At 43.6% G+C, this 72,089-nt stretch overlaps 1 protein-coding gene across 1 annotated transcript; it reads left to right on the top strand.

Moving 5' to 3' along the window:
* Positions 1 to 13,298: 13,298 nt before the first annotated feature.
* LOC128691715 (2-oxoglutarate and iron-dependent oxygenase domain-containing protein 2) lies at positions 13,299 to 55,957 on the top strand. The gene is made up of 7 exons (XM_053780595.2): positions 13,299 to 13,439; positions 26,006 to 26,053; positions 29,332 to 29,442; positions 31,003 to 31,224; positions 31,823 to 32,008; positions 51,106 to 51,278; positions 51,558 to 55,957. The coding sequence occupies exons 1-7, from the start codon at positions 13,320 to 13,322 to the stop codon at positions 51,703 to 51,705; spliced, it is 1,008 nt and encodes a 335-aa protein (XP_053636570.1). The 5' UTR covers positions 13,299 to 13,319; the 3' UTR covers positions 51,706 to 55,957.
* The last annotated feature ends 16,132 nt before the right edge of the window (positions 55,958 to 72,089 follow it).

Here is a 72,089-nt window from a genome sequence, read left to right on the forward strand (position 1 = left end):
AGTGTTGTTGTCACTGCTTCGTGTGATGTATCATGGGACACACAGTGTTGTTGTCACTGCTTCGTGTGATGTATCATGGGACACATAGTGTTGTTGTCACTGCTTCGTGTGATGTATCATGGGACACACAGTGTTGTTGTCACTGCTTCGTGTGATGTATCATGGGACACATAGTGTTGTTGTCACTGCTTCGTGTGATGTATCATGGGACACACAGTGTTGTTGTCACTGCTTCGTGTGATGTATCATGGGACACACAGTGTTGTTGTCACTGCTTCGTGTGATGTATCATGGGACACACAGTGTTGTTGTCACTGCTTCGTGTGATGTATCATGGGACACACAGTGTTGTTGTCACTGCTTCGTGTGATGTATCATGGGACACACAGTGTTGTTGTCACTGCTTCGTGTGATGTATCATGGGACACACAGTGTTGTTGTCACTGCTTCGTGTGATGTATCATGGGACACACAGTGTTGTTGTCACTGCTTCGTGTGATGTATCATGGGACACACAGTGTTGTTGTCACTGCTTCGTGTGATGTATCATGGGACACATAGTGTTGTTGTCACTGCTTCGTGTGATGTATCATGGGACACACAGTGTTGTTGTCACTGCTTCTCATATATAATAAGGCAGCAGCACAATGCTGATGTAGCCATTTTGTTTATTAATAAAAAAATGGGTAGGGGGGAGGACGTATCCCCTGTCTATACTGTCCACACTGTCTACACTGTCCACACTGTCTATACTGTCCACACTGTCTACACTGTCCACACTGTCTATACTGTCCACACTGTCTACACTGTCCACACTGTCTATACTGTCCACACTGTCTACACTGTCTATACTGTCCACACTGTCTATACTGTCCACACTGTCTATACTGTCCACACTGTCTACACTGTCCACACTGTCCACACTGTCTATACTGTCTATACTGTCCACACTGTCTACACTGTCTACACTGTCCACACTGTCCACACTGTCCACACTGTCCACACTGTCTATACTGTCTACACTGTCCACACTGTCTATACTGTCCACACTGTCCACACTGTCCACACTGTCTATACTGTCTATACTGTCTACACTGTCCACACTGTCTATACTGCCTACACTGTCCACACTGTCTATACTGTCTACACTGTCCACACTGTCTACACTGTCTACACTGTCTACACTGTCTACACTGTCTATACTGTCTACACTGTCCACACTGTCTATACTGTCTACACTGTCCACACTGTCCACACTGTCTACACTGTCCACACTGTCTACACTGTCCACACTGTCTACACTGTCCACACTGTCCACACTGTCCACACTGTCTACACTGTCCACACTGTCCACACTGTCTACACTGTTTACACTGTCCACACTGTCTACACTGTCCACACTGTCCACACTGTCTACACTGTCTACACTGTCTACACTGTCCACACTGTCCACACTGTCTACACTGTCCACACTGTCCACACTGTCTACACTGTCTACACTGTCTACACTGTCTACACTGTCCACACTGTCTACACTGTCCACACTGTCTATACTGTCCACACTGTCTACACTGTCCACACTGTCTATACTGTCCACACTGTCTACACTGTCTATACTGTCCACACTGTCTATACTGTCCACACTGTCTATACTGTCCACACTGTCTACACTGTCCACACTGTCCACACTGTCTATACTGTCTATACTGTCCACACTGTCTACACTGTCTACACTGTCCACACTGTCCACACTGTCCACACTGTCTATACTGTCTACACTGTCCACACTGTCTATACTGTCCACACTGTCCACACTGTCCACACTGTCTACACTGTCTATACTGTCTATACTGTCTACACTGTCCACACTGTCTATACTGCCTACACTGTCCACACTGTCTATACTGTCTACACTGTCCACACTGTCTACACTGTCTACACTGTCTACACTGTCTACACTGTCTACACTGTCCACACTGTCTATACTGTCTACACTGTCCACACTGTCCACACTGTCTACACTGTCCACACTGTCCACACTGTCCACACTGTCCACACTGTCCACACTGTCCACACTGTCCACACTGTCTACACTGTTTACACTGTCCACACTGTCTACACTGTCCACACTGTCCACACTGTCTACACTGTCTACACTGTCCACACTGTCCACACTGTCCACACTGTCTACACTGTCCACACTGTCCACACTGTCCACACTGTCTACACTGTCTACACTGTCTACACTGTCTACACTGTCCACACTGTCCACACTGTCCACACTGTCTACACTGTCCACACTGTCCACACTGTCCACACTGTCTACACTGTCTACACTGTCCACACTGTCTACACTGTCCACACTGTCCACACTGTCCACACTGTCTACACTGTCTACACTGTCCACACTGTCTACACTGTCCACACTGTCCACACTGTCCACACTGTCCACACTGTCTACACTGTCCACACTGTCTACACTGTCCACACTGTCTACACTGTCCACACTGTCTACACTGTCCACACTGTCTACACTGTCCACACTGTCTACACTGTCTACACTGTCCACACTGTCTACACTGTCCACACTGTCCACACTGTCCACACTGTCCACACTGTCTACACTGTCTACACTGTCCACACTGTCCACACTGTCCACACTGTCCACACTGTCCACACTGTCTACACTGTCCACACTGTCTACACTGTCCACACTGTCCACACTGTCTACACTGTCCACACTGTCCACTGTCCACACTGTCTACACTGTCCACACTGTCCACACTGTCCACACTGTCTACACTGTCTACACTGTCTACACTGTCTACACTGTCTACACTGTCTACAGTAACACCTTACCAACAACAATGACTTAGAATAATTATATCTTGCGTACAGTGCACGAGAAGTGGAAGTTGAAGACTACGATGAGTCAAAGGGATGTTAGGAAGTATTTCTTCAGTTATAGAGTTGTCAGGAAGTGGAATAGTCTAGAAAGTGACGTAGTGGAGGCGGGAACCATACATAGATTTAAGACGAGCAGAGAGAGGACCTAGTAGCGATCAGTGAAGAGGCGGGGCCAGGAGCTACTAATCGACCCCTATGAGTACAGCTCACAGAGGGGAAGAGTGAACAAGTGAAGGCACGAGAACAAGTTTGAAACTGCCTAGGAGACAAGGCCAGGAGCTGAGTCTCGACTCCCGCAGCCACAACGTGGTGAGCACAGTCACACATCTGCAGTGCGAGGCGCAGAGGCGATGTGACAGCCTAGGAGATGTTAGGAAATACTTCTTCAGTCTATGCTTGGTAAGCAAGTGGAATGACTTGGTACTGGAGGCACACTAACAGCAGGTATGACATGGTCCACGAGACCAGGAGCTAGAATACCACTTTCTTTATTCTTTACATGCTACATAGTTTATGAAGGTGAAAGGGACAGGTGAACCTCGAACACTGAGAGTACAACTTGGAGAGTACATGGGTGAGGGTATCAAGTGGGGACCCCCAAGGATCAGTACCAAGGCCTTTGCTTCGCTTAATATATGTAAATTATATGTTAGAGGAAGTTAGTTCCTCTGTATCGTTGTTGATGACCTAAACTGACTACGATGACAACACGTAGAGACACTACAAGAAGAGGACAGAGACACAGACTACAAGAAGAGGACAGAGACACAGACTACAAGAAGAGGACAGAGACACAGACTACAAGAAGAGGACAGAGACAGACTACAAGAAGAGGACAGAGACACAGACTACAAGAAGAGGACAGAGACACAGACTACAAGAAGAGGACAGAGACACAAGTAGAGGTCAGACAAGTGACTTTTAATCCAGATAAGATACCAGGTAGTGCATAAAACAAGAAATACCTTATATAAGGTTAATAAAGGTCTTGAGTCGATGGCAGCTGTAGTATGACGCCCAGGCAGGTATCTGTTGCCTGGGTGCGAGATAGGGTGTGTGGGTGGGAGACGAGGCGTGTGGGTGGTAGGGATGTGTAGGTGGGAGACGGGGTGTGTGGGTGGGAAGCGGGGTGTGGATGGGAGAAGGGGTGTTTGCGTGGGAGACGGGGTGTGTGGGTGGGAGACGGGATGTAGGTGAGAAGCGAGGTGTGTGGATGGGAGAAGGGGTGTGTGGGTGGGAGGGATGTGGGTGGGAGACTGAGTGTTTGGGTGGGATAGGGTGTTCTCAGTTCTCCCCTGTACAGTTCTTCTGGTGTTACCTGGCCAGATAGGTTGGTCCAGCCCACAGGTGGGCGGTCAACACCCACCCACGGTCACCCATTCAACTGATCACCACCACAGTACATGTAGAGAAAGGTCACCTTAATCCCTATTAAGCATAATGCATACAATACATACATTAAATACATACAATACATACATACAAATAGGACATACATGTATACATATATGTGGAAAAGACTTAAGTCAAGGCCAGACTTTTACAAGTGAAAAAATAAGAGTCGTGCGAGTGATGTTGACAACACAGGTGACGCAACACCTTGCAACACATGCCATGCACTGAGGTATCACCTCACTCACTGAGGTATCACCTCACTCACTGAGGTATCACCTCACTCACTGAGGTATCACCTCACTTACTGAGGTATCACCTCACTTACTGAGGTATCACCTCACTCACTGAGGTATCACCTCACTTACTGAGGTATCACCTCACTTACTGAGGTATCACCTCACTTACTGAGGTATCACCTCACTCACTGAGGTATCACCTCACTCACTGAGGTATCACCTCACTTACTGAGGTATCACCTCACTTACTGAGGTATCACCTCACTCACTGAGGTATCACCTCACTCACTGAGGTATCACCTCACTCACTGAGGTATCACCTCACTCACTGAGGTATCACCTCACTCACTGAGGTATCACCTCACTCACTGAGGTATCACCTCACTCACTGAGGTATCACCTCACTCACTGAGGTATCACCTCACTCACTGAGGTATCACCTCACTCACTGAGGTATCACTGAGCACCTCGGAGCATACAGGCGCCTGGTAAACTTAAGAATAGCATTTCGACATCTAAATAAAGAATCGTTCAAGACTGTACACCGTGTATGTCAGGCCCATACTGGAGTACGCAGCACCAATTTGGAACCCACACCTGGTCAAGCACGTCAAGAAATTAGAGAAAGTGCAAAGGTTTGCAACAAAACTAGTCCCGGAGCTAACGGATATGTCCTACGAGGAGAAGTTAAGGGAAATCAACCTGAAAACACTGGAGGACAGGAGGGATAGGGGGGACATGATAACGACATATAAAATACTGAGAGGAATTAACAAGGTGAATTGGGGCAGGATGTTAAGGTAGGGGACGCAGCAACAAGGGACACAATTGGAAGTTGAAAATTCAGAAGAGTCACAGGGATGTTAGGAAGTATTTCTTGGGCCGTAGAGTTGTCAGGAAGTGGAACAATCTGGAGACTGATGTAGTGCAGGCAGAATCTATACATAGCTTTAAGAAGAGATACGACAAACCTCACGGGGTAGGGAGAGTGGACCTAGTAGCGACCAGCGAAGAGGCGGGGCCAGGAGCCTGTGAATCGACCCCTGCAACCACAAATGGGTGAGTACAAACACACTACATTACACGGTGGTACACCATACACTACACGGCTATACACAATACACGGTGGCACACAATACACTACACGGTGGTACACCATACACTACACGGTGGTACACAATACACTACACGGTGGTACACAATACACTACACGGTGGTACACAATACACTACACGGTGGTACACCATACACTACACGGTGGCACACAATACACTACACGGTGGCACACAATACACTACACGGTGGTGCACAATACACTACACGGTGGTACACCATACACTACACGGTGGCACACAATACACTACACAGTGGTACACCATACACTACACGGTGGTACACAATACACTACAGGTGGTACACAATACACTACAGGTGGTACACAATACACTACACGGTGGTACACCATACAAGGCAGAACAAAGTTCACATACACTATACCCAACAGTTCACTATACACAATAGTTCCCCGTACACTGCACACGATAGTTCATTACACAATGTACACAACAGTTCACTATACACGGAGCACGTTAGTTTCCCATACACGAATTAGTCATTCAGTGTACACGACAGTTCACTATAATCGTACCCACCACACCACAGCTGATGTAACACTGTAGAAGGCAGCAGAACACACAACACTCACACACAACACTCAGAACAACGGGAAACTGAATGGAAAATTGACATTGAGTTGCCAGGAAGTCACTCAACACAAGTTTGTTACCACTTACAACACCAGCAACACGTCCAGCTTGATGTTGCAGCCTCGACTACGTAGGAACTGAACGTGAACAACAACACAAGCTCCTCACTACCTGGAACAACGGAAAATATAACTAATTTAGTGAAATATATGCAAGTGTTGAGCCCCTGTGGGTGGGTGTCTAGGCTCCGCCTACTTCAACCGTCACATTATATGATTCCCGAGGATACGCTAAACCTGTAAGGGGTCGTACAGCGCCTGGGGATGGGCAGGTACTGTGGTTTGATCCGAGAAAGAGTAAGGGAGAGTTCCACTTCCCTGAATAAGGATCCCTGGACCAGGTTTGAAGGGCCTGACCCTCCTGTCAGTGGTGTCAGGCAGGGCGCTATATTACCTCCACTCCCACCTTAACACAACCAACTTAACCCCTCACGTCACTCTTATATATAAGTTTCCTTAAGTTTAATAAGTTCTTCATGTACATACACAGGAGTACCGTGTACGTACATGTGTACGTTGACGTATGTACAGTACGTTATATGTGCACAACGACCATGCACTCTTCAATGATTACGTTTGTAAGAATAAATTACCCATGTTAAATGTTAACACCCATTTTGTTACACTAAGTTAAATCTTCATACTTCGTTATTTATTAGTCGTGTCGAAAATAATGTAGTTAATACTGCTATGGTAGAAATTATAACGTTGTGTTGCAGGTTCGTACCTCATAGCTAAGTGGTACAGTACTCAGCTTACAACCGGAAGGGATGTGGTTCAACCCTGGGAGGGGAACACACTAAGCAAGTCTCCTTACACTTACCATCCAGAGGATGGGTGTGAGGGCTCACTAACACCCACAGGATGGGTGGGTGGAGGTCACTAACACCCACAGGATGGGTGTGGGGGTCACTAACACCCACAAGATGGGTGGGTGGGGGTCACTAACACCCACAGGATGGGTGTGGGGGTCACTAACACCCACAGGATGGGTGTGAGGGCTCACTAACACCCACAAGATGGGTGGGTGGGGGTCACTAACACCCACAGGATGGGTGTGGGGGGTCACTAACACCCACAGGATGGGTGTGGGAGTCACTAACACCCACAGGATGGGTGTGGGGGTCACTAACACCTACAGGATGGGTGGGTGTGGGGGTCACTAACATCCACAGGATGGGTGGGTGTGGGGGTCACTAACATCCACAGGATGGGTGGGTGTGGGGGTCACTAACATCCACAGGATGGGTGGGTGTGGGGGATCACTAACACCCACAGGAGGGGTGTGGGGGGGTCACTAACACCCACAGGATGGGTGTGGGGGTCACTAACACCCACAGGATGGGTGTGGGGGTCACTAACAACCACAGGATGGGTGGGTGTGGGGGGTCACTAACACCCACAGGATGGGTGGGTGTCGGGGGTCACTAACACCCACAGGATGGGTGTGGGGGTCACTAACACCCACAGGATGGGTGGGTGTGGGGGGTCACTAACACCCACAGGATGGGTGGGTGTCGGGGGTCACTAACACCCACAGGATGGGTGTGGGGGGTCACTAACACCCACAGGATGGGTGTGGGGGTCACTAACACCCACAGGATGGGTGTGGGGGGTCACTAACACCCACAGGATGGGTGTGGGGGGTCACTAACACCCACAGGATGGGTGTGGAGAACGTCTAACTTTTTTTTAGGGTTATCCTAGGTAATTTACACTATGTATGATCAAAATAAACTTCTCTGAAAACCTTATCAACTTGGTAACTGACTAAACTAACACTAAACAATGTCCAGTAAATGTCAAATATATTTTTTTTTCTGTATATTTGTGGCTAGCATCATGCACAGGTATGACTCATCCATTTATCTGGCAATTTTGAGCAATAAAAGAGGAAAGAGAGTTTAAAAATCATTATTAGACAGCAGTAATAAAGTACTTTGAAGAAAGTATAAGAATGTAGATGTGGAAACAGATACATGGTGATGAAATGTGTCAAGTTAAACATGTCTATAGAGAAGGTAAAGTCAGGAGACTACAGTTCAATTCAATTCAATTCAAGTTTATTCTCTATAAGGGTTACAATGTGGGGTTTACAGGTTTTGGGTATTGTGTGGTTTACATGTTATAAAATACTAATTACTGAGGGGGCCACTAGGACACCTAGCATGGCTAGGCATTTCGGGCAGACTTAGATTAATTCTAAAGTTTAAATTATTACAGATTATGGTATTAAGGCTAAGTGACTACATTATAGTTTGTGAGTTTAGCAATGTGAATGCTTTTGTTTTGGCACAATACAAAGTGTCTATATTTGAGTAACATAGGCAAACTTATGAATAGTTAGGATTCATTATTTTAAGATTAAGATTCGTATTTCTGTGTTTATAGTCAATGGGTGAGTGAGTGTAATTGTGAACCACCAGGTGGTATTCGTGTAGTTAGTTGACGGGGTGTATCAGGGAGATAAGATGTTGTCTAGCGGTAGTTTTGAAGGTGATGAATGTGTCTGCAGTTCTAGAGTTCTCAGATAGGGTGTTCCAGATTTTAGGGCCTTTGAAATACATAGAATTTTTGTAAAGGTTTAGTCGGACACGGGGAATGTTATAAGAGATGTTTGTGTCTGGTGTTGTGCCTGTGGGTTCTGTCACAACTATCAAGAAAGCGTTTTAGGTTAAGGTTAATATTGGAATTTAAGGTCCTGTAGATGTAGATTGCACAGTAGTAAGTGTGGATGTACTGAACAGGGAGTAAGTTTAGATCTATGAAGAGTGGGGGGGGGAGGGGGGGGAGGGGGGGGTTGCCAGGGATGGGATTTAGTGATTATTCTTACTGTGGCTTTTTATTTACCTGGAGTTTACCTGGAGAGAGTTCCGGGGGTCAACGCCCCCGCGGCCCGGTCTGTGACCAGGCCTCCTGGTGGATCAGAGCCTGATCAACCAGGCTGTTGCTGCTGGCTGCACGCAAACCAACGTACGAGCCACAGCCCGGCTGATCAGGAACCGACTTTAGGTGCTTGTCCAGTGCCAGCTTGAAAACTGCCAGGGGTCTGTTGGTAATCCCCCTTATGTATGCTGGGAGGCAGTTGAACAGTCTCGGGCCCCTGACACTTATTGTATGGTCTCTTAACGTGCTAGTGACACCCCTGCTTTTCATTGGGGGGATGTTGCATCGTCTGCCAAGTCTTTTGCTTTCGTAGTGAGTGATTTTCGTGTGCAAGTTCGGTACTAGTCCCTCTAGGATTTTCCAGGTTTATATAATCATGTATCTCTCCCTCCTGCATTCCAGGGAGTACAGGTTTAGGAACCTCAAGCGCTCCCAGTAATTGAGGTGTTTTATCTCCGTTATGCGCGCCGTGAAAGTTCTCTGTACATTTTCTAGGTCAGCAATTTCACCTGCCTTGAAAGGTGCTGTTAGTGTGCAGCAATATTCTAGCCTAGATAGAACAAGCGACATGAAGAGTGTCATCATGGGCTTGGCATCCCTAGTTTTGAAGGTTCTCATTATCCATCCTGTCATTTTTCTAGCAGCTGCAATTGATTTAATGTTATGGTCCTTGAAGGTGAGATCCTCCGACGTGATCACTCCCAGGTCTTTGACGTTTGTTTTTCGCTCTATTTTGTGGCCGGAATTTGTTTTGTACTCTAATGAGGTTTTGATTTCCTCGTGTCTACCATATCGGAGTAATTGAAATTTCTCATCGTTGAACTTCATATTGTTTTCTGCAGCCCATTGAAAGATTTGGTTGATGTCCGCCTGGAGTCTTGCAGTGTCTGCAATGGAAGACACTGTCATGCAGATTTAGGTGTCATCTGCAAAGGAAGACACGGTGCTGTGGCTGACACCCTTGTCTATGTCAGATATGAGCATGAGAAACAAGATGGGAGCGAGTACTTTGCCTTGTGGAACAGAGCTTTTCACAGTAGCTGCCTCGGACTTGACTCTGTTGACTACTACTCTTTGTGTTCTGTTGTGTTATTATTGGCTTTAGTTGTGTTGCTGCAGTTGAACCCCATGCACAGATAGCATAGGTGAGGTATGGATATATAAGTGAATGGTATAGTGTGAGAAGGGCAGTTTGCGGTACGTAGTATCGTATCTTGGAGAGGATCCCCACCGTTTTGGATACTTTTTTTGTTGTGTTGGATATGGGTGCTGAAATTTAGGTTGTTGTCGAGGTATAGGCCAAGGAATTTGCCCTCATTATGTCTGGCAATTAGAGTGTTGTTGATCTTAATGTTAAGTTGTGCAACACCTGCTCTGCTACCAAACATAATATAGTAGGTTTTGCCAATGTTAAGTGTGTTTATTGGCTGTCATCCAAGTCGATATTTTGAGCAGCTCCTCGTTAACAATGGTGTTGAGGGTGGCACGATTAGGGTGGGAGATGACATAAGTCGTGTCCTCAGCAAAGAGAATGGGTTTCAGGTGTTGGGATATGTTTGGAAGATCATTGATGTAAATGAGGAAGAGCAGAGGTCCAAGGACACTTCGCTGCGGAACTCCAGTATCAAGTGGCTGTATTGATGAGGCTGTGTCTTTAATGGTGACATACTGATACCTACTAGAAAGGTAGGATTTAAAATATGCAAGCGCATGACCTCTTATGCCATAGTGGTCAAGTTTGTGGAGTAGGTTGCCGTGGTCTACTGTGTCAAACGCTTTTCTTAGGTCAATAAAAATTCCTAGTGGATATTCCTTATTTTCCGATGCTTTGTAAAGCAGGTCTAGCATTTTTATAATTGCATCACTAGTGCTTTTATTATTCCTGAATCCAAATTGGCAGGGGTTGAGTATGTTTTGTGACGTTATAAATGAATATAATCTCCTGTGCACGAGTTTCTCGAAGATTTTGGATAGCAATGGTAAGTTTGATATTGGCCTATAGTTGTTTAAGTCTGTAGGGTCACCACCTTTATGTATTGGTGTAACCCTTGCTGTCTTGAGTAGTGTCGAGAAAGAGCTAGTTTCTAGTGACTTGTTAAAAAGTAATGTAATAGCATGCGAAAGGACATGGGCCGCTCGCTTGTACAATAATGGTGGGATGTGAGACAGATTCCCTGAGTTATTTTTAAGTGACTTTAAGATCGCAGTGACTTCTGTGGGCTCAGTTGGTACAAGATAGAAGGAATTTGGGAAATTCCCATCTAGGTAGTCCCCGGCACGGGCATTGGTACGTGGGATTTTACTGGCGAGATTAGATCCTATGTTTGAGAAGAAGTCGTTTATCGTGTTAGCTGTGTCAGTGGGATGTAGTGGTGTTTCATTAGGTTTAGTTAGGACAATATTCTTGTTTTTTTCAGTTTGTGGGTCCCCAGAATCTGGGAAAGTGTTTTCCAGGTCTTTTTTATGGCCATCTATTTACATATAACTACTGTATTTCTGGAAAATATATACAGTATTTTCCACAGTTCGTGTAGTGCAAACATATTTATGTGTTGCTGTTATTTGAACCCGTCTTGATTCACTTGTCCCATGAGTTATATGGTCTAGTATTTCTTGAGAGACAACATGAGTACGGGTGAGTAATAAAAATATTAAACTAACAGTCCTATCACAACACTGATTCCATATATTCTGTCAGTAAAAGTAAGTATACCTAATTCTTTCCTCATATTAAATATTTTGGTTGTTTTAGAACAGCCAAGAATAATTCTCGATTTCATTTTGAGTTTTTCGAGCCTTTCAATTGTTCTTCTGTGCTACAAGACTGAAACTGGTGCATTATAATCTATCAACGATCTTATGTACTCCAAGTACATTATTTTTACAATTGCAGCTGTATAGCCCTTGTGGCTTAGCGCTTCTTTTTGATTATAATAATAATAATAATTTACAATTGCATCATATCATATGTATTTATTATACCCCACAATAGTTTTGAGAGCTTTAAGTCTGCCCTTATACAGCTGATTTTTTTTGTCCACATGTATTAGTGTACATACACGGAACAGTAATATCTGGATATTTACCGGACATAGTCAATACTGTGCCCCGGTGGCTGAAGCTGTCGCTTCACACGGTGAGTGCCCAGCCAGGGTAAAAACATTGGGCATGTTTCTTTACATCGTTTGTACCCATCAGTAAAATGGGTACCTGGGTGTTAGTTGACTGGTGTGGGTCGCATCCTGGGGACAAAACTGATCTAATTTGCGGGAAATGCTCAGCATAACAAGCGGCTTTTTATATAGTAGTATGTCAGTGATGTCAGCTATGGTCTGTATACCTTGTACATGTACTGGTAGAAATAAAGACATTATTATTAATTAATAGGCCTGCCAATAACCTTTAATTTTGTTGGTTCATTTTTAAGGTTACCAGTCTGTCTGTTAAACACTTTGGTCTCTCTGCAGAAATTATAAATCCCAGGTCATCCCAGGTTGTCTCTATTTGCTTTAAATTGGTTTCCATTTCACGAAGAGTTTTAATATGCACAAGAGTGTCATCAAGTATCAGGTATTGTGTATAATATCATTATACATAATACAGAAGGTCCCCACCGTGTATGTAAGTTGAAAACTTAAGTAAAGATTTAAGTATGGCATTGATTAACACATTAAACAGTGTAGGACTTTATACACCGCCTTGGGGAGTACCAAGTTGTATTTAGTTTCACTTTTCTACTCCTGAAACAGCGCAGCTGAGTTTCTGGTAGCGAGATATCCAAGTATCCAGATCATCAATGTCATAAAAAAAAGACTTTTCTGTTTGCAACATCAAAATAACTTTTAATACCTAGGAAAGTAGTGTATCTGTGCCTTTTGTCTCCACGTACTTATAAGACACAGACTCTTCTCGATATTAAAAATTGCTTTCGATGTTTTAACGGCAACTGGGGGTTGAGATAAGCCAGGTTCGATAAGTTGGGTTCAATAAGTCTAGTTCAAAAAGTTGGGTTCGATAAGCCGGGTTCAAAACGTCGGAATCGATAACCCGGGTTCGGTAATTCGGGTTCATTAAGCTGGGTTCATGGAGCCCTGAGACCCTAACAACCCTACAACCCAACAATAACCACAATGTCGAAGACGCAGTACAGCATCTGCAGATGTTTCTTTACTCACAATATATTCTTAAAGGAGTATAACATACATGTAAAGTACCGAGAGAAGGATCAGTTCCTACAAGACTATTCACAGGTCAGTCAAAACTTGATCCAGTAGAAGTCTGGATCAATAATATGTTATAAATATGTCGCTCCAGGAAGATTTAAGATTTGTTGGGGTTTTTAACCTGGGGTTGGGAGGGTTAGCCAGCCAGGATAACCTGGGGTTGGGGAGGGTTAGCCAGCCAGGATAACCTGGGGTAGGGGAGGGTTAGCCAGCCAGGATAACCTGGGGTTGGGGAGGGTTAGCCAGCCAGGATAACCTGGGGTAGGGGAGGGTTAGCCAGCCAGGATAACCTGGGGTAGGGGAGGGTTAGCCAGCCAGGATAACCCGGGGTGGGGGAGGGTTAGCCAGCAAGGATAACCTGGGGTAGGGGAGGGTTAGCCAGCCAGGATAACCTGGGGTTGGGGAGGGTTAGCCAGCCAGGATAACCTGGGGTAGGGGAGGGTTAGCCAGCCAGGATAACCTGGGGTTGGGGAGGGTTAGCCAGCCAGGATAACCTGGGGTTGGGGAGGGTTAGCCAGCCAGGATAACCTGGGGTTGGGGAGGGTTAGCCAGCCAGGATAACCTGGGGTAGGGAGGGTTAGCCAGCCAGGATAACCGGGGGTTGGGGTGGGTTAGCCAGCCAGGATAACCTGGGGTTGGGGAGGGTTAGCCAGCCAGGATAACCTGGGGTTGGGGAGGGTTAGCCAGCCAGGATAACCTGGGGTAGGGAGGGTTAGCCAGCCAGGATAACCTGGGGTTGGGAGGGTTAGCCAGCCAGGATAACCTGGGGTTGGGAGGGTTAGCCAGCCAGGTTAACCTGGGGTTGGGAGGGTTAGCCAGCCAGGTTAACCTGGGGTTGGGAGGGTTAGCCAGCCAGGTTAACCTGGGGTTGGGAGGGTTAGCCAGCCAGGTTAACCTGGGGTTGGGAGGGTTAGCCAGCCAGGTTAACCTGGGGTTGGGAGGGTTAGCCAGCCAGGATAACCTGGGGTAGGGAGGGTTAGCCAGCCAGGATAACCTGGGGTTGGGGAGGGTTAGCCAGCCAGGTTAACCTGGGGTTGGGAGGGTTAGCCAGCCAGGATAACCTGGGGTAGGGAGGGTTAGCCAGCCAGGATAACCTGGGGTTGGGGAGGGTTAGCCAGCCAAGATAACCTGGGGTTGGGGAGGGTTAGCCAGCCAGGATAACCTGGGGTTGGGGAGGGTTAGCCAGCCAGGATAACCTGGGGTTGGGGAGGGTTAGCCAGCCAGGATAACCTGGGGTAGGGAGGGTTAGCCAGCCAGGATAACCTGGGGTTGGGGAGGGTTAGCCAGCCAAGATAACCTGGGGTAGGGAGGGTTAGCCAGCCAGGATAACCTGGGGTTGGGGAGGGTTAGCCAGCCAAGATAACCTGGGGTTGGGGAGGGTTAGCCAGCCAGGATAACCTGGGGTTGGGGAGGGTTAGCCAGCCAGGATAACCTGGGGTTGGGGAGGGTTAGCCAGCCAGGATAACCTGGGGTTGGGGAGGGTTAGCCAGCCAAGATAACCTGGGGTTGGGGAGGGTTAGCCAGCCAGGATAACCTGGGGTTGGGGTGGGTTAGCCAGCCAGTATAACCTGGGGTTGGGGAGGGTTAGCCAGCCAAGATAACCTGGGGTTGGGGAGGGTTAGCCAGCCAGGATAACCTGGGGTTGGGGAGGGTTAGCCAGCCAGGATAACCTGGGGTTGGGAGGGTTAGCCAGCCAGGTTAACCTGGGGTTGGGAGGGTTAGCCAGCCAGGATAACCTGGGGTAGGGAGGGTTAGCCAGCCAGGATAACCTGGGGTTGGGGAGGGTTAGCCAGCCAGGTTAACCTGGGGTTGGGAGGGTTAGCCAGCCAGGATAACCTGGGGTAGGGAGGGTTAGCCAGCCAGGATAACCTGGGGTTGGGGAGGGTTAGCCAGCCAAGATAACCTGGGGTTGGGGAGGGTTAGCCAGCCAGGATAACCTGGGGTTGGGGAGGGTTAGCCAGCCAGGATAACCTGGGGTTGGGGAGGGTTAGCCAGCCAGGATAACCTGGGGTAGGGAGGGTTAGCCAGCCAGGATAACCTGGGGTTGGGGAGGGTTAGCCAGCCAAGATAACCTGGGGTAGGGAGGGTTAGCCAGCCAGGATAACCTGGGGTTGGGGAGGGTTAGCCAGCCAAGATAACCTGGGGTTGGGGAGGGTTAGCCAGCCAGGATAACCTGGGGTTGGGGAGGGTTAGCCAGCCAGGATAACCTGGGGTTGGGGAGGGTTAGCCAGCCAGGATAACCTGGGGTTGGGGAGGGTTAGCCAGCCAAGATAACCTGGGGTTGGGGAGGGTTAGCCAGCCAGGATAACCTGGGGTTGGGGAGGGTTAGCCAGCCAGGATAACCTGGGGTTGGGGAGGGTTAGCCAGCCAGGATAACCTGGGGTTGGGGAGGGTTAGCCAGCCAAGATAACCTGGGGTAGGGAGGGTTAGCCAGCCAGGATAACCTGGGGTTGGGGAGGGTTAGCCAGCCAGGATAACCTGGGGTTGGGAGGGTTAGCCAGCCAGGATAACCTGGGGTAGGGGAGGGTTAGCCAGCCAGGATAACCTGGGGTTGGGGAGGGTTAGCCAGCCAGGATAACCTGGGGTTGGGAGGGTTAGCCAGCCAGGATAACCTGGGGTTGGGAGGGTTAGCCAACCAGGATAACCTGGGGTTGGGGAGGGTTAGCCAGCCAGGATAACCTGGGATTGGGAGGGTTAGCCAGCCAGGATAACCTGGGGTAGGGGAGGGTTAGTCAGCCAGGATAACCTGGGGTTGGGAGGGTTAGCCAGCCAGGATAACCTGGGGTTGGGAGGGTTAACCAGCCAGGATAACCTGGGGTTGGGAGGGTTAGCCAGCCAGGATAACCTGGGGTTGGGAGGGTTAGCCAGCCAGGATAACCTGGGGTAGGGAGGGTTAGCCAGCCAGGATAACCTTGGGTTGGGGAGGCTTAGACAGCCAGGATAACCTGGGGCAGGGGAGGGTTATCCAGCCAGGATAACCTGTGGTTGGGAGGGTTAGCCAGCCAGGATAACCTGGGGTTTCGGAGGGTTAGCCAGCCAGGATAACCTTGGGTTGGGAGGGTTAGCCAGCCAGGATAACCTGGGGTAGGGGAGGGTTAGCCAGCCAGGATAACCTGGGGTAGGGGAGGGTTAGCCAGCCAGGATAACCTGGGGTAGGGGAGGGTTAGCCAGCCAGGATAACCTGGGGTAGGGGAGGGTTAGCCAGCCAGGATAACCTGTGGTTGGGAGGGTTAGCCAGCCAGGATAACCTGGGGTAGGGGAGGGTTAGCCAGCCAGGATAACCTGGGGTTGGGGAGGGTTAGCCAGCCAGGATAGCCTGGGGTAGGGGAGGGTTAGCCAACCAGGATAACCTGGGGTAGGGGAGGGTTAGCTATCCATGATAATCTGGGGTAGGGAGGGTTAGCCAGCCAGGATACTTTTGGTAGGGAGGGTTAGCCAGCCAGTATAACCTGGGGTAGGAAGGGTTAGCCAGCCAGGATACTTGGGGTAGGGGGGGTTAGCCAACCAGTATAACCTGGGGTAGGAAGGGTTAGCCAGCCAGGATAACCTGGGGTTGGGGAGGGTTAGCCAGCCAGGATAACCTAGGGTTGGGGAGGGTTAGCCAGCCAGGATAACCTTGGGTTGGGGAGGGTTAGCCAGCCAGGATAACCTGGGGTAGGGGAGGGTTAGCCAGCCAGGATAACCTGGGGTTGGGGAGGGGTAGCCAGCCAGGATAACCTGGGGTAGGGGAGGGTTAGCCAGCCAGGATAACCTGGGGTAGGGGAGGGTTAGCCAGCCAGGATAACCTGGGGTTGGGGAGGGTTAGCCAGCCAGGATAACCTGGGGTTGGGGAGGGTTAGCCAGCCAGGATAACCTGGGGTAGGGAGGGTTAGCCAGCCAGGATAACCTGGGGTTGGGGAGGGTTAGCCAGCCAGGATAACCTGGGGTTGGGGAGGGTTAGCCAGCCAGGATAACCTGGGGTTGGGGAGGGTTAGCCAGCCAGGATAACCTATGGTAGGGAGGGTTAGCCAGCCAGGATAACCTGGGGTTGGGGAGGGTTAGCCAGCCAGGATAACCTGGGGTTGGGAGGGTTAGCCAGCCAGGTTAACCTGGGGTTGGGAGGGTTAGCCAGCCAGGTTAACCTGGGGTTGGGAGGGTTAGCCAGCCAGGTTAACCTGGGGTTGGGAGGGTTAGCCAGCCAGGTTAACCTGGGGTTGGGAGGGTTAGCCAGCCAGGTTAACCTGGGGTTGGGAGGGTTAGCCAGCCAGGTTAACCTGGGGTTGGGAGGGTTAGCCAGCCAGGATAACCTGGGGTAGGGAGGGTTAGCCAGCCAGGATAACCTGGGGTTGGGGAGGGTTAGCCAGCCAGGTTAACCTGGGGTTGGGAGGGTTAGCCAGCCAGGATAACCTGGGGTAGGGAGGGTTAGCCAGCCAGGATAACCTGGGGTTGGGGAGGGTTAGCCAGCCAAGATAACCTGGGGTTGGGGAGGGTTAGCCAGCCAGGATAACCTGGGGTTGGGGAGGGTTAGCCAGCCAGGATAACCTGGGGTTGGGGAGGGTTAGCCAGCCAGGATAACCTGGGGTAGGGAGGGTTAGCCAGCCAGGATAACCTGGGGTTGGGGAGGGTTAGCCAGCCAAGATAACCTGGGGTAGGGAGGGTTAGCCAGCCAGGATAACCTGGGGTTGGGGAGGGTTAGCCAGCCAAGATAACCTGGGGTTGGGGAGGGTTAGCCAGCCAGGATAACCTGGGGTTGGGGCGGGTTAGCCAGCCACGATACCCTGGGGTTGGGGAGGGTTAGCCAGCCAGGATAACCTGGGGTTGGGGAGGGTTAGCCAGCCAAGATAACCTGGGGTTGGGGAGGGTTAGCCAGCCAGGATAACCTGGGGTTGGGGAGGGTTAGCCAGCCAGGATAACCTGGGGTTGGGGAGGGTTAGCCAGCCAGGATAACCTGGGGTTGGGGAGGGTTAGCCAGCCAGGATAACCTGGGGTAGGGAGGGTTAGCCAGCCAGGATAACCTGGGGTTGGGGAGGGTTAGCCAGCCAGGATAACCTGGGGTTGGGAGGGTTAGCCAGCCAGGATAACCTGGGGTAGGGGAGGGTTAGCCAGCCAGGATAACCTGGGGTTGGGGTGGGTTAGCCAGCCAGGATAACCTGGGGTTGGGAGGGTTAGCCAGCCAGGATAACCTGGGGTTGGGAGGGTTAGCCAGCCAGGATAACCTGGGGTTGGGGAGGGTTAGCCAGCCAGGATAACCTGGGATTGGGAGGGTTAGCCAGCCAGGATAACCTGGGGTAGGGGAGGGTTAGTCAGCCAGGATAACCTGGGGTTGGGAGGGTTAGCCAGCCAGGATAACCTGGGGTTGGGAGGGTTAACCAGCCAGGATAACCTGGGGTTGGGAGGGTTAGCCAGCCAGGATAACCTGGGTTGGGAGGGTTAGCCAGCCAGGATAACCTGGGGTAGGAAGGCTTAGCCAGCCAGGATAACCTTGGGTTGGGGAGGCTTAGACAGCCAGGATAACCTGGGGCAGGGGAGGGTTATCCAGCCAGGATAACCTGTGGTTGGGAGGGTTAGCCAGCCAGGATAACCTGGGGTTGGGGAGGGTTAGCCAGCCAGGATAACCTGGGGTTGGGAGGGTTAGCCAGCCAGGATAACCTGGGGTAGGGGAGGGTTAGCCAGCCAGGATAACCTGGGGTAGGGGAGGGTTAGCCAGCCAGGATAACCTGGGGTAGGGGAGGGTTAGCCAGCCAGGATAACCTGTGGTTGGGAGGGTTAGCCAGCCAGGATAACCTGGGGTCGGGGAGGGTTAGCCAGCCAGGATAACCTGGGGTTGGGGAGGGTTAGCCAGCCAGGATAACCTGGGGTAGGGGAGGGTTAGCCAGCCAGGATAACCTGGGGTTGGGAGGGTTAACCAGCCAGGATAACCTGGGGTTGGGAGGGTTAGCCAGCCAGGATAACCTGGGGTAGGGGAGGGTTAGCCAGCCAGGATAACCTGGGGTAGGGAGGGTTAGCCAGCCAGGATAACCTGGGGTAGGGGAGGGTTAGCCAACCAGGATAACCTGGGGTAGGGGAGGGTTAGCCAGCCAGGATAACCTGGGGTTGGGGAGGGTTAGCCAGCCAGGATAACCTTGGGTTGGGGAGGGTTAGCCAGCCAGGATAACCTTGGGTTGGGGAGGGTTAGCCAGCCAGGATAACCTGGGGTTGGGGAGGGTTAGCCAGCCACTATAACCTTGGGTTGGGGAGGGTTAGCCAGCCAGGATAACCTGGGGTTGGGGAGGGTTAGCCAGCCAGGATAACCTGGGGTTGGGAGGGTTAGCCAGCCAGGATAACCTGGGGTAGGGGAGGGTTAGCCAGCCAGGATAACCTGGGTTTGGGGTGGGTTAGACAGCCAGGATAACCTGGGGTTGGGAGGGTTAGCCAGCCAGGATAACCTGGGGTTGGGAGGGTTAGCCAGCCAGGATAACCTGGGGTTGGGGAGGGTTAGCCAGCCAGGATAACCTGGGATTGGGAGGGTTAGCCAGCCAGGATAACCTGGGGTAGGGGAGGGTTAGTCAGCCAGGATAACCTGGGGTTGGGAGGGTTAGCCAGCCAGGATAACCTGGGGTTGGGAGGGTTAACCAGCCAGGATAACCTGGGGTTGGGAGGGTTAGCCAGCCAGGATAACCTGGGGTTGGGAGGGTTAGCCAGCCAGGATAACCTGGGGTAGGAAGGCTTAGCCAGCCAGGATAACCTTGGGTTGGGGAGGCTTAGACAGCCAGGATAACCTGGGGCAGGGGAGGGTTATCCAGCCAGGATAACCTGTGGTTGGGAGGGTTAGCCAGCCAGGATAACCTGGGGTTGGGGAGGGTTAGCCAGCCAGGATAACCTGGGGTTGGGAGGGTTAGCCAGCCAGGATAACCTGGGGTAGGGGAGGGTTAGCCAGCCAGGATAACCTGGGGTAGGGGAGGGTTAGCCAGCCAGGATAACCTGGGGTAGGGGAGGGTTAGCCAGCCAGGATAACCTGTGGTTGGGAGGGTTAGCCAGCCAGGATAACCTGGGGTAGGGGAGGGTTAGCCAGCCAGGATAACCTGGGGTTGGGGAGGGTTAGCCAGCCAGGATAACCTGGGGTAGGGGAGGGTTAGCCAGCCAGGATAACCTGGGGTTGGGAGGGTTAACCAGCCAGGATAACCTGGGGTTGGGAGGGTTAGCCAGCCAGGATAACCTGGGGTAGGGGAGGGTTAGCCAGCCAGGATAACCTGGGGTAGGGAGGGTTAGCCAGCCAGGATAACCTGGGGTAGGGGAGGGTTAGCCAACCAGGATAACCTGGGGTAGGGGAGGGTTAGCCAGCCAGGATAACCTGGGGTTGGGGAGGGTTAGCCAGCCAGGATAACCTTGGGTTGGGGAGGGTTAGCCAGCCAGGATAACCTTGGGTTGGGGAGGGTTAGCCAGCCAGGATAACCTGGGGTTGGGGAGGGTTAGCCAGCCACTATAACCTTGGGTTGGGGAGGGTTAGCCAGCCAGGATAACCTGGGGTTGGGGAGGGTTAGCCAGCCAGGATAACCTTTGGTTGGGGAGGGTTAGCCAGCCAGGATAACCTTGGGTTGGGGAGGGTTAGCCAGCCAGGATAACCTTGGGTTGGGGAGGGTTAGCCAGCCAGGATAACCTGGGGTTGGGGAGGGTTAGCCAGCCAGGATAACCTTGGGTTGGGGAGGGTTAGCCAGCCAGGATAACCTGGGGTTGGGGAGGGTTAGCCAGCCTGGATAACCTTGGGTTGGGGAGGGTTAGCCAGCCAGGATAACGTGGGGTTGGGGAGGGTTAGCCAGCCAGGATAACCTTGGGTTGGGGAGGGTTAGCCAGCCAGGATAACCTTGGGTTGGGGAGGGTTAGCCAGCCAGGATAACCTTGGGTTGGGGAGGGTTAGCCAGCCAGGATAACCTTGGGTTGGGGAGGGTTAGCCAGCCAGGATAACCCGGGTTTGGGGAGGGTTAGCCAGCCAGGATACCCTTGGGTTGGGGAGGGTTAGCCAGCCAGGATAACCTTGGGTTGGGGAGGGTTAGCCAGCCAGGATAACCTGGGGTTGGGGAGGGTTAGCCAGCCAGGATAACCCGGGTTTGGGGAGGGTTAGCCAGCCAGGATAACCTGGGGTTGGGGAGGGTTAGCCAGCCAGGATAACCTGGGGTTGGGGAGGGTTAGCCAGCCAGGATAACCTTCTGTTGGGGAGGGTTAGACAGCCATGATAACCTGGGGTTGGGGAGGGTTAGCCAGCCAGGATAACCCGGGTTTGGGGAGGGTTAGCCAGCCAGGATAACCTGGGGTTGGGGAGGGTTAGCCAGCCAGGATAACCTTGGGTTGGGGAGGGTTAGCCAGCCAGGATAACCCGGGTTTGGGGAGGGTTAGCCAGCCAGGATAACCTTTGGTTGGGGAGGGTTAGCCAGCCAGGATAACCTTGGTTGGGGAGGGTTAGCCAGCCAGGATAACCCGGGTTTGGGGAGGGTTAGCCAGCCAGGATAACCTTGGGTTGGGGAGGGTTAGCCAGCCAGGATAACCTTGGGTTGGGGAGGGTTAGCCAGCCAGGATAACCTTGGGTTGGGGAGGGTTAGCCAGCCAGGATAACCCGGGTTTGGGGAGGGTTAGCCAGCCAGGATAACCTTGGGTTGGGGAGGGTTAGCCAGCCAGGATAACCTTGGGTTGGGGAGGGTTAGCGAGCCAGGATAACCTTGGGTTGGGGAGGGTTAGCCAGCCAGGATAACCTTGGGTTGGGGAGGGTTAGCCAGCCAGGATAACCCGGGTTTGGGGAGGGTTAGCCAGCCAGGATAACCTTGGGTTGGGGAGGGTTAGCCAGCCAGGATAACCTTGGGTTGGGGAGGGTTAGCCAGCCAGGATAACCCAGGTTTGGGGAGGGTTAGCCAGCCAGGATAACCCAGGTTTGGGGAGGGTTAGCCAGCCAGGATAACCCGGGTTTGGGGAGGGTTAGCCAGCCAGGATAACCCGGGTTTGGGGAGGGTTAGCCAGCCAGGATAACCCGGGTTTGGGGAGGGTTAGCCAGCCAGGATAACCCGGGTTTGGGGAGGGTTAGCCAGCCAGGATAACCCGGGTTTGGGGAGGGTTAGCCAGCCAGGATAACCCGGTTTGGGGAGGGTTAGCCAGCCAGGATAACCCGGGTTTGGGGAGGGTTAGCCAGCCAGGATAACCCGGGTTTGGGGAGGTACCCAACATTTCTTTCCATTATAGAATAATAAGAAAATATTATAACCTTTTTATTTATTTATTTATTTATTAATTTGAACATAATAGAGAGAAGTACAAAAGAATACAGTTAAATGCAGCATGCCAAAGCCACTTGAATACATAGCATTACTGGCAGCTTAAATTAACTTAAGATTAACTAAGCAATGAAGTATTCAGTGGTAAAACATTATTGTAAACAGATAACAATTTAGTACAAGTGAGTATTACAATAACAGGTCGTATGGTTGCTTGCATTGCTGTACAATCAGTATTTATTTATTTATTTATGGGCAGGCTTAAAATTAACTTAAGATTAACTAAACAATGATATATTCAGTGGTACAAAAATTATTGTAAAACAGATAACAATTTAGTACAAATGAGTATTACAATGACAGGTCATATGGTCATTACTGTGTTGCTGTGTAATCACTAGAATGGAGTATTCTGTTAGGTACTGAAGTTAAATAGTAACAAAGTTTGATTGGGTCACAGGTTGACATTTATGAGATACAATAATGAGACATATATGAGATACAATTTATGAGATAATTTATTCAGTATTTATTTAGTTGTGGGTGAGTAAGTGATTTTTGAGAAGTGACTTGAATTTATAAACAGACAGTGTTTCTTTTATATTCACAGGTAATGAATTCCAGATTTTAGGGCCTTTTATGTGCATTGAGGTTTTGCATAGTGTGAGATGGACACGAGGAACATCAAAGAGTGATCTGTGTCTTGTGTTATGGTCATGTGTTCTGTTGAGGTTGGCAAGGAGATGTTTGAGGGGAGGGTTTATGTCAGATTTAAGTGTTCTATGTATGTAGTAGGTGCAGTAATAAGTATGGATGTTTTCTATTGTGAGTAGGTTTAGAGTTTTGAATATTGGTGGAGTGTGCTGTCTGTAGTGGGAATTTGTTGTCATTCTGACTGCAGCCTTTTGTTGGGTGATTAGTGGTCTGTTGTTTATATTATAATAATAAGGCAAAAGGACCCCAATGGAAATAAGTTACTCTGTCTGATTTTTTGGGGCTATCCCAGGTTCTCTACACATATGCTGCTATGTACGATAATTCTATGTAACTGTATTTGTGTATACCTGAATAAACTTACTTACATACTGTGGATTGAACCACAGACACTCAATGTATTTACCTGGTGTTTACCAGTAGAGTGTTTCGGGGGTCAACGCCCCCGTGGCTCAGTCAGTGTGTGAGGCAAGAGTGTTACCTACCAGACCTTGATATTGTTGAGGGGCTCTTATCCAGGGACCTGAACTTATCCTTCCCTTCCTCAAATCCACCCATTCGTCAAGCACTTTTTGAACCCTATGGGTTTAATGCTTTCCCTGACTAGAATAAAAAAAACTATGAACCCCTCAAGGGAGGGGGCCCTGAGGCTGGTGAGGGGACTCTTTAATTCAAGGAATCAAGCCTGTCCCCCCTTTTCTTGGCTCGAACCTGATTGTGTCCGATTTCTGCGAGTACTGTATGATCCTTTGTCTTATGACTAGCTGAGGAAGCTGAGTTTATCTTCTAAATACAGTTAGGTAGATGAGTAGAAGGCCCAGGAAATCACTCAGCCTCCTCGTTAGCTAACCAAATAAGAAGGTCCAGGAGCTAGACCAGAGCAGAGCTGTGCTCTTTTCATCTTTAGCAATATGAATGATGTGTCACTACGAACTCTTGGATACCATTCCAGCAGTCTATCACTGTGAAGAAATATTTTCTCTCAGTTTAAAATTAAGTCATAGTGTTGTTGCTCCCTTGTAATAAGATATTATTAATTTTTTTAAGATTCAGCGACCATTTCCTGATGAATCAAGATAACCCAGAGAAGGAAACACATTCTCCATCATTCATTCAATCACCATCTTACCAGAAGTTTGCTGACATCACAATTCAGACAACCTTATAGATTGCAACATCCACACCCTTCCTTCAGAATATTACTTGATAATAATAAAGGAGGAGTCTGGGATATTGGGAGTTTGGAGGTTGACTTTTAAACTGTCGTATCTGAGCACCTCTGCAAAGACAGTGATGATGTACGAGTGAGGTGAAAGTGTTGAATGTAGATGAAAGTATTTTCTTTTTGAGGATTTTCTTTCTATTTGGGTCACCCTTCGTGGGAGATGGCCGACATGTTGAGAAAAAAAAAAAAGAATATGTTTATCAAGTGCAATTCACTACGTATGTAATTTTTTTTTATTTAAATCAGATGAACTTTGATTGACCTAGCAGTGTACTATAATATTTTTTTTATTACATTCAAAATGTTCATTGAGAATAATGTTTTAGCTGCTATTTAGATCTTGCCCACATTCAGGAGTTACATAGTCATAAGAAAATGTGCCTAGGTAATGTGTGTCTGCCACTTATTAAAAATAAATGTTAAGGCATGTGAAATTTTAACTTTAAATTTTCCAATAAAAGTTTTAACCTTGAGACTTTATTTAATATTTTTATTTTAGCTTTTCAAACTTTATTTTCATTAATAAGTAGTATTTTAATGCATTAATTTAAATGGTTCAGTCTGAATAGCATTTTCATACTGTATACGGTACTGTGAAATAAGTGTGATATGTAGTAATACAGTAGGATCTCCGTATCTGTGGGGGATATGTTTCAAGAACATGCCATGGATACTGAAATCGTGGATAGCGGCAAGCCCTGTTTGTATATGTAAGTCCTATACATACCTATTATAAAGTTTAATTGATAAATTATGCACAGTAAATGGAGAATTATCACTTTTTTCACTGATGGGAAGCACCTCATGGCTTTTCTTAGGCTTTGAAGAACTGCCAGCTTCTCTACTTTTGCACTTTGGGGCCGTTATTGTGCAAAATTAAGAGGTATTTTTGGGCCACAGTAAACTGTAGATAACTGAAACCACAGATAACAAATCAGCAAACATGGGGGTTCTACTGTACTGTAAACTGTATGTACACTGAGGGGGTGTATATCTCGCAGTGTGTATACAGTGAGAGTATACTTCGATCAATATTTCAGGGATTAGTGTATTCCTAATTGATGGTGTGTAAGCAAAATGCAGCCTTAATAACCCTTTTGTAGTCAGTAGGTCTTAAACCTAACAAACAAAACCAGTAAACTGTAGATGGTTAAAATAAGCCACATTACAGTACCATAGTTCTAAAAATTCCACAGTGTGTTGAGGAAACTGTAGATGATGTTTTCATCCATCCTGGACCATTTTTAATTCACAGCAAGGTAATTGTCCCAGACTTGTTGTTACAGTACTTTATAATGATCAGAGTCTTGTTGGTACTGGATAATGGTTCAAGAATAGACTGATATGTTGTAGAAAGCTTCCTCAACAAACTGTGGGTTAGTTGTGAAAAGTAAATTGTAATGTACAGTATTTTATATGAATCGTGTGTTTTTTGGCAGGTTCTGTGGACTAAGGGATGTTCCAGCCCAGATCTTCTCATTCCCAAGGTTTGTTGGTTTCAGATAATTGATCACATTGATGAATGTAAGTCTTCTTGAAGTTATTGCTCAGTACATGTTCTTTGTCTGTACACTACATTCTTAATTTCACCCACTCAACATTCACGAATATCCAGAATTGAAAACTGAATTTATATTTTTTGTTTTACCTTATGTTACCTGCAATAAGTCACATTTATTTGTTGTGCCATTTCACAGACTGTGGAACAAATTTTGTCACTTTGCTAGTGATTTAGATCTTTCCACCTTTATAGGGATCTTAGAGACTTTTTAGGGATGTCTTTTGACATTAATAATTTAATTGGGTTTTTAATTGAAATTGGTTATTTTAACTTGGTATGATACTACAGGGCATTTATTTGTTGAGTGTTCATGTTTGTAGCTTTTATTGTTTGCTAATTTTATCTTAGTTTGTGTGTGTGTGTTGTACAGTACTTTAGAATTTTTGTTACTATAAGCACTAAGTGACCTACATGGTCAAAGTGCTCTGAAAAGATCACAATTACAGTACTACTACTACTGCTACTTCTACTACTACACTCCAACAACACATTCACTCACAGATATTAGTATGCTCACACAGCACATAGACTTCATAAATATTTGTGTGCTTGCACTGCAACATTGCTAACAAGTGCATGAGTATGAGTTGCTCTCCTAGTTGACTAGAAGTTAGTTGACCAACTTAACATAAGGGCATCCAACCCAGCACAACTCACAACCTTACAACAATATCTCAGACAGAATTCTGTTCATTCACATTTTTTTTTAGTCATGAATCTTGATATGGGCCTTATATAGCAGAATGAGCAACAGAGTACTGTATCACACCTTAACAATAGGCTGAGTTTTTTCAAAGATTAGATATGCATTGTTCTCAAAGTTGTGGCATTGGCTAGATTGAATTATTATTCCATCATTATGTAGTTGCATGATTGGAGAACTAAAGCCATTCTTAGTTTGAATGTTTTTATATATGAATGACCAGTGCTTTGTGACCCAGTGAGAGGTTATGTCCTCACTTGTTTTTAGTTAAAGATGGCTGCAAGAATAGTGTGTCCATCTCATGATTAACAGCAAGGTTTGATCTTCCACCACTCCTTCCACTGAATGACTCACATGGGTTTAGTGCTTAAGTAAATATAATAATAATCTTTTGGTCTGTCAGTGAGAACCATTGCAAGCATCTTGGCCATGCAATTGTTATATACCATTTATATAACTTACTTATTATACATAAAACTCATTCATACTGCTGTGCATACATATAGAAGACAATCACTGGCAGATCATGAGATTATTATTATTACATTTATGTGAAGCACTAAACCCATGTGAGTCATTCTGTGGAAGGAGTGGTGGAAGCTCGAACCTTTCTCTGTTACTCATGAGATGGACAGACTACTCTTGCAGCCATCCTGAAAACAAGTGAGGACATAACCTCTCAATAGGTCACAAAGTCCTAGTCATTAGTATATAAAAACATTCAGGTTAAAAATGGCTTAGTTCTCCAATCAAGCAACTATAATGATGGAATAATAATTCAATCTAACCAACGCCACAACTTGGAGAACAATGTGTATCTAGTCTTCCAAAAAACTCAGCCTCTTGTTAAGGTGTGATACAGTACGCTGTTGCTCATTCTTCTATATAAGGGCCATATCACCATCATGACTAGGGAAATAATGTGAATGAACAGAATTCTGCCTGATCTATTGCTGATATTGAGAATTTGTTGGTGGTTTTTCTTGTATGTACAGTAGAAATGTTTGAGCTCATTATTGATTGTAGTATTGCTGAGGAAAACCGGATTGGGATTAGATATGACAAATGTTGTGTCACCTGCAAAAGGCTGGTTGAAGTTCCTGGGAAGCATTTGGTAGGTCATATATATAGCTTAGAAATAAAAGTGGGCCAAGGATGCTACCCTGTGGAAACCCTATGTTGATAGCTTGGGTTAGTGAGGTAATGACATTGACAGTCACATGCTGGCAAAGGTGGTGATGCAGTTTCTTTTGGAAAACTTATGTAATTGTTCCAGTGTGTTTTTATTGACACAGTGTTCTCTTATTGTTCCTCTGACAAACCTGATGTTCACCGGGTCTATTTTGCACTTCTCATGTCTCACACTCCAGTACATTGTTAAGGTAGTATGTAAATTTGGGATTAGGTCACGGAAAACCCTAAGTTATGGTTAGCCATACTAATCCTAGTATACCAGCTTTTTTCTTTACAGCTGCCCCAGCTTTGTGCTGTACAGTAAAAAGTATTGTGTAAGTGGTTCACAAAAACCGATACCCAGAGTACTACACTCTGAACTATGGAAAACATCTCTGTTTGGGATTGATTTGATGAGCCATGGGAACTGCCATTTCTCCAAGTTTGATGCTTCATCACTAATGTTATGATTAGTTATTCCAGCTTGTGTTCCATTTTTATATAGGTGACAGAAAATGGAATTACATATAGAAGGGAAGGAAGAAATCATTGTAGCTGATGTAAGGAGTGTTAGGAAGGCCCACATCTGGTTCTTTAATGGTTCTTATAAGTGGATCAGTAAACCAGTCCCAGGAAGATGATTTTTGTTCTTCACGTGTACTATTTCAGGCTCCCAAAAAAGTGGCTTTACTAACACAGGTAATAATAACATATTCATATTCATACATATTTTAAAAAGAAAATCAGTGTGGTAGACTTACCAGAGATGCCACTAGACATCATTTTAAATATAAATGATTGAATGTGTTGTGAAGAGAGAAATTTGAAATTTAATCTTATAACTGCATACATAAAATTAATGTGATTGTGAGTAGGGAAACATTTATGAAGTAATTAAGGAAACTGGTTAACCAGACTTGAGTCCTGGAGATGGAAAGTACACTGCCTGCACTCTGAAGCAGGAATGGGGATGTTATAGTTCGGAGGGCATCTGAACTGCAAGACCATGATAGAATGAATGGTGAAAGTGTTTTTCCTGTTTGTCAGGTCTCTCTTCATCGCTTTAGTAAAATATAATTAGTCATAGTCATTCATTTCTGTACAATACTACATATTAAGGTTAGGTATAAAGTTTGTCAGGAAACAGGACAAGTGTTTCCTGATGTGGGTCTTAAGTCATATGATAACCCACAGCTGGAGCTTTTAGTCATCAGACTGAGGCCTTCTGCTGGCTTACCGGTCCACACCTTTAAAAATAGGTAGAGTTAAGTATTAGATCAGTTGATTGTGATGGGGGTATGATGATATGGTTATTTGTTTGTTTACAGCTTGAAGCAGAATATTTGCGACGTAAACAGCTGCACGATGAGAGCTGGAATCGTCAGTTACTGGTGGCTAAAGAATATAAACCCATTCATCCACAGATATTCACATTACAGGTTTGTAGATGAATTTTGCCATGCTGTATATAAGGTTAAGACACAAGAAATAGTTTTTGAATAAACATTTAGATTTAGATTTAGTGAGGGGTTAAATTATAGTAAATATATTACAGTACTGAGTCATACAAATATAATAATAATACAAATAATAATAATAAACATAATCACTAATTGTGCTCTTATAACTCTTACAAGTTTAATGTTCTTATTCAAAGAATATGACTTCTTTTTTGAAAAACAAAAAATCACTTGATTGGTATAATAATAATAATAATAATAATAATAATAATAATAATAATAATACATGTAATAACCTAATCACCAATTGTCCTCTTATAACTCTTACAAGCTTAATGCTCTTATTCGAAGAATACGACTCCTCTTTGAACAAAAAACACTTCAACTGGTACAGTATAATAATAATAATAATAATAATATTAATATGTAATAATAATAACAACCTAATCACCAGTTGTCCTCTAATAAGATAACATAAAGTTTATTTCTTTGTAAAGGTTACAATGTGTAATTACAACTTTGATTTGCTAAGTACAAAAATAGCCAGTGTCATGCCGGGGCATTTTAGGCAGACTAGTCCTAATATGAACATAGTAATTAATTTGAACAACAAAAAACACTTGAGTGGTATAATAATAATAATAATAATAATAATAATATTTAGTGAAGGGATTCAGGGAAACCGGTTATTTTATATAACCGGACTTGAGTCCTGGAAATGGGAAGTACAATGCCTGCACTCTAAAGGAGGGATTTGGGATATTGGCAGTTTGTAGAGATATATTGTGTATTTTTATACGTATATACTTCTAAACTGTTGTGTTCTGAGCACCTGCAAAAACAGTGATTATGTGTGAGTGAGGTGAAAGTGTTGAATGATGAAATTATTTTCTTTTTGGGGATTTTCTTTCTCTTTGGGTCACCCTGCCTCGGTGGGAGATGGCAGACTTGTTAAAAAAAAATAATAATATGTAATAATAATAACCTAGTCACCAATTGTCCTTTTATAATTCATGAGTTTAATGTTCCTATTCGAAGAATACGACTCCTTTTTGAACAACAAAAAACACTTGATTGCAGCTGGTAATTTTAACTTATTGTGAGAGTATTTACAGTAGAACCCCCGTATCCACAGTTTTAGTTATCTACGGTTTACCATAGCCTGAAAATTTTGCTTAATAATGGCCCGAAGTACAAAAGTAGTGATGCTGGCAGTTCTTCAGAGCCTAAGAGAAGCTGTGAAATGTTTCCCATTAGTGAAAAAGTGCTAATTCTAGACTTACTGTGCATAGTTTATCAATTAAACTTTATCATAGGTATGTATGTAAACAATGACTTGTATACTATAGGGTTTGCTACTATTATGGTTTCAGTATCCATGGCAGGTCTTGAAACATATTCCCTGCAGATACAGGGAACTACTGTATTTATCTGTGTGTGAGTGAGTGAGTAAAGGCATGAACGTGTGCACGAATGAGTGATTTTAATATTTTTATTTAAAGTTTTAGATATTAATTTTAATAACTTTTTTTTTTACAGCCATTATTCCTGGATCCCAGGTTTCAAGAGATAGTCAGTCTTGCTGAAAAACCTGAGCAAATGGTTGATGGTATTCTTAAACACATGGAAAGTCACCAAGAGCGTATTTATTCCCTTCCTGTTTTCACCAAAGAATTCTGTAAACTATTCCTTGATGAACTAGTGAATTTTGAGGAGTCACCACTTCCAAAAGACCAACCTAATACCATGAACCAGTATGGGGTATGTAGTGGAAGGAGTACAGTACAGAGGGTGCTCAACTTACAAACACATTACATTCTTGATGTTTCATCTTCCAAACAAACTTGCAAAGAATGGTTAAGTGACACATGTTCGTAATTACAGAGCAACATTAAAAAAAACAATTAATTTTTCACCATGCCCTTCAGACCTTGTTCATAATTGTGGATCAGTGTAACTCAGGCATTTGCAAGTCAGGGACTCCTTGTCATGTACATGAAATTGGCATGTTCTTTTTAGCACTACATGTTTAGACAGTATATACGGTATTTACACAGATCATAATGTAGTAATGATAATTCTCTTATTTTCAATTTATCATGAATTTTATATCACTTTGTGCTGCACCAAGTTCTTTGTGTATTCCTCAATTGCATTAATACTACAGCCATGTCCATCAGATATGGCTGCAGTTTTGTTTTCTCTATTTTTTTGCTATTTACCTTCCCTAAAATTTTCATTCGATTATTTTTATATGACTTATCTACTTCACAATAAGTGAGTGTGATATAATAATGTTTAGATGGCTCTTCTTCACTGCCTGTGTTATTTAATACACTAAAGGATGTATGTCTTGCAGATCAAATTAGATGAGTTTGGTTTTGACAACTTCATATCAAGTCTTCGTCAAACTTACCTCACACCTCTGACAAAACTGCTCTTCCCAGATGTGGGAGGTGAGTCTCTTGACTCACACAAAGCATTCATTGTCACTTACAAAGAAGGTCAAGATGTTGATCTGGATTACCACTATGATAATGCTGAGGTAATGCTCATGAACATATGAAACGATATTTTGATTATCATTATATTCATGGGGGGTGCTAAGAGTCTTACAATACCTATGGAATGGGTGAAGTTAGTTTTCATTCAAGGAAGGGAAGGGTAGCTTTAATTTTTTGATCAAAAGCCCTTCACCATCAAGACACCTTCTTGAAGGAAGAATATTTTAATATATAGTTACATGAAGGAGGGATGGAGATATGTTGCAGTTTTTGAACTGTTGTATTGGCATGCCTCTGGCAAGACCATGATTGGTGAGAAATGGCCAGTGTGTTAAGTAAAAAGTAGTGTCATGAGTATGGTAGCTTTTATAATTCCTGCTGGACTCCAGTGATCAGCTGTCATGGTGCAGATATCTCAAGGTGAAATAATGTTGAAAATTATGCATAATTAATATACAGTACCATATTTTTGTTGTAATTTCCTGTTCTAATAGCAGTATTTTATAGGGGTTTGGGATATTGGCAGTTTGGAGGGATATGTTGTGTATCTTTATATGTGTATGCTTCTAAACTGTTGTATTCTGAGCACCTCTGCAAAAACAGTGATAATGTGTGAGTGTGGTGAAAGTGTTGAATGATGATGAAAGTATTTTCTTTTTGGGGATTTTCTTTCTTTTTTGGGTCACCCTGCCTCGGTGAGAGACGGCCGACTTGTTGAAAAAAAAGAAAAAGTTTTTTTTTTTTAACAAGTCGGCCATCTTCCACCAAGGCAGGGTGACCCAAACAGAAAGAAAATCCCCAAAAAGAAAATACTTTCATCATCATTCAACACTTTTACCTCACTCACACATAATCACTGTTTTTGCAGAGGTGCGCAGAATACAACAGTTTAGAAGTAGTATATATGTACTATAAAGATACACAACATATCCCTCCAAACTGCCAATATCCCAAAACCCCTCTTTTAAAGTGCAGGCATTGTACTTCCCATTTCCAGGACTCAAGTCTGGCTATATAAAAATAACTGGTTTCCCTGAATCCCTTCACTAAATATTACCTGGCTTATACTCCAACAGCTCATCAGGTCCCAAATACCATTCATCTCCATTCACTCCTATCTAACACGCTCACCCACGCTTACTGGAAGTCCAAGCCCCTCACCCACGAAACCTCCTTTACCCCCTCCCTCCAACCTTTTGAGGAATACCCCTACCCTGCCTTCCTTCCCCTACAGATTTATACGCTCTCCATGTCATTCTACTTTGATCCATTCTCTCTAAATGACCAGACCACCTCAACAACCCCTCTTCAGCCCTCTGACTAATACTTTTATTAACTCCACACCTTCTAATTTCCACACTGACTTTTCTGCATAATATTTACACCGTACATTGCCCTTAGGCAGGACATCTCCACTGCCTCCAACCGTCTCCTTGCTGCAGCATTTACAACCCAAGCTTCACACCCATATAAGAGCATTGATAGCACTATACTTTCATACATTCCCTTCTTTGCCTCCATAGATAACGTTTTTTTGTCTCCACATATACCTCAATGCACCACTCACCTTTTTTCCTTCATCAGTTCTATGATTAACCTCATCCTTCATAAATCCATCCACTGACACGTCAACTCCCCAATATCTGAAAATAATCACTTCTTCCATACTCCTCATCCCCAATTTGATATCCAATTTTTCTTTATCTAAATCATTTGATACCCTCATCACCTTACTCTTTTCTATGTTCACTTTCAACTTTCTACCTTTACACACACCTTTGCAATTTTTCTTTAGAATCTCAAATAAGCACAGTATCATCAGCAAAAAGTAACTGTGTCAATTCCCATTTTGCATTTGATTCCCCATAATTTAATCCCACCCCTCTCCCGAGCACCCTAGCATTTACTTCTTTTACAACCCCATCTGTAAATATATTAAACAACCATGGAGACCTTACACATCCCTGTCTAAGGCCTATTTTTACCTGGAAGTAGACTTCCTCTCTTCTACACACCCTAACCTGAGCCTCACTATCCTCATAAAAACTCTTTACAGCATTTAGTAACTTACCACTTATTCCATATACTTGCAATATCTGCCACATTGCTCTCCTATCCACTCTATCATATGCCTTTTCTAAATCCATAAATGCAATGAAAACTTCCCTACCTTTATCTAAATACTGTTCACATATATGCTTCAATGTAAACACATGATCTACACATCCCCTACCCACTCTAAAACCTCCTTGCTCATCAGCAATCCTACATTCTGTCTTACCTCTAATTCTTTCAATAATAACCCTGCCGAACACTTTTCCTGGTATACTCAGTAAACCAATTCCTCTGTAATAATTACAATCTCTTTTGTTCCTCTTCCCTTTATATAAAGGGACTATACATGCTCTCTGCCAATCCCTAGGTACCTTCCTCTCTTTCATACATTTATTAAACAAAAATACCAACCACTCCAACACTATATCCCTCCCTGCTTTTAACATTTCTGTCATGATCCTGTCAGTTCCAGCTGCTTTACCCCCTTTCATTCTATGTAATGCCTCACGCACCTCCCCTACACTCACATCTTGCTCTTCTTCACTCCTAAAAGATGGTATACTTCCCTGGCCAATGCATGAAATTACCGCCTCCCTTTCTTCATTGACATTTAAAAGTTCCTCAAAATATTCCCACCATCTATCGAGTACCTCCATCTCCCCATCTACTAACTCCCATACTCTGTTTTTAACTGACAAATCCATTTGTTCCCTAGGCTTTTTTAATTGTTTAACTCACTCCAAAATTTTTTCTTATTTTCATGCAACAAAGGCCAATAAAGTAACAGGGTAGATTATGAAAATTATCAAAACATAAGCAATGCCAGTGATGGTACTTTTCAGATCACTTGAACTTGACTTCACTATTATGAAGGTAGGAGAGACAGCAGATCTGGACAATTGCTGTTTAGTAATGACAAGGTCGACTATTATTTTTGCATAATTTTGTGAGATAAGCATTTTTTTTGTAATGAGCCCAGCTCATGCATGATGGTAGTCAAGTTAGCATGAGCAGTTGTAAAGTGAACATGACACTCAGTAGGTATACTTTGCTTGGCAGTATATAATTTTGGCATTTTAGTGCAAGTAAACAGGTTTTTCTTTTGTTATACATTTTCACAGGCCTTTGAGTTAGCTAGAATGTTATGGATGAAGATAATTGAGTCTTTTAGCAATGGTAACTGGTGACATGAGCTGGTTTCATTTTGTAATGGCTGTCAGGTGTTTTCAAAATTCCTTTCTCTGGAGTTTATAGGTTTAGCCTATTGAACCAGAAGTAATTTTATATATACTCTGGGCTTTTATGGGGGCTTTGGAAAGTGGAATGGATGTATGTAGGTGCATTTCATAGAATATGCCAGAGTGAGCAAAGAGTTTCCTGTCATGGATACCATCGTTAACCTGGTGTATACCTGGAGTATACCTTGAGGAGGTTTCAGGGTCAATGCGCCCACGGCCTGGTCCATGACCAGGTCTCATGGTGGATCAGGGCCTGATCAGCCAGGCTGTTACTGCTGGCCACACATAGACAGGCATACGAACCACAGCCTGGCTGGTCAGGTATTGACTTTAGGTGTCTGTCCAGCTCCCTCTTGAAGACAGCCAGGGGTCTATTGGTAATCTCCCTTATGTATGCTGTGAGGCAGTTGAACAGTCTTGGGCCCCTGACACTAATTGTATTGTCTCTTAACAAACTCTTGGCACCCCTGCTTTTCATTGGGAGCATGTTGCATCTCCTGAAAAGTCTTTTGCTTTCGTAGGGAGTGATTTCGTGATTTTTGAATGTCATGTGTTATATTTAAATGATTACGTAGATATTGTTTTTGGGGTGTAATTATAGGTTTATTTTTATAGATCAGTGTTTGTCTTAACCTTTGACCTGGTCTAGTAAACACTACGTGATTACTAGTCATAACTGTTTAAATATAGGTATAGGTTTAACTATAGGTAGTAAGTTGGTAGACAGCAACCACCCAGGGAAGTACTACCGTCCTGCCAGATGACTGTGAAACAAAAACCTGTAACTGTTTTGCATGATGGTAGGATTGCTGGTTTCTTTTTCTGTCTCATAAACACGCTAGATAACAGGGATATCTTGCTACTCCTACTTACACTTTGGTCACACTTCACAGACACGCACATGCATATATATATATACATACATCTAGGTTTTTCTCCTTATTCTAAATAGCTCTTGTTCTTTTTTTATTTCTTCTATTGTCCATGGGGAAGTGGAAAAGAATCTTTCCTCCGTAAGCCATGCGTGTCGTATGAGGCGACTAAAATGCCGGGAGCAATGGGCTAGTAACCCCTTCTCCTGTATACATTTACTAAAAAAGAGAAGAAGAAAAACTTTATAAAACTGGGTTGTTTAAATGTGCGTGGATGTAGTGCGGATGACAAGAAACAGATGATTGCTGATGTTATGAATGAAAAGAAGTTGGATGTCCTGGCTCTAAGCGAAACAAAGCTGAAGGGGGTAGGAGAGTTTCAGTGGGGGGAAATAAATGGGATTAAATCTGGAGTATCTGAGAGAGTTAGAGCAAAGGAAGGGGTAGCAGTAATGTTAAATGATCAGTTATGGAAGGAGAAAAGAGAATATGAATGTGAAAATTCGAGAATTATGTGGATTAAAGTAAAGGTTGGATGCGAGAAGTGGGTCATAATAAGCGTGTATGCACCTGGAGAAGAGAGGAATGCAGAGGAGAGAGAGAGACTTTGGGAGATGTTAAGTGAATGTATAGGAGCCTTTGAACCAAGTGAGAGAGTAATTGTGGTAGGGGACCTGAATGCTAAAGTAGGAGAAACTTTTAGAGAGGGTGTGGTAGGTAAGTTTGGGGTGCCAGGTGTAAATGATAATGGGAGCCCTTTGATTGAACTTTGTATAGAAAGGGGTTTAGTTATAGGTAATACATATTTTAAGAAAAAGAGGATAAATAAGTATACACGATATGATGTAGGGCGAAATGACAGTAGTTTGTTGGATTATGTATTGGTAGATAAAAGACTGTTGAGTAGACTTCAGGATGTACATGTTTATAGAGGGGCCACAGATATATCAGATCACTTTCTAGTTGTAGCTACACTGAGAGTAAAAGGTAGATGGGATACAAGGAGAATAGAAGCATCAGGGAAGAGAGAGGTGAAGGTTTATAAACTAAAAGAGGAGGCAGTTAGGGTAAGATATAAACAGCTATTGGAGGATAGATGGGCTAATGAGAGCATAGGCAATGTGGTCGAAGAGGAATGGGGTAGGTTTAAAAATGTAGTGTTAGAGTGTTCAGCAGAAGTTTGTGGTTACAGGAAAGTGGGTGCAGGAGGGAAGAGGAGCGATTGGTGGAATGATGATGTAAAGAGAGTAGTAAGGGAGAAAAAGTTAGCATATGAGAAGTTTTTACAAAGTAGAAGTGATGCAAGGAGGGAAGAGTATATGGAGAAAAAGAGAGAGGTTAAGAGAGTGGTGAAGCAATGTAAAAAGAGAGCAAATGAGAGAGTGGGTGAGCTGTTATCAACAAATTTTGTTGAAAATAAGAAAAAGTTTTGGAGTGAGATTAACAAGTTAAGGAAGCCTAGAGAACAAATGGATTTGTCAGTTAAAAATAGGAGAGGAGAGTTATTAAATGGAGAGTTAGAGGTATTGGGAAGATGGAGGGAATATTTTGAGGAATTGTTAAATGTTGATGAAGATAGGGAAGCTGTGATTTCGTGTATAGGGCAAGGAGGAATAACATCTTGTAGGAGTGAGGAAGAGCCAGTTGTGAGTGTGGGGGAAGTTCGTGAGGCAGTAGGTAAAATGAAAGGGGGTAAGGCAGCCGGGATTGATGGGATAAAGATAGAAATGTTAAAAGCAGGTGGGGATATAGTTTTGGAGTGGTTGGTGCAATTATTTAATAAATGTATGGAAGAGGGTAAGGTACCTAGGGATTGGCAGAGAGCATGCATAGTTCCTTTGTATAAAGGCAAAGGGGATAAAAGAGAGTGCAAAAATTATAGGGGGATAAGTCTGTTGAGTGTACCTGGTAAAGTGTATGGTAGAGTTATAATTGAAAGAATTAAGAGTAAGACGGAGAATAGGATAGCAGATGAACAAGGAGGCTTTAGGAAAGGTAGGGGGTGTGTGGACCAGGTGTTTACAGTGAAACATATAAGTGAACAGTATTTAGATAAGGCTAAAGAGGTCTTTGTGGCATTTATGGATTTGGAAAAGGCGTATGACAGGGTGGATAGGGGGGCAATGTGGCAGATGTTGCAAGTGTATGGTGTAGGAGGTAGGTTACTGAAAGCAGTGAAGAGTTTTTACGAGGATAGTGAGGCTCAAGTTAGAGTATGTAGAAAAGAGGGAAATTTTTTCCCAGTAAAAGTAGGCCTTAGACAAGGATGTGTGATGTCACCGTGGTTGTTTAATATATTTATAGATGGGGTTGTAAGAGAAGTAAATGCGAGGGTCTTGGCAAGAGGCGTGGAGTTAAAAGATAAAGAATCACACACAGGGTGGGAGTTGTCACAGCTGCTCTTTGCTGATGACACTGTGCTCTTGGGAGATTCTGAAGAGAAGCTGCAGAGATTGGTGGATGAATTTGGTAGGGTGTGCAAAAGAAGAAAATTAAAGGTGAATATAGGAAAGAGTAAGGTTATGAGGATAACAAAAAGATTAGGTGATGAAAGATTGAATATCAGATTGGAGGGAGAGAGTATGGAGGAGGTGAACGTATTCAGATATTTGGGAGTGGACGTGTCAGCGGATGGGTCTATGAAAGATGAGGTGAATCATAGAATTGATGAGGGAAAAAGAGTGAGTGGTGCACTTAGGAGTCTGTGGAGACAGAGAACTTTGTCCTTGGAAACCATACCCCCGGCCGGGATTGAACCCGCGGTCATAGAGTCTCAAAACTCCAGCCCGTCGCGCTAGCCACTAGACCAGCCAGCCACAATAAGATTCATCCAACTAGGTATATTTCTACACCATAGGAAAGTTAGCACAGGCACCTCTGTGACCACAAATGCAAGTTTTTACAGACGAATCTCCAGCTAGCGTGGCCGTGGCGAACTCTAGCTCAAGTCCCTTCACTGCCGTCAACATGACTTAAGAAATCGTAATGACACGATTGCAAATAAACCATACCCCCGGCCGGGATTGAACCCGCGGTCATAGAGTCTCAAAACTCCAGCCCGTCGCGCTAGCCACTAGACCAGCCAGCCACAATAAGATTCATCCAACTAGGTATATTTCTACACCATAGGAAAGTTAGCACAGGCACCTCTGTGACCACAAATGCAAGTTTTTACAGACGAATCTCCAGCTAGCGTGGCCGTGGCGAACTCTAGCTCAAGTCCCTTCACTGCCGTCAACATGACTTAAGAAATCGTAATGACACGATTGCAAATAAACCATACCCCCGGCCGGGATTGAACCCGCGGTCATAGAGTCTCAAAACTCCAGCCCGTCGCGCTAGCCACTAGACCAGCCAGCCACAATAAGATTCATCCAACTAGGTATATTTCTACACCATAGGAAAGTTAGCACAGGCACCTCTGTGACCACAAATGCAAGTTTTTACAGACGAATCTCCAGCTAGCGTGGCCGTGGCGAACTCTAGCTCAAGTCCCTTCACTGCCGTCAACATGACGGCAGTAAAAACTTGCATTTGTGGTCACAGAGGTGCCTGTGCTAACTTTCCTATGGTGTAGAAATATACCTAGTTGGATGAATCTTATTGTGGCTGGCTGGTCTAGTGGCTAGCGCGACGGGCTGGAGTTTTGAGACTCTATGACCGCGGGTTCAATCCCGGCCGGGGGTATGGTTTATTTGCAATCGTGTCATTACGATTTCTTAAGTCATGTTGACGGCAGTGAAGGGACTTGAGCTAGAGTTCGCCACGGCCACGCTAGCTGGAGATTCGTCTGTAAAAACTTGCATTTGTGGTCACAGAGGTGCCTGTGCTAACTTTCCTATGGTGTAGAAATATACCTAGTTGGATGAATCTTATTGTGGCTGGCTGGTCTAGTGGCTAGCGCGACGGGCTGGAGTTTTGAGACTCTATGACCGCGGGTTCAATCCCGGCCGGGGGTATGGTTTATTTGCAATCGTGTCATTACGATTTCTTAAGTCATGTTGACGGCAGTGAAGGGACTTGAGCTAGAGTTCGCCACGGCCACGCTAGCTGGAGATTCGTCTGTAAAAACTTGCATTTGTGGTCACAGAGGTGCCTGTGCTAACTTTCCTATGGTGTAGAAATATACCTAGTTGGATGAATCTTATTGTGGCTGGCTGGTCTAGTGGCTAGCGCGACGGGCTGGAGTTTTGAGACTCTATGACCGCGGGTTCAATCCCGGCCGGGGGTATGGTTTATTTGCAATCGTGTCATTACGATTTCTTAAGTTTGTCCTTGGAGGCAAAGAGGGGAATGTATGAGAGTATAGTTTTACCAACGCTCTTATATGGGTGTGAAGCATGGGTGATGAATGTTGCAGCGAGGAGAAGGCTGGAGGCAGTGGAGATGTCATGTCTGAGGGCAATGTGTGGTGTGAATATAATGCAGAGAATTCGTAGTTTGGAAGTTAGGAGGAGGTGCGGGATTACCAAAACTGTTGTCCAGAGGGCTGAGGAAGGGTTGTTGAGGTGGTTCGGACATGTAGAGAGAATGGAGTGAAACAGAATAACTTCAAGAGTGTATCAGTCTGTAGTGGAAGGAAGGCGGGGTAGGGGTCGGCCTAGGAAGGGTTGGAGGGAGGGGGTAAAGGAGGTTTTGTGTGCGAGGGGCTTGGACTTCCAGCAGGCATGCGTGAGCGTGTTTGATAGGAGTGAATGGAGACAAATGGTTTTTAATACTTGACGTGCTGTTGGAGTGTGAGCAAAGTAACATTTATGAAGGGATTCAGGGAAACCGGCAGGCCGGACTTGAGTCCTGGAGATGGGAAGTACAGTGCCTGCACTCTGAAGGAGGGGTGTTAATGTTGCAGTTTAAAAACTGTAGTGTAAAGCACCCTTCTGGCAAGACAGTGATGGAGTGAATGATGGTGAAAGTTTTTCTTTTTCGGGCCACCCTGCCTTGGTGGGAATCGGCCAGTGTGATGATAAATAAAAAAAATAAAACTGTTTAAATCTTTATTTTTTTTTTTTGTGGTTATTCTGGGTAACTGAGTTAGTTTTAAACCATTTGAGGTTTTAATCCATAGAGACAATGGGATGCTTCATAGAGATCCAAGAAAAATCATAAGTTGTATACTGCCTGTATAAATTTTGTTGAAAATAAGAAAAAGTTTTGGAGCGAGATTAATAAGTTATGGAAGCCTAGGGAATGAATGCATTTGACAAGTAAAAATAGGAGAGGAGAGTTATTAGATGGAGAGTTGGAAGCATCAGAAAAATGGAGGAAATATTTTGAGGAGCTGTTAAATGTTGATGAAGATAGAGAAGCTATGATTTCGTGCATTGGGAAAGGAGGTAAAGCATCGTGTAGGAGTGAGGAAGAGCCAGTTGTGAGTGTGGGGGAAGTGCATGAGGCAGTGGGTAGAATGAAAAAGGATAAAGCAGTTGGGATTGATGGGATAAAGATAAAAATGTTAAAAGCAGGTGGGGATATGGTTTTGGAGTGGTTGGTGCTTTTATTTAATAAATGTATGGAAGAGGATAAGGTACCTAGGGATTGCCGAAAAGAGCATGCATAGTTCCTTTGTATGAAAGCAAAGGAGACAAAAGAGAGTTTAAAAATTATAGGGTAATAAGCCTGTTGAGTACACCTGGTAGAGCTGTTATCGAAAGAATTAGGGATAAGATGGAGAGCACTATCTCAGATGAACAAGGAGGCTTTAGGAAGGATAAGGAGTGCATAGACCAATTGCTTACAGTGAAGCATATAGGTGAGCAGTATTTAGAAAAGGGCAAAGAGGTTTTTGTTGCATTTATGGATTTGGAAAAGGCATATGATAGGGTAGATAGGAGAGCACTATGGCAGATGTTACAAAAGTATAGAATAGGTGGTAGGTTACTGAATGCAGTTAAGAGTTTTTATGAGGATAGTGAGGCTCAGATTAGAGTCTGTAGGAAAGAGGGAGATTGTTTCTCAGTAAAAGTAGGCCTTAGACAGGGATGCGTGATGTTACTATGGTTATTCAGTATATTTATAGATGGGGTTGTAAGAGAAGTGAATGCTCGGGTGTTGGCAAAAGGTGTGGGATTAAGAGATAAAGAATCTAACACTAAGTAAGAGTTGTCACAGTTGCTTTTTGCTGATGCCACTCTACTGTTGGGAGATTCTGAAGAGAAGTTGCAGAGGTTGGTGGATGAGTTTGGTAGGGTATGTAAAAGAAGGAAATTAAAAGTGAGCATAGGAAAGAGTAAGGTGATGAGGCTAACCAAAAATTTAGGTAATGAAAGATTGGAAATCAGATTGGAGGGAGGGAGTATGGAGGAAGTGAATGTATTCAGATATTTGGGAGTGAACTTGTCAGCAGATGGATCTATGAAAGATGAGGTGAATCATAGAAATGTTGAGGAAAAAAGGTGAGTGGTGCTCTGAGGAATCTGTGGAGACAAAGAACATTATTCATGGAAGCAAAGAGGGGAATGTATGAGAGTATAGTAGTGCCAGTGCTCTTATATGGGTGTGAAGAATGGGTGGTGAATGTTGCAACAAGAAGACTGGAAGCAGTGGAGATGTTGTGTCTTAGGGCAACATATGGTGTGAATATAATGCAGAGAATCCGTAGCTTGGAGATTAGAAGGAGGTGCGGGGTTTCTAAAAGTATTATCCAGTGGGCAGAGGAGGGGTTGTTAAGCATGGTGTCAGCCCTCTATTTGCTGATCTTTTGGGTTTCCCTGAAACTGGCAGCACCACCCCTTTCGACTTCCGAGTATGGCAAGTAGGTGTCAACCAACATTTGGACATTTAGAGAGGATGGAACAAAATAGAATGACTTGGAGGGCATGTAAATCTGTAGTGGAAGGAAGGCATGATAGGGGTCGTCTAGGAAAGGTTAGAGGGAAGGGGTAAAGGAGGTTCTTTGTGCAAGGGGCTTAGACTTCCAGCAAGCGTGCTTGAGCCTGTTAGATAGGAGTAAGTGGAGACGAATGATTTTTATAACTTGACATGCTGTTGGAGTGTGAGCAAAGTAACTTTATGAAAGGATTCAGGTAAACCGGTTAGCTGGACTTGAGTCCTGGAGGTGAGAAGTACAGTGACCGCACTTTGAATGGGAGGTGTTGATATGCTGTAATTTTTTAAGTGTAGCGTGGGTACACCTCTGGCAAGACACTGATGGAGTGAATGATGATGAAAGTTTTTTTTTTGGGGTCACCCTGCCTTGGTGGGAAACATCCAATGTATTTATAAAAAGAACTTTGTTTAATATATAATGAAATGTATGTTGTAGCCACTAGCAGTATAGAGTGAAATGTGTTTTAGCCACCAGCATTATAAAGAAGGAAACTTAGTACCACAATTGTAAACAAATCAGGGAACGAGTGGGGGGTTTGAAGTCATAGCGAGTGAGTTGTAAAATTCACAAGCCAGCGTGTTAACTACTGGCCCAGGCCAAATAGGTATACAGTAGGGTCCCGTTTTATATCATTTCACATGACGACATTCCGCTTATACGGTCATTTCAAATTCTGACCAAAACTCTCAATACGGCTCCCCCACCTGACTTTCTAATATAGTGGACCCCCGGTTCATGATATTAATCCGTTCCTGAGAGCTCATCGTAAACCAAAATTATCGGAAAGCGAATCAATTTTCCCCATAAGAAATAATGGAAATCAAATTAATCCGTGCAAGACACCCAAAAGTATGAAAAAAAAAACTTTTACCACATGATATATTAAGTTTAATGCAATATAATAATTACAATAACAATAGAATAATCACAATAGCATAATTGACACTACCTTTAATGAAGATCTGGTGATGAGTGATGGGATGGGAGGAGGGGAGAGTGTCGAAGTTTTAATGGGGGCCTTGAAGAGGGTTGGAATAGTTTTAAAAATGCAGTATTAGAATGTGGGGCAGAAGTTTGTGGTTATAGGAGGGTGGGTGCAGGAGGAAAGAGGAGTGATTGGTGGAATGATGAAGTAAAGGGTGTGATAAAAGAGAAAAAGGTAGCTTATGAGAGGTTTTTACAAAGCAGAAGTGTTATAAGAAGAGCAGAGTATGGAGAGTAAAATAAAGTTGAAGAGAGTGGTGAGAGAGTGCAAAAGGAGAGCAGATGATAGAGTGGGAGAGGCACTGTCAAGAAATTTTAATGAAAATAAGAAAAAATTTTGGAGTGAGTTAAACAAGAAAGCCTAGGGAAAGTATGGATTTGTCAGTTAAAAACAGAGTAGGGGAGTTAGTAGATGGGGAGAGGGAGGTATTAGGTAAATGGCGAGAATATTTTGAGGAACTTTTAAATGTTGAGGAAGAAAGGGAGGCAGTAATTTCATGCACTGGCCAGGGAGGTATACCATCTTTTAGGAGTGAAGAAGAGCAGAATGTAAGTGTGGTGGAGGTACGGGAGGCATTACGTAAAATGAAAGAGGGTAAAGCAGCTGGAACTGATGGAATCATGACAGAAATGTTAAAAGCAGGGGGGGATATAGTGTTCGAGTGGTTGGTACTTTTGTTTAATAAATGTATGAAAGAGGGGAAGGTACCTAGGGATTGGCAGAGAGCATGTATAGTCTCTTTATTTTATATAAAGGGAAAGGGGACAAAAGAGATTGTAAAAATTATAGAGGAATAAGTTTACTGAGTATACCAGGAAAAGTGTACAGTAGGGTTATAATTGAAAGAATTAGAGGTAAGACAGAATGTAGAATTGCGGATGAGCAAGGAGGTTTCAGAGTGGGTAGGGGATGTGTAGATCAAGTGTTTACATTGAAGCATATATGTGAACAGTATTTAGATAAAGGTAGGGAAGTTTTTATTGCATTTATGGATTTATAAAAGGCATATGATAGAGTGTAGGTAGTAGGTTGGTAGACAGCAACCGCCCAGGGAGGTACTACCGTCCTGCCAAGTGAGTGTAAAACGAAAGCCTGTAATTGTTTTACATGATGGTAGGATTGCTGGTGTCTTTTGTCTGTCTCATAAATATGCAAGATTACAGGTAAGTCTTGCTACTTCTACTTACACTTAGGTCACACTACACATACATGTACAAGCATATATATACACACCCCTCTGGGTTTTCTTCTATTTTCTTTCTAATTCTTGTTCTTGTTTATTTCCTCTTATCTCCATGGGGAAGTGGAACAGAATTCTTCCTCTGTAAGCCATGCGTGTCGTAAGAGGCGACTAAAATGCCGGGAGCAAGGGGGTAGTAACCCCTTCTCCTGTATATATTACTAAATTTAAAAGGAGAAACTTCAGTTTTTTCTTTTGGGCCACCCCACCTCAGTGGGATACGGCTGGTACGTTGAAAGAAGAAAGAATATGATAGTGTGGATGGAGGAGCAATGTGGCAGATGTTGCAAGTATATGGAATAGGTGGTAAGTTACTAAATGCTGTTAAGAGTTTTTATGAGGATAGTGAGGCTCAGGTTAGGTGTGTAGAAGAGAGGGAGAATACTTCCCGGTAAAAGTAGGTCTTAGACAGGGATGTGTACTGTCTCCATGGTTGTTTAATATATTTATAGATGGGGTTGTAAAAGAAGTAAATGCTAGGGTGTTCGGGAGAGGGGTGGGATTAAATTCTGGGGAATCAAATTCAAAATGGGAATTGACACAGTTACTTTTTGCTGATGATACTGTGCTTATGGGAGATTCTAAAGAAAAATTGCAAAGGTTAGTGGATGAGTTTGGGAATGTGTGTAAAGGTAGAAAGTTGAAAGTGAACATAGAAAAGAGTAAGGTGATGAGGGTATCAAATGATTTAGATAAAGTAAAACTGGATATCAAATTGGGGAGGAGGAGTATGGAAGAAGTAAATGTTTTCAGATACTTGGGAGTTGACGTGTCGGCAGATGGATTTATGAAGGATTAGGTTAATCATAGAATTGATGAGGGAAAAAAGGTGAGTGGTGCGTTGAGGTATATGTGGAGTCAAAAAACGTTATCTATGGAGGCAAAGAAGGGAATGTATGAAAGCATAGTAGTACCAACACTCTTATATGGATGTGAAGCTTGGGTGGTAAATGCAGCAGCGAGGAGACGGTTGGAGGCAGTGGAGATGTCCTGTCTAAGGGCAATGTGTGGTGTAAATATTATGCAGAAAATTCGGAGTGTGGAAATTAGGAAAAGGTGTAGAGTTAATAAAAGCATTAGTCAGAGGGCAGAAGAGGGGTTGTTGAGGTGGTTTGGTCATTTAGAGAGAATGGATCAAAGTAGAATGACATGGAAAGCATATACAGTGGACCCCCGCTTAACGACCACCTCCTAATGCGACCAATTATGTAAGTGTATTTATGCAAGTGCTTTTGTACGTGTATGTTTGGGGGTCTGAAATGGACTAATCTACTTCACAATATTCCTTATGGGAACAAATTCGGTCAGTACTGGCACCTGAACATACTTCTGGAATGAAAAAATATCGTTAACCGGGGGTCCACTGTAAATCTATAGGGGAAGGAAGGCAGGGTAGGGGTCGTTCTTGAAAGGGTTGGAGAGAGGGGATAAAGGAGGTTTTGTGGGTGAGGGTCTTGGACTTCCAGCAAGCGTGTGTGAGTGTGTTAGATAGGAGTGACTGGAGACGAATGGTACTTGGGACCTGACGATCTGTTGGAGTGTGAGCAGGGTAATATTTAATGAAGGGATTCAGGGAAACCGGTTATTTTCATATAGTCGGACTTGAGTCTTGGAAATGGGAAGTGCAATGCCTGCACTTTAAAGGAAGGGTTTGGGATATTGGCAGTTTGGAGGGATATGTTATGTATCCTTATACGTATATGCTTCTAAACTGTTGTATTCTGAGCACCTCTGCAAAAACAGTGATAATGTGTGAGTGTGGTGAAAGTGTTGAATGATGATGAAAGTATTTTCTTTTCGGGGATTTTCTTTCTTTTTTGGGTCACCCTGCTTCGGTGGGAGACAGCCGACTTGTTGAAAAAAAAAAAGGGGGGGCAATCCCCCTCCATTAGGACTTGAGGTAGCAAGTCCTTTTCCGGGGTTACTTCCCTTCTTCTTTTAATGCCACTAGGACCAGCTTGAGAGTCACTGGACTTCTGTCGAACAACATATCTGTCCATAGAGGCCTGTACCTCTCGTTCCTTTATGACTTTCCTAAAGTGGTTCACAACATTGTCAGTGTACAGGTTGCCAACACGGCTTGCAGTAGCTGTGTCAAAGTGATTTTCATCAAAAAAGGTTTGCACTTCAAGCCACTTTGCACACATTTCCTTAATTTCAATAGTCATTAGCACCCTTGGTCTCGATGGGTTGGCACTAGAAGCTTTTTGGGGCCCATGGTGACTTATTTTGCAGAAACAAGCACCAAAAACAGTGATAATATGGATAATATGGAATGTACCGAATGTATCCTTATATGCGCACACACTTGCTGACTTGTAAACACTGGACACGTCTCGTACGAATCGTATCACATACCGGGTTTTGTAACAGGAACCGAGGCAAATTTTTTGCGATATAATGCTTCGGATACCGGATTTATCAGATACCGATGGCTTCGTGAACCCGGGGTCCACTGTACAGTCACAGTGCCCAACCTGGTTTGTTTACATTCTCCATGAGCTCCGTAACCACTGTCTCTCTCAATTATGTCTGGAAACTTTAAAATTTCAAGTGTATTTAAAAGTTATTTCATATTTTATATTTTTTTTTTTCAGCAAACCAGCTGTATCCCACCAAGGCAGGGTGACCCAAAAAGAAAAATGAAAGTTTCTCTTTTTAAATTCAGTAATTTATACAGGAGAAGGGGTTACTAACCCCTTACTCCCGGCATATATTTTATATATGTACTCTGATAATTATACTTATGTATACCTGTACCTAAATAAACTTACTGTGCTGACATGCAGGTACACATTAAAATCAATAAGAGTGTCTTGTGCAGTGGCGTCGTAAGGGGGGGCGGGGGGGCTGCCCCGGGTGACACCATAGAGCCTCTAAAGAACGTAACACTAATGACCAAAACCATGTTGCAGCAACCTAAGAGAAAAATCCTTCGTTTCTATATAGCCTATTATAGGATTACAGAGTACAAATAGGCCTATATAGGGAAAATAATTGATTTTGATGTGATAGATGATCTTGCAGGATTGAAGGCAAGGAAATGAAATATCAGATTCTTTGAGATGTTACCTGTACTCAAGGTTAAATCGGAACTAGTTTTTTCTTTATTTTTCAATTTTTTTTTTTTTTTTTTATTGTTGAAGATGAATAAATATAGGATCTGTTGCCTGTATTCAAAGTGGTATTTGAGTTTATGTTTCCTCAATATTACTATGATTATTTATTTTATCGTTAATAAAGTTTAGTTTATGGCCTTTAAACGTTCTCATTGCTAAACATTAGTCACTGGGCATGCAGCAGTGATGTAACTGGATTTTACTACCCCTATCCCCTGCCCTTGGATTTCATGGGGTGACACCAAAGATGCCACCCCGGGTGACACCAAAGATGCCACCCCGGGTGACACCAAAGATTCCACCCTGGGTGACACCAACCCTAGCGACACCTCTGGTCTTGTGTCTCGAGAGCCATATTAGTAATGATAATAATAATACAGTGGACCCCCGGTTAACGATATTTTTTCATTCCAGAAGTATGTTCAGGTGCCAGTACTGACCGAATTTGTTCCCATAAGGAATATTGTGAAGTAGATTAGTCCATTTCAGACCCCCAAACATACACGTACAAACGCACTTACATAAATACACTTACATAATTGGTCGCATTGGTAGGTGATCATTATGCAGGGGTCCACTGTACTCAATAATAATCGCTGAGTCTCATTAAATGTCGTATATTACTTTAATATACACATTTTCATTAATCCACCTATGATATTTTTTCAAAATTATATAATAAACATGATACATAACATATAAGATGATAAATACACCTCACAGTAGAATAAATAACATAAATATGAGATGTGGTAGCCGACGACTTGCATGAGTGACGGGAAGAATAACGTTTTCTCTAATCCAACATAAGAGAAAATGTATTACTGGGCATAACTGTAGAAAATTATTCCTTTTGTATGCCTTCACTCAGAGTGTCATTTCTTCTAAAAATTGTGTTACATGAGAATGGGAGTGTTCCTCTTTATTTATTCTACAGTATCAATGTAGAGACAACTTGTACACAGTGTAACTTGTACACAAACCAGATAAGTACACCTGGTTTGTTTACATAACTCCGTGCCTGTCCTCTCTCATGTACTCATTCTCTCTCTCTCTCATTTATTCGTTTTTTCTCATTTACTCACCTCTGACCCTACATTAAGACTACAAATATTTTAAGGTAAATAATGAGTGAACTGTGTTGCATTTTATCGCTCTGTGACGCTTAAATGTTATAGAATAGTATGTGTGGGTGGGTTGGTCTGGTATGGTAGCCCGGCTGACTACCATACATACCACACTTGATTTCTTACAATAAATGCTACTCTTCTCACCCTAGATTAAGACTACAAATATTTTAATGTAAGTAATGAGTGTACTATATATGTATTTTACTTTTTTTTATTGTTTTTTAATGCCTAGTTCTATTGCTAACTTAATATATGTTAGTGTTAAGTTGGTATTTAGTATTTATATGCATTTATAAGTGGGGAAAAAAGGGGGTTCCACTTTATGGCAATTTCCGCTTTACGGCGGTAGCCTGGAACCTGCCGTATAAGTGGGGCCCTACTGTATTTCTATACACCATAGGGAGGTTAGTGGCCACAGTGGTGGCCCATGCTAAACTCCCTATGGTGTATAGAAATATTCCTAGTTGGATGAATCTTATTAGAGCCTGGTGGCCCAGTGGTTAACACACTGGCCTGTGAGTTTCATGACTCACTTGCCATGGGTTCAAGCCCCACCTGTTCCCTGATTTGAAGGAAACTTATTTGGGACAACAGCATTTATTTTTTTACTTTCTGAGTCTAAAACTTTATTATTAAAATATAAATTAAAAAATTTAATGTATTTTTCTTTTGATGACAAAATATAAGGATTTGTTGGTGTCTTATTAATCTGTTTTCACTCTGAGCCTTATAAATGTGATACATTTTTTTTTTTTTCTGTAGAGTGGAGAGAGTGCCCAATCATGTGCCTTGTCCAGAGCTCCGGAGTGGTTGTGTTTGTCCTTGTGTTGAATTCATGCATTACTTGTTGAATAACTTGGGTGATGTGCACTGCTGTTTGGGATCCAGGAAATGGCATCGCTCTGAGGACAGTATATAGTTTTCTGGACAAAGCCTTAGCTGAGGCATTGTCCAGTTAAATTTACATTGGCAGCCCACAGACCGAGTCACATGTGACTGTGTGTACTGTGCTCATGTGAGTGTATGTATCATGAGGTAAAGAGTAAAATTTGCTATTTTTAAGTGCCTGTGTAATAATATTTCAAAAGTATCAATTGTTATTGGCAAATTTTTCACCACTACTGATACCATAAATATAGTTGATGGCCACCAATACTGATACCAATACGTTGGCACACCTCTAATGTCAACATATATATGATGACACATTGTTCCCTAGGAGTACACTAGTAGTTTGCTGAAGAGTCCAGGACTCCTCGGCATATTACCAGCAGATATCAAAAATACTGCCAGAGTGAGAATGGCCACCTTCAAGAAGCTGGACAGCTTCCTACTACAAATGTTCGAGTACCTGGGTTGTGGTGTCTATGGGGGTCTTTGGGCTACTAGCATAAACAGCCTGGTTGACCAGACAGTCAGCAGGAAAGCCTGGCATCAGGCTGGGCTGCAAGAGTAGATCTCTCAAAACTGGCCACAGGTATATGACAGGTTATATACAACTTGTGTTATAAAACAGATTCTGAACATTCCATGCATGTGCTCCCAGGTGTCTGCATGCAATATTTGTTCAAAATAAGGATTCAATTAATGTTGGTTTTAGCATTTTGCATACAGTAGATACATGTATGTGGCAAGACTAATGATACTGTATAATGCAACTGTTTATGTCTTAGGTAACTCTCAATGTTTGCCTGAATGAAGACTTCAGTGATGGAGATCTTTATTTTGGACCAATGAGGAATGAAACTTCTTCACAGCGACTGGGTTACTCTCACAAATTGGGCAGAGGAGTGCTTCATCGTGGACAACAGCGTCATGGTGCACTGCCTATATCAGACGGTGTTCGGTAATAGTGGCTATTATCTTTTTGTAATCAGTTTGGTAGTCTTTATCACATCTATGAGCAACCTCAATTTTAGCATACTATTTGCTGATAGTTTGGGTATATTTTTCATTGTGGAGCAAAAGTATTATTTTATTTTATCGGAACTGTATACTAATTTTAACATTAAGTGAGTTTAGAGAGAAATGTTATGGCTGCAGCTCCCAGCAAGGTGTGGCTTGTCACAATCTGTATTTTAGGTACCATACATAATCTCTTATTATGGTTATTTTATTTTGACAGATATAATCTTATAGTTTGGATGCGGTCATCTCAAGTCAGAAACGAGTTGTGTCCAATGTGTGATGAGAAGCCATGTCTGGTCCCTGTGAAAAATGGGTATGGAGATGGGTTTACTACAAGTACCGTGGACATTTGCTCCACTGTTTAAAGTTGAAAATCTTCAAAAATGTATACCAGGTCAACATTGAATGATCCAGAGACTCAGCATTTTTTTTAATACTGTATAATAATACTGTACAAGTCATTATTTCTATGATATGACCATAGGAAAAAAGGGGCCTGGACCTGGAATATGCCATGCCTTATTCTCACTGGTACTCATGTCTCTACACTCCAGCAACTCATGTGAGCTTTGTGCTTAATAATTACCAGGTATTGTTCAATTCTGATGGTTAGCATCAGCTGAGGCTCCCATAATGCTCCTGAACTCGGTTGTTCCCCTTGCTTCGTTTCAAAAACACATTGCTTTCACCTCTCTTCGTGGACATTTTCTCAACCATTGCTTCGTTTTACAGAACTCATAGGGTCCTTTCTGGATGCCTTCAAGATTAATGGCAGTCTCTTCTTCAAGATTTTCATTTGAAGAAAATGAGAGGAAATTCTTAGGCTTTATCATGGCCAACAAATTTAAATTTGATGTTTATACACCTACCATTCGATGTATGACCTGCTTGACATATTACCACTCATACTTATGACTGTACATCTAGCAGTAGGGCTGGGTGGGCCACTGCATACCACCATACGACAGTTGACCAGAGAGCTCTCACATCACTCAGGCAGCATCACTTTGAGTTACCCTGCCCTCTCAGCAGCATCATACGGTATTAACTGTACTGTACTGTATATATGTACCTGAACATTAGATTTCACCATGGCCCCTAAGAGGAAGTGTGAATCTTGCACTGGAGCTTGTGGCAAGAAAGGCTCATACTCTCAACCAGAAGATGAAAAAATGTCAACAGCATTTCTCGCGATCTTCAGCTCTCCCATTCCACTGTGTCGACAATACTTAAAGAGTGCATCAAAGAAGCAGTGAAATCTTCGGCCCCCATGAAGTCGACAATTATCAAAAAGAAACGTGAAAGCCTAATTACTGAGATGGAAAAAATAAAATCAAATCAATACAGTAACTGTGATGTTGATATACAGTACTAAAATATTTAGTAAAAAGTAACATACAGTACCATGTAGGTACTTTATATAGCAAAGGTTTGACATTATGCCCTACCCAGTATGTCGGTAATTTTCTAAGGTTCGACTTGTGTCCATTTTGACTTAGGACTGGTCAGTCAGAACCAAGCTTGGTTGTAAGTCAGATGGTACGTGTATTGAAGACATTTAAAATACAGGAGGGCCCAGGTTATACAGGAGGTGAGGTTCCAGGCTACCACTGTAAAACAGAAACCACTGTAAAGTGAATCATAGCCTTTTTTCACTTTGAAATGTATGTAAAAACCTGATAGCATGTTTACACTATTATATACTGAGTGAACAGTATAGCTAGACCTAAAAAATGCACATACAGTACACACATTACTTAAAATATTTTTATCCTTAGTTTATAGTGAGTGGTGAATACAGTCATACGACACCTTACATCATTTCAGCTTGCGTCAAATTCACCTTTACGCCACTTTTCTAGAGCAAATTTCAGTTCAGCGAACGTCATTATATCCGACGTTATGTCACTCAGCAACGTCACCGTTGTCATAATAAAAGGATGTGAAATAAATTTTTCCTTAAAAATATATTTGAAATAAAACACAAAAATTAACAATAAAAGATAAAAGAAGCTAAAACAAATTTAAAATGCAGTCTCTCCTCACTTAATGACGAAGTTCCGTTCCTAAGACCATGTCAGTAAACGAATTCGTTGCTAAGTGAGGAGCATACTATAATGGTAGTGAGTTTGTGTCAACCATCATTGATGTTGTTTTAATGTCACCTTTGCACCATTTATAACATTTTTGGTATATTTTCAAATGTTTATACAGTAGTGTACTGAATATTTTTATAAACAGAATACACGAAATCAGCTCTAATATACATTATTTAGGTTTGCATACTGGTCAGAGAGTCCGTCGTAAGTCCGAGTCATCAGTAAACGAGTACATCGCTAAGTGAAGAGAGGCTGTACAATAAAAACACAAAAAATGTAGAGATATACAATAAAATATTTACACTGAAAAATTGTAAACAAATGTTCATCATTACTTAGCTCCACTTTCGTGCTGCATGGTGGCGTTGTTGCTGATTCTCATTCAAAACAAGGGCGATGCCATATGCATTTTTGTCCATACTGCGATTGTGTGCTTGCTTTGCCTTTTCCTGTTATTTTTTTATTATTCCTTTACTGTGTCTGTGTTATCTATGGGTCCTAAGAAGGATGGTGCTAGTGATTCCAAGCGTAATGTGGTTACGATGGAAGATAAGTTAAATATGATTAAAAGGTATTCTTTAATGCCTTAACAAGAGTTATATTCTTTTGTGTGTTATTTACACTTACTGTAAGGTGCTTTTTGTCATACTTAAGGCATTTTTAAATGAAAAATCACAAGGTAAATGACAATTTTTTTAATTGTGTTCATTATTCTTTAAAAAAAAAGTGATTAAAATGTGTTTTTAGTGTTCTTTAAGGTTTAGCAATAGTTATATTCTCTTGCAAGTTGTTTATGCTAGTTTTACGGTATTTGTCATTTTAAAGCATTTTTAAGACATGTACGGTTTATATCAAAAACTGGATTAGCTTACGGCTCTTGAAACCAATTAATGATGTAGGGTGGGGTATGACTATATTTATTGTGGGGAGACTGATTAAATGAAACATGGGAATTATTGAGAACCAGTGTATTAGTGAACTGCTGAAAGTGAAGTGCTGTGAAGCAGGGTCCTCCTATAAAAAAAAAAAAATGTCAAAGACTAGGGATACCTCTTGAACTTTTGCTCATTTCCAAATCTAGATTACTAACGCTATACTTTTCTCACATTTATCCATACCTCACGTAAGAGATTTGTGCCTGGGAATGCACTTCTGTAATCCACCTGAAGCTAATCATCACTCATCAAGAGGCAGCTATCAGAAGCTTCACAGTTTTTAATTACAGGATTCAAGGCCCTAAATCTTCTAAATATAAATGGCATATATACTGCTGCTCACTCCACATCTTTAGAACACTACACTGTAGTACTTATGCTGACCTATACACTTCCTGCAAAATTGTAACAGAACACACACACACACACACACACACACACACACACACACACACACACACACACACACACACACACACACACACACACACACACACACTCACTCACTCACACACACTCACACACTCACTCACTCACACACTCACTCACTCACACACACACTCACACACTCTCACACTCACACACTCTCACACTCACACACTCTCACACACACTCACACACTCACACTCACACACTCTCACACACTCTCACACACTCTCACACACTCACACACTCTCACACTCTCTCACACTCTCTCTCACACTCTCTCACACTCTCTCTCACACTCTCACACTCTCACACTCACACTCTCACACTCTCTCTCACACTCTCTCTCACACTCTCACACTCTCACACTCTCACACTCTCACACTCTCACACTCTCTCTCACACTCTCTCTCACACTCTCTCACACTCTCTCTCACACTCTCACTCTCACACTCTCACACTCACACTCTCTCTCACACTCTCACACTCTCTCTCACACTCTCTCACACTCTCTCTCACACTCTCTCTCACACTCTCTCACACTCTCTCACACTCTCTCTCACACTCTCACACTCTCTCTCACACTCTCTCTCACACTCTCTCTCACACTCTCTCTCACACTCTCTCTCACTCTCACTCTCACTCTCACTCTCACTCTCTCTCTCTCTCACTCTCTCACTCTCTCTCACTCTCTCACTCTCTCACTCTCTCACTCTCTCACTCTCTCACTCTCACTCTCTCACTCTCTCTCACTCTCTCTCTCACTCTCTCTCTCACTCTCTCTCTCTCACTCTCTCTCTCACTCTCTCTCTCTCTCTCTCTCTCTCTCTCTCTCTCTCTCTCTCTCTCTCTCTCTCTCTCTCTCTCTCTCTCTCTCTCTCTCTCTCTCTCTCTCTCTCTCTAGCAACAAATATCTCTGAATGTCTTTGTGTTTGTTTCAGCCTTTACAGAAATTGAAAATTAAAGGGTGAAAATTGTAAAATAACTAAACAGATAAATGAAAAAAATGTAACACTCAGAAATTCAGATCAAAGCTGAAACGAGCATTGTGTGCTTGAATTGTCTATCGTGTGATTCTGTGTAATTTGCTAAAATATATTTTTTTAATTGTTATCAACTTGTTATATATACTGCCATCTTATAAATTACACCATGTATCTCTGTCTTTAATTCTGCCCCTAAATTGTGATTTATTGACTGCATCTTTAATCTTTATTGCATCATTATTATTGCTTATAGCTTTCCAGTCCAATGTATCGTGAGTCTTACCTACCTATCCAATTATCAGTTTTAAGAGGCACGTAAGTTCCCCCATCTTCTAATAACATGTTTATTTTTCCACTAAAATCTACCTTGTCCATAATCACTGTCACATTTGCTTTGTCTGTTTCGTAAGAATCTTCCCTGAGCTTTGCTCAAACCTCTGCAACACATTTACCCTCAGATTTCTTAAGTTATACCTCTCTCCAGGTAATGGCTTTTCTTCTATTTTCTTACTTGTTCTTGTTCTTGTTTATTTCCTCGTATCTCCACAGTGAAACATATAAGTGAAACATATAAGTGAACAGTATTTAGATAAGGCTAAAGAGGTCTTTGTGGCATTTATGGATTTGGAAAAGGCGTATGACAGGGTGGATAGGGGGGCAATGTGGCAGATGTTGCAGGTGTATGGTGTAGGAGGTAGGTTACTGAAAGCAGTGAAGAGTTTTTACGAGGATAGTGAGGCTCAAGTTAGAGTATGTAGGAAAGAGGGAAATTATTTCCCAGTAAAAGTAGGCCTTAGACAAGGATGTGTGATGTCACCGTGGTTGTTTAATGTATTTATAGATGGAGTAAGAGAAGGAAATGCGAGGGTCTTGACAAGAGGCGTGGAGTTAAAAGATAAAGAATCACACATAAAGTGGGAGTTGTCACAGTTGCTCTTTGCTGATGACACTGTGCTCTTGGGAGATACTGAAGAGAAGTTGCAGAGATTGGTGGATGAATTTGGTAGGGTGTGCAAAAGAAGAAAATTAAAAGTGAATACAGGAAAGAGTAAGGTTATGAGGATAACAAAAATATTAGGTGATGAAAGATTGGATATCAGATTGGAGGGAGAGAGTATGGAGGAGGTGAATGTATTCAGATATTTGGGAGTGGACGTGTCAGCGGATGGGTCTATGAAGGATGAGGTGAATCATAGAATTGATGAGGGGAAAAGGGTGAGTGGTGCACTTAGGAGTCTGTGGAGACAAAGAACTTTGTCCTTGGAGGCAAAGAGGGGAATGTATGAGAGTATAGTTTTACCAACGCTCTTATATGGGTGTGAAGCATGGGTGATGAATGTTGCAGCGAGGAGAAGGCTAGAGGCAGTGGAGATGTCATGTCTGAGGGCAATGTGTGGTGTGAATATAATGCAGAGAATTCGTAGTTTGGAAGTTAGGAGGAGGTGCGGGATTACCAAAACTGTCGTCCAGAGGACTGAGGAAGGGTTGTTGAGGTGGTTCGGACATGTAGAGAGAATGGAGTGAAACAGAATGACTTCAAGAGTGTATCAGTCTGTAGTGGAAGGAAGGCGGGGTAGGGGTCGGCCTAGGAAAGGTTGGAGGGAGGGGGTAAAGAAGGTTTTGTGTGCGAGGGGCTTGGACTTCTAGCAGGCGTGCGTGAGCGTGTTTGGTAGGAGTGAATGGAGACGAATGGTTTTTAATACTTGACGTGCTGTTGGAGTGTGAGCAAAGTAACATTTATGAAGGGGTTCAGGGAAACCGGCAGGCCGGACTTGAGTCCTGGAGATGGGAAGTACAGTGCCTGCACTCTGAAGGAGGGGTGTTAATGTTGCAGTTTAAAAACTGTAGTGTAAAGCACCCTTCTGGCAAGACAGTGATGGAGTGAATGATGGTGAAAGTTTTTCTTTTTCGGGCCACCCTGCCTTGGTGGGAATCGGCCAGTGTGATAATAAATAAATAAATCTCCACAGGGAAGTGGAACTCCGTAAGTCATGTGTGTCGTGAGAGGCGACTAAAATGCCGGGAGTAAGGGACTAGTAACCCCTTCTGTATACATTACTAAAGTTAAAAAGAGAAGCTTTTGTTTTTGTTTATGGGCCGCCCTGCCTCGGTGGGATATGGCATATGTGAGCATGTTAGTTTGGAGTGTATGGAGACGAATGGTTTTTGGGACCTGATGTGTTGGAGTGTGAGCAGGATAATATTTTGTGAAGGGATTCAGGGAAACCAGTTAGCCAGACTTGAGTCCTGGATGTGGGAAGTACAGTGCCTGTACTTTAAAGGAGGGGTTTGAGATATTGGCTGTTTGGAGTAACATCTGATCTGTCTTATCTGAGAGCCTCTGCAGACAGTGATTATGTATGAATGATGGTGAAATTTTTTTTTTTTTTTACTTTTTGGGTTTTTCTTTCTTTTTAGGCCACCCTGCCTTGGTGGGAAACAGCCAACATGTTAAAAAAAAATTACAATACTGTACTAATTCCAAGAAATGTGTGAAGGGAGAGGGGTCTGCTTTGATGCTGGTAAGAGCTCTTGATCCAAGGAAATAGAGCTTCCTACCCCTTCTTTGTATCAAACCTGATTACCTTATATTCCTCAGGTGCTGTATGCATAGGGTTACTGGTTCCCATGAATGTAATAATAATAAACACACTAGTGATAACATAGTCGGCTTCAGGAGTGAGCCAACATAGCACTGGCTTGGCATGCTCAAGTTAAAGAGCACCAAAAATTGAAAGGACATTAGAGGAAAAAAACACAAAATATCAATCAGAAATCAATCGGCAAGAAAAAAGTTGTCTTGAATTTGTCCATTAATGCTTGAAATTTGTTAAATCGAGGTTTTACTGTAATAATGATAGCGTAATATGACTTTGTATGTTTATTATTATATTATTAACATATCGGGCATCTCCCACCAAGGCTGGGTGGCCCGAAAAAGAAAAGCTTTCATCATTCACTCCATCACTGTCTTGCCAGAGGCATACTTACACTACAGTTAAATTAAACTATATATAAAACTGCAACATTAACACCCCTCCTTCAGAGTGCAGACACTGTACTTCCCATCTCCAGGACTTAAGTCCAGCTTGCCAGTTTCCCTGAATCCCTTCATAAATGTTACCTTGCTCACACTCCGACAGCACATCGAGTCATAAAAACCATTTGTTTACATTCGTTCCTATCTAACACGTTCACGCGTGCCTGCTGGAAGTCCAAGCCCTCACACACAAAACCTCCTTTACTCCCTCCCTCCAAATTTTCCTAGGCCAACCCCTACCCTGCCTTTCCTCCACTACAGATTTATACACTCTCAAAGTCATTCTATTTTGTTTCACACTCCCTACATGTCCAAAGCACCTCAACAACCTTATATATCTTACATTGAATTATATTAAAGAAAGCTAATAACTCCTTATACATCTGTATGATTTTAAGAAACTTCAGGTTAATATAAAAAGAGGATAAGGCTTCATATTATTTATATTTTATGAGCAACAAAGTGAAACATTGTTCACTTAAAGTAGAAACTTCATAGGAAGTTGTGATCATTCTGTACCATTATGAAGTTATGACTGGAAGATTGTTTAATGCTTTATAATATTTCTGTTTTTACTTTTGTCTTTTTGTCTTGTGAACATTACATTCATTGTATCTTTACCGTATTTTTAAACATTGATGTGAGGAGGCTAGAGGCAGTAGAACTGTCATATTTGAGGGTGATGCATAGTGTAAATATTATGCAGAGAGTGCAGAGTTTGAAGATTAAAAGTTGATGGTGTGGATTTACCGAAAGTATAATTCAGAGGCTGAAGAGGAGTTGTTGATGTGGGTTAGACATTGATAGAGGATGGAGGAGAATAGGATGACTAAGAGAGTATAAAAATCTGGGGTGGAAAGAAGAGAGGTAAGGATTATCTCAGGAAGGGTTGCAGGAAGGGGGTTAAGGATCTTTTGAGTACTAGGAGCTTGAACATCCAACAAGCTTTTGTGGGCTCCTTAAGCTGGAGTAGAGTTAAGTGGTATTTGTGACTTGTCATGCTGTTGGAGTTTGAGCAATGTAACATTTATGAAGGGATTCAAGAAAATGGTTTAGTTCAACTTGAGTCCAGGAGGCAGGAAGTACAGCAACTGTACTCTAAAGGAGGGATGAGATGTTGCAGTTCAGTGGGCCATCTTGACTGTGATGTCAAGCATACCTCTAGCATGTGACAATAAAGACACTAGTAATAGAAAATCCTCTTTAATAGAATATTTTGTGAAAGGGTGGGCTTTCATGATATAGGAATGAGCAAATACACTGCTTTATAAGGCAAACAAGCACAGTGAAGTCAGACTCAGAGATAGTCAGGTCACACATAAGGTGATTAAATAGAGCAGGTCATTTTTTTTTAACACACTGGCCGTCTCCCACCGAGGCAGGGTGACCCGAAAAAGAAATACTTTCACTATCATTCATACAATCACTGTCTTGCCAGAGGTGTGCGGATACGTCAATTCGGATGTTGCTCCAAACAGCAAATATCCCAAACCCCTCCTTTAGAGTGCAGGCACTGTACTGTCCACCTCCAGGACTCAAGTCCAGCTTACCAGTTTCCCTGAATCAAATTCGCATTTTAAAATATTACCCTGCTCACACTCCAACAGCTTGTCAGGTCCCAAAAACCATATGTCTCACTCCTAACATGCTAACACATGAGATCATTAAATTACAAGATCAAATCTGGTAAGCTCAGGTATAGGTTTGAGTGACTGAGGTAAGGCGACAAATTTATTATATTAATTATGTCAATTGTGGGCAGTAGGTCCAGCCAATGTGTACATTCCTGGACCTATTGCATACATTGTCCACTGTCATATAATAAATATAATAAACTTGTCACTGTACCCCATCCCTCTTCTTCCACCAATACTTGGCTTTGCTAGACCTGATCTCGTAATTCAGTGACTTCATGTGTGACCTACTCTCACAATTTAATGAACCTACGTGGGGTCTGTCTTTCTCCAAGCTGGACCTCATGGCATTTTGACTAAGATACTGCTGTACACAAGTTTTGGAGGTTGAAAGCCAATCAGATGAAGCACAGAGACCAGTATTCAAAAATACTCCAGCACTTCATGCGTGAAGTTCCTCGGAAGTTGAACTTTCAAGTTGTTAGCATTCAATCAATCAATCAAGTTTATTCTCTATAAAGATTACAATGTGGGGTTTACAGATTTTGGATATTGTGTGGTTTACATGTTATAAAATACTAATTACAGAGGGGGCCACTAGGACACCTAGCATGGCTAGGCATATCGGGCAGACTTAGATTAATTCTTAACTCTAAATTATTACAGATTATGGAGTAAGTTGGTATTAAGGCTAAGTGACTACATTATAGTTTGTGAATTTAGCAATGTGAATGGTTTAGAAAGACACATAAGCAAGCACTATGACGTATTTATTAGAAAACGATTTGGTCCTGGGACCTTGATCACTTCTAACACAGAGAGACTCCACGGGGCATTTGATGAACTGGAATGAGGCACAACTCGTTCTCACCGAACCAGACCTCAGACGCCGACGGTGCCTAGAAGCCTCACTAATCGCCGTCACCGACACTATAGAACGTAACACTAGGAACTACAAAATTTCAAAAACATTGGCATACATGAACCTTAAGCCCCAACAACATAGGAGTCACATGATTTCATTGTCTACCCGTCCTCATCCCAACATGACATTCTTCAGATCACCATGCATCACTCACACCTCACTCTCTGCCTATATATATAATGTCTTTCTATCTCTGTATGTTAGAAGTGATCAAGGTCCCAGGACCGAAATGTTTTCTAATAAATATGTCATAGTGTTTGCTTACATGTCTTTCTAAACCAACTTGTCGGTATTTATTACCAAGGTTTATATCAGCAATGTAAATGCTTTTGTTTTGGTACAATACGTAGTTTCTATATCGGAATATCACAGGCAAACTTATGACTAGTTAGGATTCATTATTTTAAGATTAAGATTTGTATTTCTGTGTTTATAGTCAAATGGGTGAGTGAGTGTAAGTGTGAACCACCAGGTGGTTTTCATGTAGCTAGTTGATGGTGAGTATCAGGGAGATAAGATGTTTTCTAACAGTAGTTTTGAAAGTGATGAATGTGTCTGCAGTTCTAGAGTTTTCAGGTTAGTTGTTCCAGATTTTAGGCCCTTTGACATACATTGAATTTTTGTAAAGGTTTAGTCAGACAAGGGGAATGTCATAGAGATGTTTGTGTCTGGTGTTATGCCTGTGGATCCTTGTAGGTTTAAAGTAGCTTAAGAGGAAGCATTCACAAATTATCACATGAAAATCACTGTTTCAATTTCCCATATTTCTTCAGTAATATTGGCAGATTTTTACCCATACGGCTCAAGATCAATCCAAGTAAATTCTGTAATTACAATACCCCAGCATTTAGGGTTTAAAACCAATCAGAAGAAGCATTCTTCATAGAAACCAGTTAGAACTTACACAACTCAAAATTAATGAAAACTGTTCTTTGAGCAAAGTACAGCATCACTGGAAGCTTGAAGGTAAGAAGAGACGTTCTCCACTCATTGCTTGAAATCCAATGATTGCAAGTTTATTAACTATGTTAGGAGACTGGCAAATCTGCATTTACAACACTTAAACTTATAAGGTCAATAAAATACCTCACCCATTAAAGAGTGAAGCTGTTCAGAAGAGGCATACCCAAGTTATTTTATTGAAAAATATTGCACTATTTTAAAAATAAAATAAGCAAGTTGGCACCTATACACTCCTTTGCCACTCCAGACCTCCTCCTCCTCCTGAGTCAGTGGAGCCAATTAACACAGTATGACCCACATGGGTTTAGCGCTTCTTTTTCATTATAATAACTGAAGCCAATCTGAAGTGGCTCTCTAAACTTATGAAAATGGTCTGTATGACAATGAGCAGAAGGCACCTACAAATGTTAATACGTAATTGCATGAATCTATCACTAGTTACAGTACACCAGCATTTAAAATTTAAAGCCAATCAAAATAAGGCATTAAAGCTATAAAGAAAAATGTTGTAAGGAAAAAATAATAAGGCAACTACTCTAAAGGTAAGTATTCAGAGGACACTAGACAGGCACCTAAAGTCAGTACCTGACCAGCTGAGCTGTGGTTTATACTACATTGGTTTATGTGCGGCCAGCAGTAACAGCCTGGTTGATCAGGCCCTGATCCACCACGAGGCCTGGTCATGGACCGGGCCGCAGGAGCATTGACCCCCAAAACCCCCTCCACGTATAATCCAGGTATAAGCCAAATGACATAATTCACCAAATACCATTAGTGCAATATTAGTAAGTTTATTCAGGTATACACAGATACAGTTACATGGATTATCATTCACAGTAGCATATGTGTAGAGAACCTGGGATAACCCAAAAAAGTCAGAGTGACTTATTTCCATTGGGGTCCTTTTACCTTATTATTATAATACGTATAAAGATAATATTATTATTCTATAAAGGAGATATCTTATTATCATACTATTAAGACTATCTACTACACGAGGGTTATTAAGACTACTACACGAGGGTCATAAGACTACTACACGAGGGTCATTAAGACTACTACACGAGAGTCATTACTAGGAATAAGGTAAATTTACACGTGTGTTAGCTAAAAAATAAAAAATCATTCCCCTCCCATTCTGTAGCTACATTCATCATACAAGAAGATCTTGAAACTATAAATGGAACTGAATTTTTTTTCCTATGCCAAATCTCTGGCAAAAACTACATTCAGTATTGGAGCCTTGCTTAAACGAGATGAGACTTACATAGATGACAGCGAAGAAATGAGTGAGATATTGAAGTCCCAATATAACTCAGAATTTAGTGAGTAGTTGATTATATTAAGGGTCGACAGTCTTTGACAGTCTTTCTGATATAATCCTAACACCACAGACTCGTGGAACTCCGTTTTCACCAAGAACTACAAGAAGCCCATTTCACGTGCCTTACATATTCTGTGGAGAGGCAGCATAGATACAAGGGTCACGCCACTGTTACTAAAAACGACAGACAGCCCCACTCCACAAAGGTAACAGTAAAGCAATTGTAAAGAATTACAGACCAATAGCACTAATGCCCCACATCATATAAATATTTGAAAGGGTTCTACGAAGCAAAATCTCCAACCACTTGGATACCTATCAGTTGCACAACCCAGGACAACATGGGTTGAGAACAGGTCACTCCTGCCTCTCACAGCTACTGGACCACTTTGACAAGGTCTTGGATGCAATGAAGGACAAACGAAATGCAAATGTAGTAAACACAGACTTTGTGAAAACCTTCAACAAGTGTGACCACGGTGTAATAGCACACAAAATGCTTGATACAGGAATAACAAGAAAAGAGTGTAGATGGATCTATAACTTCTTAACAAATAGAACACAAAGAGTAATAGTAAACATAATGAAGTCAGTGGAGGCTACAGGGAAAAGCTCTGTTCCACAAGGCACAGTACTCGCTCCCATCCTTTTCCTCATTATTGCAACCCAGGTACTCAAAGGCCTGTTATCCTGGGTGTAAAGGGAGGAAAATAAACACAGCAAAAAAACTTTGAATCATATTATCCTTCACTATATACACTATGTACAGCAAAAGGTATTAGTGCATGCCACGGTAATCAAGGCAAAACAGCAGCCAAGAGAGAGCAGACCACCGTGCTTCAACCAGCGGTAGAATGAAAATGACAAGGTTGAAAATGTGAGTGGTACCCATGTCACCTTCACAACTGCCGGATCCACATTATGAATGGCTGAACCTAGAAACTGATCAGACGATGGGGCCCCGATCGTCAGACCCTTAGCATCTGGTTTGCTGGTTGGTGAGGCAGCCTATGTGAGTGTGGTAATATGCTCCAAATAAAGGATACATACTCTTTGCATGCAACACTCATCCTACTGTCTGACATAGACAAAGATGTAAGCCACAGCACCATATCCTCCTTTGCTGATGATACCAGAATTTGCATGACAGTGTCATCCATTGAGGACACTGCAAGTCTCCAAGCAGACATTAAGCAAGTTTTTAAATGGGCATCAGAAAACAATGTAAAGTTCAAGAAAGCCAAATTTCAATTACTTCGATATGAAAAAACTCGAGGAAATAAAAATTGGATTAGAGTATAAAACAAATTCCAACCACACAATAGAGCATAAAACTGATGTGTAGGACCTGAGAGTAATGTCAGAGAATCTCACTTTCAAAGATCACAATGATGTATCTACCACATCTGTTAGGGAAATGACAGGATGGATAATGAGAACCTTCAAAACTAGGGAAGACAAGCCCATGATGATTCTCTTCAAACTGTTTGTTCTCTCTACGCTGGAATATTGCTGTACACTAACAACCCCTTTCAAAGCAGGTGAAATTCCAGACCTGGAAAATATACAGAGAACTTTCATTGCATGTATAAGTACAATAAAGCGCCTGAATTATTTGGAACAGTTGAAGACCCTTGACCTGTACTCCTTGGAATGCAGGCGAGAAAGATACATAAGAGGCGGCCATGAGTACACTAGAAGATAACAGAGTAAGTATCAGGGACCCAAGACTGTTCAGTTGCCTCCTAGCATGCATAAGTGGGATTACCAATAGACCCCTGACTGTCTTCAGGACCCCTGGCTGTTTTCAGGACCCCTGGCTGTCTTCAGGACCCCTGGCTGTCTTCAGGATCCCTGGCTGTCTTCAGGACCCCTGGCTGTCTTCAAGACCCCTGGCTGTCTTCAAGACCCCTGACTGTCTTCAGGACCCCTGGCTGTCTTCAGGACCCCTGGCTGTCTTCAGGACCCCTGGCTGTCTTCAGGACCCCTGACTGTCTTCAGGACCCCTGGCTGTCTTCAGGACCCCTAACAGTCTTCAGGACCCCTGACTGTCTTCAGGACCCCTGACTGTCTTCAAGACCCCTGACTGTCTTCAAGACCCCTGGCTGTCTTCAGGACCCCTGACTGTCTTCAGGACCCCTGACTGTCTTCAAGACCCCTTTTCTGTCTTCAGGACCCCTGACTGTCTTCAGGACCCCTGGCTGTCTTCAGGACCCCTGGCTGTCTTCAAGACCCCTGGCTGTCTTCAAGACCCCTGGCTGTCTTCAGGACCCCTGACTGTCTTCAGGACCCCTGACTGTCTTCAGGACCCCTGGCTGTCTTCAGGACCCCTGGCTGTCTTCAGGACCCCTGACTGTGGTCAGGACCCCTGGCTGTCTTCAGGACCCCTGGCTGTCTTCAGGACCCCTGACTGTGGTCAGGACCCCTGGCTGTCTTCAGGACCCCTGGCTGTCTTCAGGACCCCTGACTGTGGTCAGGACCCCTGGCTGTCTTCATGACCCCTGGCTGTCTTCAGGACCCCTGACTGTGGTCAGGACCCCTGGCTGTCTTCAGGACCCCTGGCTGTCTTCAGGACCCCTGACTGTGGTCAGGACCCCTGGCTGTCTTCAGGACCCCTGGCTGTCTTCAGGACCCCTGACTGTGGTCAGGACCCCTGGCTGTCTTCAGGACCCCTGGCTGTCTTCAGGACCCCTGACTGTGGTCAGGACCCCTGGCTGTCTTCATGACCCCTGGCTGTCTTCAGGACCCCTGACTGTGGTCAGGACCCCTGGCTGTCTTCAGGACCCCTGGCTGTCTTCAGGACCCCTGACTGTGGTCAGGACCCCTGGCTGTCTTCAGGACCCCTGGCTGTCTTCAGGACCCCTGACTGTGGTCAGGACCCCTGGCTGTCTTCATGACCCCTGGCTGTCTTCAGGACCCCTGACTGTGGTCAGGACCCCTGGCTGTCTTCAGGACCCCTGGCTGTCTTCAGGACCCCTGACTGTGGTCAGGACCCCTGGCTGTCTTCATGACCCCTGGCTGTCTTCAGGACCCCTGACTGTGGTCAGGACCCCTGGCTGTCTTCAGGACCCCTGGCTGTCTTCAGGACCCCTGACTGTGGTCAGGACCCCTGGCTGTCTTCATGACCCCTGGCTGTCTTCAGGACCCCTGACTGTGGTCAGGACCCCTGGCTGTCTTCAGGACCCCTGGCTGTCTTCAGGACCCCTGACTGTGGTCAGGACCCCTGGCTGTCTTCATGACCCCTGGCTGTCTTCAGGACCCCTGACTGTGGTCAGGACCCCTGGCTGTCATCATGACCCCTGGCTGTCTTCAGGACCCCTGACTGTGGTCAGGACCCCTGGCTGTCTTCATGACCCCTGGCTGTCTTCAGGACCCCTGACTGTGGTCAGGACCCCTGGCTGTCTTCAGGACCCCTGACTGTGGTCAGGACCCCTGGCTGTCTTCATGACCCCTGGCTGTCTTCAGGACCCCTGACTGTGGTCAGGACCCCTGGCTGTCTTCAGGACCCCTGACTGTGGTCAGGACCCCTGGCTGTCTTCATGACCCCTGGCTGTCTTCAGGACCCCTGACTGTGGTCAGGACCCCTGGCTGTCTTCAGGACCCCTGACTGTGGTCAGGACCCCTGGCTGTCTTCAGGACCCCTGACTGTGGTCAGGACCCCTGGCTGTCTTCATGACCCCTGGCTGTCTTCAGGACCCCTGGCTGTCTTCAGGACCCCTGACTGTGGTCAGGACCCCTGGCTGTCTTCAGGACCCCTGACTGTGGTCAGGACCCCTGGCTGTCTTCATGACCCCTGGCTGTCTTCAGGACCCCTGACTGTGGTCAGGACCCCTGGCTGTCTTCAGGACCCCTGACTGTGGTCAGGACCCCTGGCTGTCTTCAGGACCCCTGACTGTGGTCAGGACCCCTGGCTGTCTTCAGGACCCCTGACTGTGGTCAGGACCCCTGGCTGTCTTCAGGACCCCTGACTGTGGTCAGGACCCCTGGCTGTCTTCAGGACCCCTGACTGTGGTCAGGACCCCTGACTGTCTTCAAAAAAAGGCGCTGAACAGATACTTAAAGTCAGTACCTGACCAGCAGAGCTATGGCTCGTATGACGGTTTGCGTACTACCAGCAGTAACAGCCTGGTTGATCATGCCCTGATCCACCCTCGCTGTGAAAAACCTGTTTTCATCCATTTCTTCACGGTTTTTCTTCCATCTTTCCTTCAGCCTCCGTATATAATTAAAACCACATATTTTCTCGACAATAATCTCAGTATCACATTCGACTCTGCTAAACATAACAATTATATTTTTTTATTGTGATTTTTATTATGAATTAACTGAGTCAATTTTAAGTTTTGTATATGCTAATTTTTGCCTGAGAATTTAGTTTAATATGTTAATTATGCATCCCATACCCATCCTGTGGGGCCCCTAATAAACTGTTTTTGGAAAAATTCTACTATGTAGTTATATGTTTTAAATAGACGTAAGTTATTTTAAGAGTGCCTCTTATAGCAGTAACAGCCTGGTTGATCAGTCTCTGATCCACCAGGAGGCCTGGTCACAGACCGGGCCGCGGGGGCGTTGACCCTCGGAACTCTCTGCAGGTAAACTCCAGGTATAACTCTACATTTTCTGTACCGACTGTAAATTATTTTTTATAGAAATAAAAGTAAGTTTAGAGGAACACTCTCCTGTCTGGAGTGACAGGAAATCCGTCCTCTATAATAAATTAATAAGATAAACATCCAGTGTGACGGTGTATGACAGGAAATCTGTCTTTTGTGATGGAGTGTGACACAAGAACAGTTCTCTAAAATATTATATATATCAGGCTCGCTACACATTGACGTATAAATATTTTTTATAGAAAATGTTTGTTTTTTCATTGTAAAAAAGCCTCATTGTAGGTGTGTTGCCCTGAATGTAATTAGAAACCTGAGTAGATCTAGCAATGTGAACACTGACTGATGTTAAGATAAGATAAGATAAGATTTCGTTGGGGTTTTTAACCCCGGAGGGTTAGCCACCCAGGATAACCCAAGAAAGTCAGTGCGTCATCGAGGACTGTCTAACTTATTTCCATTGGGGTCCATAATCTTGTCCCCCAGGATGCGACCCACACCAGTCGACTAACACCCAGGTACCTATTTGCTGCTAGGTGAACAGGACAACAGGTGTAAGGAAACGTGTCGAAATGTTTCCACCCGCCGGGAATCGAACCCGGGCCCTCCGTGTGTGAAGCGGGAGCTTTAGCCACCAGGCCACCGTGGCCAGGCTTAGGCTTGGTTACAAGTACTGACTGATGTTGTAGTGGCCAGGCTTAGGCTTGGTTACAAGTACTGACTGATGTTGTAGTGACCAGGCTTAGTCTTGGTTACAAGTACTGACTGATGTTGTAGTGGCCAGGCTTAGGCTTGGTTACAAGTACTGACTGATGTTGTAGTGGCCAGGCTTAGTCTTGGTTACAAGTACTGACTGATGTTGTAGTGGCCAGACTTAGGCTTGGTTACAAGTACTGACTGATGTTGTAGTGGCCAGGCTTAGGCTTACCTGGAGTTTACCTGGAGAGAGTTAAGAACATAAGAACATAAGAACGAAGGAACACTGCAGAAGGCCTACTGGCCCATGCGAGGCAGGTCCAAGTCTCCTACCGGCTTAAGCCAATGCACCCAACCTAGTCAGGTCAGGTCACATTGACTTAAGGGAGGAACACGGCAACCGACCTGGTAGCACAAGCTATCAGGTCTAACTCACACCCACCCACATCCACTCATGTATTTATCCAACCTATTTTTAAAGCTACACAACGTTCTGGCCTCTATAACGGTACTTGGGAGTTTGTTCCACTCATCCACAACTCTATTACCAAACCAGTACTTTCCTATATCCTTCCTGAATCTGAATTTTTCCAACTTAAAACCATTGCTGCGAGTCCTGTCTAGGCTAGATATTTTCAGCACACTATTTACATCCCCTTTATTTATTCCTGTCTTCCATTTATACACCTCAATCATATCCCCCCTAATTCTACGTCTTTCTAGAGAGTGCAGATTCAGGGCCCTTAGTCTATCCTCATAGGGAAGGTTTCTGATACATGGGATCAACTTCGTCATCCTCCTTTGTACATTTTCCAGAGAATTTATATCCATTCTGTAATAAGGTGACCAAAACTGTGCAGCATAATCTAAATGAGGCCTAACCAAGGATGTATAGGACTCCTATTATTTATGCTTCTTGATATGAAGCCAAGGATTCTATTAGCTTTATTGCGAACACTTATGCACTGTTGTCTTGGTTTCAGATTACTGCTAACCAGAACTCCTAAATCTTTTTCGCAATCCGTAATATTAAGATCTACATTATTTAGTTTATATGTGGCATGGTTATTGTCCTGTCCAACATTTAGAACTTTGCATTTGTCTATGTTAAACTGCATCTGCCACTTCTCCGACCACTGCATCAGTCTATTCAAATCTTCCTGGAGTGCTCGAATGTCCTCGTCAGAATGAATTCGACGGCCTATTTTGGTGTCATCGGCAAACTTGCCGATGTCGCTCTTTATGCCCTCATCTATGTCGTTTATGTAGATTGTGAACAGCAGGGGGCCCAACACTGACCCCTGTGGAACACCGCTCGTGACACTTCCCCACTCTGATTTCTCCCCATTTATGCAAACTCTCTGCTGCCTATTTGTCAACCATGCCTCTATCCAGGAAAAAATTTCTCCTCCTATTCCATGTGCTTTAATTTTCCTCAATAGTCTCTGATGTGGGACCCTGTCAAAAGCCTTACTGAAGTCCATATACACAATATCATATTCATTACCATGATCTACCTCCTCAAATACCTTAGTGAAAAAAGTTAATAAATTCGTAAGGCAGGAACGCCCCTTTGTAAAACCATGCTGAGATTCGTTGATTAATTTATGCTTTTCAAGGTGGCTACGAACTGCCTCGGCAATTATTGATTCCATAAATTTTCCCACTATGGAGGTTAGGCTTATTGGTCTATAGTTCGAAGCTAAGGACCTGTCACCTGTTTTGAAAATAGGTATCACATTTGCCATTTTCCACTTATCTGGCACCATGCCAGTTTGTAGTGATATGTTGAAAAGATTAGCCAAAGGTGTGCTAAGCTCCTCATTACATTCCTTTAGAACCCTTGCATACAGTTCATCAGGGCCTGGGGATTTGTTAGGTTTTAATTTATCTATTTGCCTAAGGACCATGTCACTTGTGACCCTAATAGTACACAGTTTATTATCGTCCTGTTCTACATAATTTATCATTACTGGAACATCGCTGGTATCCTCCTGTGTAAAAACTGAGAGGAAGTATGTGTTAAAAGTTCTACACATTTCCTTATCACTGTCAGTGAGCTGACCCGAGGAACTTTTGAGTGGGCCTATCTTGTCCCTGATCTTACTTCTGTATACCTGAAAGAATCCTTTTGGGTTAGTCTTCGATTCTCTTGCAACTTTAACCTCATAATCTCTTTTTGCTTTTCTAATTCCCTTTTTTATTTCTCTCTTTAACTGAATATATCGATTTCTCAATTGCCCCTCTCCTCTTTTGATTTGCCTATATATGCCTCTCTTTTGACCAATCAGATATTTTAATCTATTGTTCATCCATTTAGGATCATTTTTGTTTGATCTGATTTCCCTATTTGGAACATAATTTGACTGAGCAGCTAGAACTATGCCCTGGAAAGCATCATATCGGCAACCATCACCACCTACCTGACCCTTAGTCAGGTCATTCCAGTTCAGCCCACCTAAGTAATTTTTCAGTCCTATGAAATCAGCCAAGCGAAAGTCAGGGACGGAGACTTGATTGCCATTATTAGGGGAATTCCATGATATATTAAAACTGAGTGATTTGTGATCACTTTCCCCAAGCTCATCATTAACCTCAAGATTATTAATTAGTGTTTCCCTACTGGCAAGAACCAAGTCAAGGAGGTTATTTCCCCTAGTTGGCTCTGTCACAAACTGTTTTAAAAAACAATCCTGGATCGTATCAAGAAAGTCACCCGACTCTAAATTTCCTGTCAAATTGCTCCAGTCAATCTGTCTATAGTTGAAATCTCCCATTAGCACAACATTTTCGTATGTAGATGCCTTACGAATTTCGTCCCATAGAAGTTTACTGCACTCCCTATCAAGATTTGGGGCCCTGTAAATCACACCCAAAATTAGTTTTTCTCGGCCCTCGAGAAGCTGTAACCAAACAGATTCAGTGGCTGACGCTTCTAATTTAATATCTTGTCTAACACAACAATTTAAATTGTCTCTGACATACATCGCTACTCCACCACCTTTCCTGTTGACCCTGTCAGTGTGGAATAATTTATAGCCTTGTATGTGACATTCAGAGGGCATCTCTCTATCTTTCAGATTGAGCCAGGTCTCTGTTATAGCAATA

The sequence above is a fragment of the Cherax quadricarinatus genome, chromosome 26, assembly GCF_038502225.1.
Source record: "Cherax quadricarinatus isolate ZL_2023a chromosome 26, ASM3850222v1, whole genome shotgun sequence".
In the NCBI taxonomy this organism is placed as follows: domain Eukaryota; kingdom Metazoa; phylum Arthropoda; class Malacostraca; order Decapoda; family Parastacidae; genus Cherax; species Cherax quadricarinatus.

Coding starts and splice junctions, on each gene's coding strand:
- LOC128691715 (XM_053780595.2), top strand. CDS start 13,320: ATGTCGAAGACGCAGTACAGCATCTGCAGATGTTTCTTTACTCACAAT. Junction 13,440..26,005: donor TCCTACAAGACTATTCACAG/GTCAGTCAAAAC, acceptor GTTTTTTGGCAG/GTTCTGTGGACTAAGGGATG. Junction 26,054..29,331: donor CAGATCTTCTCATTCCCAAG/GTTTGTTGGTTT, acceptor GTTTGTTTACAG/CTTGAAGCAGAATATTTGCG.